The sequence below is a fragment of the Coenobita brevimanus genome, chromosome 14, assembly GCF_032717465.1.
Source record: "Coenobita brevimanus isolate Jiangsu-jjx chromosome 14, ASM3271746v2, whole genome shotgun sequence".
Classification (NCBI taxonomy): Eukaryota; Metazoa; Arthropoda; class Malacostraca; order Decapoda; family Coenobitidae; genus Coenobita; species Coenobita brevimanus.
Window position 1 is genome coordinate 36,091,019 of NC_136967.1, and position 72,089 is coordinate 36,163,107.

The following is a 72,089-nucleotide window of genomic DNA, read 5'->3' on the forward strand; positions in this document are numbered from 1 at the left end:
AAGCGGATATTCTGTTGGGAGCTGTTGAGTAGCCGCAGCCTTGGCCAATGCATCCGCAGTCTCATTGCCCACCACACCAACATGTGCGGGAACCCAGCAAAAATCCACTCTCTTCCCCCGACAACAAATGAGGAACAGCCACTCCCAAATAGCTAAAACTAAGGGATGGGAAGAGTTAAAAGAGTCCAGGGCTAAAAGCGCCCCTTGAGAGTCGCTAAAAATAGTAAAATAATTGTCAGGATGAACAAACACCAACTTCAAGGCTAAAATGATGGCTGACAACTCTGCAATAAAAACTGAGGCAACCAAAGGAAGACTACCTCCACGGCTAAAATTGGGAAATACCACTCCAAAACCAACACCTAATGTGGATTTAGAGCTATCAGTATACACAGGCACAGAACCACCATGACTAGAAGAATGTTCTAAAAATAACCTTAAGAGACACTGAGGAGCGACAAAATCCTTTGAACCTGCAATAGGCCTGCAGAAAGTTACCTTGGGCAATATCCAAGGCGCAACCCTCGGGATCCGAACAGGACTGACAAGTACTGCCGACAAACCATACCTCTCCATTATATCCTGAACCCTATAGCCAAATGGACGAGGCATGCGAGGGTGTCTACTATAACACAAAAGACAAGACTGTTTCGTCACACCCTCACAGACAAGTGAGTCTGGAAGGCGACGAATCCGGAGCCAGCACCGTACTGCGACAGACTGACGCAGTAGATCTAAGGGAGGCACACCAGCTTCCACCAATAAGCTGGGAATTGGAGAGGACCGAAAAGCCCCAGTTGCAAGGCGAAGACCAGTATGATAGAGAGCATCTAGAGTTTTTAGTCTTGATTCTGTGGCAGAGGAATATACCTCACAGCCATATGACAGCTTAGAGGTTAGAAATACCTGAAACAAATGCAAGAGTGTCCTTCGATCAGCACCCCAAGAGGTATGGGACAGAACCCTCAATAGATTGAGAGCCTTCATACATGATGTTTTAAGATTTGCCAAGTGTGAGACCCATGTCAAACGACAATCAAAAGTCAGGCCCAAGAATTTCGTCTCTGTCACACAATGGAGTCTCCTGCCACAAAGCTGGAGATCAGGGTCCGGGTGTACCCCTCTCATCCTACAGAAGTGCATAGCCACAGTCTTTGAAGGGGAAAACCGAAAACCCTTGGAAGTGGCCCAGGCAGAAATCTTGTCCAAGGCAAGTTGCATACGCCGTTCAATAGCAGACATGCAGGAGCCAGAAAACCATATAGCTAAGTCATCCACATAAAGGGATGAGGATACCCCAGCAGGCACAGTGTCAATGATACCATTAATGGTCACTGCAAACAGGGAAACACTTAAGACACTCCCCTGCGGGACACCTTCCTCCTGGCACAGTGGCGCTGAGAAGGTAGGACCCACACAGACCCTAAATACATGATCAGTCAAGAAGTCTCCAATCAACACAGGCAGGCGACCACGTAAACCAAAGGCATGAAGTTGTTGGAGGATGCCATGGCACCAGGCAGTGTCATAAGCCTTCTCAAGGTCAAAAAACACAGCCACAAGATGTTGCTTGGAGGCAAAAGCTTCACAGATTGACGCCTCGAGCCTGATAAGGTTGTCTGAAGATCACCGTAATTTACGGGAACCACTCTGCGATGGAGAGAGAAAGCAACCCTTCTCCAGAAACCACATAAGCCTGACATTGACCATCTTTTCGAACAGCTTGCACACACATGATGTTAAAGTGATAGGGCGATAGTTGGAGACTTGGGAATGGTCTTTACCAGGCTTGGGAAAGGGGAGGACAATATCCAACTTCCAACTCCTCGGAATAGAGCCCTCACTCCAAACCCTATTAAAAAGGTCCAATAAAAACTGAAGTGAATCAGTCGGAAGATGATGCAGCATAGTGTATGGAATATCGTCAAGCCCAGGAGCAGTGTCATGACACTCTGAAAGGGCAGCACGTAGCTCACGGAGGCTGAAATCTAAATTATACAGCTCTCCGCCACGAGAGTGAAAGTCAAGACCCAGCCTCTCCTGATTCCTACAAAAGGTGGCAAATGGCTGAGAAGGATCCTTTGTGGAGACAGCGTAAAACTGATCTGCAAAAGCAGAGGCTACTGCATCTGGTGCAGACACAAGTTCTCTGTGAAGGCGCAACACCGGAGGGGAGGGGGACGAGAACCTACCAGAAATCTTGCGCACCTTTTTCCACACCACAGACATTGAAGTTGAAGATGCAATTGTAGAAACATACGACCTCCACGAGTTACGGCGAGCATTCTTCATGACCCATCTATAGTGAGCACGTGCTTTGCAAAACTGTATTTTTAGAAAAACAACATTACGATTGGCAAAGTACCGACGAGCAGCTGCTTTGTAAGTTCCCCTTGCTATGGAGCAGTCATCATTCCACCATGGCACAGGTCTTCGGGAAAAACCACCAGAAGTCCGTGGGATAGAATGAACCCCTGCTGAGAAAATGGTCTTAGTAAAATAACATTCGGCATCATCGATAGTTGAAAAATCAGTAACCCTGTTGGCAAATACACATAGTTCCTCAAAGAGAGACCAATCAGCCCTGTCCAGACACCAGCGTGGCAGACGGGCTACAGGAACAGAGCGAGTAGGCTGGACCACTACAGGATAATGGTCACTACCATGTAGATCATCCAAAACCTCCCAAGAAAAGTCAAGGGCACAGTTAGAGGAGGAGATGGTAAGGTCAATGACAGAATACGTGCCAGTCTGAACATAAAAATGGGTTGGCCTTCCATCATTTAGGACAACCAAATCTAAATCCCCAACCAAAGAGGCAAGAAGATCACCCTGGGGATTTGAAAGTGAGTCACCCCTCAAAGGATGGCGGCCATTAAGGTCACCAAGGAGTAGGAAAGGGGGTGGAATTTGGCTGATAAGGGTTTCTAGATCAGCACGTATAACAGGAACGGAAGGTGGAAGGTACAGACATCAGATAGTATAGCACCTCCCAATGTGCATCTGTACGGCTAGAACTTGAAAGGAGGACTGAATCTCAAAGGAAATAAAGGGGACATCAGAACGGCACAAAATTGCACATCCACCGCTGTGACCACCAGGAGATGCATGGAAGGCCTTATACCCCCTAATGGAAGGGAACTGTCTGTTCCCCACCATTGTTTTCTGAAGACACACACATAGTGGGTTCAGAGCAGAGAGTAATAACTGCAATTCCTCCCAATTTGCCATGGCACCTCTACAGTTCCACTGAAGACAGATTGGTACCGATTGAACCATAGTGATTAGTATTAAATATTATGGACTTAGAAAGCTATGTAACAACCTCGTTGCGAAGGGAGTGAAAGCCCTTCTTCCTAGGCGTGGGCCTCACCAACCGAGAAGGCAATGAAGATTTAGAGTTTCCATGAGTGGAAGTACCCTTACCCTGAGACATGTCCCGACCATCGCCAGAATGAGTCCGAAGCACAGAGACCTTCTTGGAAGACCCACGTGCCCCGTCCTCACACCCATGTGAGGGTTCAGCTGGCACCTCGGGGCCAACCGAACCCCCCCCCAACCAAATCATCCAAAGGTTGGCCGCTGGGTGACGGATCAGAGGGAGCAAGTGACTGAGCTCTATGAGTATCTAAAGACCCAGGCCCCACCACACCTGAGGAAGAGGCAGGGACGGGAATCCTAAAGGGCCATCATGAACACCCACAGACTTAGACGCCACCACTGGCTGGGTTGTCGAGCGAAGAGCCCCCTCAGAATCTTCATGTGGTACAGAAGTTTGAACCTTAGAAGGAGGGGAGTCACCCCAAAACTCCTCACTCGTTTGAGGTTGTCAGATGCAACCTCCATCTCTGCACCAGAACTTAAAGCATTAGAAACTATAGTGCCACACTGTAAAGAAGAGTGAGCAACAGTAGCAGAGCGGGCAGATGATACAGGAGCAGCAGTCGGTATGGAAGTAGCAGCTGATACAGAAGTATGAGAGACCCTTTTTTTTTTTGGATGTGTCAGGACAAGGATGCACAGGAAGGGCATCGGGAGTTTTGGATGTGTCAAAGCAAAGTGTAGCATCGACACGGGTGTTTGTCACAGGAGGAACCGGAGGAACTGGGATGGGGGAGGCACTCCCAGACGCTCGAAGAACTATCGCAGAGGGGACACCCCCAGAGACAGGAGGCACCTTCCTGGAGGAAACACAGCTGCTTCCAGGCTGCACCCCCTCAGTGGAACCCTCCGGGCGAGAAGGCCGGGAAGTAGAACCCCGAGAATTTGATGGGGCATTGTGTGATGGCAGGGGCACCTGCCGGGTAGCTTTATGGCGAGACAACGCAGCAGCAAAGGTAACCCCAGGGCGAATGAACCGCTCCCTTACCCTGGCCTTTGCCTCAGAATAGGAAATTTTCTCCTTCGTTCGGACAGAAATGATCTCGTATTCATATTTCTATACTTCAGAATCCCTTGAGGAGGCTGCATGTGCTCCTCCACAGTTCAAACATTTAGAGGGTTGAGAACAATCATCTATACCATGAGAAATTACACCACAATTTCCACAGACCTCAGGAAGGCCAGACGCTTCCCGCCTGCAAGAACGGCGGACGTGACCAAATCTTTGACAATAATAGCATCTTCTAGGTCGGGGAACGTAAAGTTTAACCTTTAGTTTCCACCATGCAGCAGTGATAACGTCCGGCAAGGTAAGACGGTCAAATGTCAAGATAAGAGTGGGCGTGGGGGGTTAAAACCCCATCAACCTTCTTCATAATTCTCTGTACTCCTACAACACTCTGAGGAGCCAGCCCCTCTAAGAGGGAAGAATCAGAATATGAGATCAAGTCACGGAAATACAAACCCCTCGGGACTGGTTCAGGACCAAATGACGAGAGGCAGATACAAGATAACCGGCGACCACAGTTAGAGACTGGATGCGTGAACTCTCCTCTTCATTCCTGGCTTCTAACAATAGAGCCATCGCCCTGCAAAGAGACCTTGGGGGTAAATCCACATGCTGTTACTAGACCACTGTGAATCTGAAAACAATTCAGGTTCCGGAAGGAAGTACCATTATCCATTTTGATGACTATGTATTTTGTGTAAGAGTGATTTATAAAAACACCAGGTAACAGCTCCATAGTAAGGGCATCGTGATTCACGGTTTTAGGAGATGACCCGGAGGGTACAGGGTCATTGGCCAGAGAGTCACCAGTTGATGCCGACTTGTGCAGCTGGTCACCGACCACACGAGTGGGTAAAGAAATTTTCTGTGTATCCATACATCAGTGAAAAAAAAAAATTGGCACTAGGAGCCAAGGGAAACCGCCAACTAGGGAGTGAGGGGACCGAGCGTGGTCTGATGGGAGCGGGGTACCTCGTCCCCAGAGGGTGTCCCAAAAGGACACCCCATGCTATGAAAGTTTGCTCCCACCAGTGCAAAGACCCCCTTCCCCAACATCCCCCAGCCCAGACACCCAACCAACCAACTAAGGACAGCACCGAGGCGATCCCTCTGGAGGGCGGTACCGATGACCCATACGGGTAACCTACGTTTCAGGCAGTGCTTAGTCAGACCCCTCACCCACAACCCTACCCGCATGGGAGACCCTGCCAGATGTCGTTACATGCACGGGCAGGCTTGTGGGATCACAGGGGCACGCAAGCCCCCCCACCACGACAAGGTGGCTGCCCATTGGGGGTGTGTGCATTTATGTTTCATAGGTTTACATTACCAGTGTGTAGTGTTCAAAGTTTCCCCTCTGCCTGTCCTTTTTAAGGTTTCATGAGTACGCATTTCACAGGAATGTCTTCTGTTGCAATTCTTTATGTAAATGCTTGTAAAAAATAAAAGTTTGGGTATTACATGTATTGTAAGGTCAGTTCACATAGGTGATTAGTACTGAAACAACGAGATTGCTTCTGGTTTTTATTTTCTTAAAATTATCTCCATCTCATCTTTGGCCTCCCCCTCCCTCTCTGCCTCTCCACCACATTCACATACACTTTTGTTAGTCTCTCTCCATCCTCTTAATATGGCCAAACCACCTCAATGTTTTTCTCCTAATATTTTCCCTTACATCCACACCATAAGTCTCCTTCACTTTCTCATTTGTTGGTCTCTCTTTCCATGTAACCACATGCTCCTCTCAAATACCTCATTTCCACTGCTCTCACTCTTAACTTTGGTCCTTCCAACAAGGTCAAGCTTCACTTCCATGCATAAGAGTTGGTATCACAAGACTCATGCAACAACTTTTTTACTTTTATACTCACTTCCCTTTTTCTTATCAGTGCTTACAAAGAACTAGCAACTTTTCTTCGTTGTTGTACACTTACAAGCACTCAACCCTCCAAACTTCTATCCATACTCTTCACACTACCCAAGTACTTAAATGCACTCTTATTTTCCATTTCACTGTACACCCAGGGACTTCATTTCTCTCAAAGACCATACCTTTATTCTTTCCTACATTCACCCTTACATTCCATTTCTTACACATTCTTCAAAACTCATTCACCAAGCATTGCAATTCCCCCTCGTCACTTAACAGAACATCTGCAAACAACAATACACGGAGTTTCCAAACGCTACTCTCTGAATCTAGAAAGCTCTTACAGCCCGATCTTGAATATCGCTTTCAGCTTTCAAGGCCATGGAACCAGCAAGTTCTGTGGGTTTTATTTCTTTATGAGAAATAGTTGCGAGTCACTTGCAGCCTTCGCTCTACACCTGGATGATGTAGTTCTGCTACCTCTGGCTGGATGGCCACAGATACTTCCTCTTCTACCTCTGGTTCTTCTTCAGGTAGAGCAATGTTTCTCCTGATGCTGCGGTTGTGCAGCAACATGCATGCCAAGGTAATTTTAGCACACTTTGATTGGGTGTACTGAAGTGCACCACCTGACTTATACATCTCAAGCGAGATTTCAGCACCTTGTATGCTCCACCACTGCTCGCGTCCTTGCGTGGCTCCTATTGTAGGTTACCGCTCCTGTGCTGGTGTTGCAGGCATGACCGAAGTGGGTACCCACTATCACCTGAAATAATACATGAAGTTTATTTTGGAACTTGAAAATTATGTACATCAAATTACAAGTAATATATATGAAAAAGATTTTTTTTTTTACATATCAAGGCATCATTTAACAATGTGCCAGTTGCATGAACGAGGAGGGGTCGCCTGTCTTAAGGGCTTAACGTGCCCTTAAAAAAAAAAAAAAATCGCTTCTTTTGGAGGCAATTTACATAAGTGAAAAAAAGAATTACAGGCAATCTAAAGTACAATCAATCTGAAGTGGGGAATTAAATACATTACCTACAGAAAAACTGATATTGTATGGTGTATTGGAAAACGTTGCTAATTACCTGAAACAGTCACTATTGGTCCCTCATGTGGGAGTTGTTAGAGAGTATATGAATGTACAATGGGTTGATCCTGGATAATGTGCAACTGCATTCAAAATAATCCTGTTACTGTCACACACAGCCTGTACATTCAAAGAATGAAAGATTTTTCTGTTAATGTACAAGTGTTCATTTACAACTGGGGCTTTAATTGGGATGTGTGTGCAATCTATATGCACCAATAGTATTTGGAAATCTACTAATCCTAAAGAAATCTTGCTTGACTCTGTATTTCCAGTGGAGTATTAGGGATTTTAATTTCTACTAAAGCCTTTCTATAAACATGTTCAGTTACACTGTTCACTGCCCTGTCCTAGTGTCTGACATTTTTTTTGGTCACATTAAAGCATGTTTCTCGCTACTGTACACTTTATATTATTCATATTTTGAGAAAATGTGTTGTAGCGTTGAGATAAGAGTCCAAATACCACTTTAGTGTAGTGTGGTGTGATGTGGGAACGAAATGAACACTAGATTTTGCAGAGCCCAGCATTCTCTATCATAAACATCGAGGGTAAAGGGAAGGCAATAGAGAAATATTAATTGTATATATGTTTAAAGTCTTGGGGGGAAATATTTACCCTGTTGGTATATTATAATGTAATCAATACTGCTTTATTGAGGTGTATAATGTGCATGGTGAAGTTGTGATGCTTCTATTCATGTATAAATCCCAGTTGTCTGTAGGGTTTGGCATCTCTGAATATGTTGACCTCAAGCGCCACTCCCAGTGGGGAGGACGGCCAGCTAGAGAGAACGCACTCATCATTCAAATGAGTGGGACGTATATACACTGGGCTCTTTCTGTGTCACAGTTGTATCTTTCTGTGGCCAATAATGAGAGAGAAATCTGCTCAGTTTTCAGTTCACCTGCACATGCTACTTCTACAATTCCTTCAACAGGATCTGCACCGATTCCCACCATCTCCAGTGTGTGAAGACATTTGGTGGAGAATGTCAGCCGGAAGAGACTTCAACCAGGTGGAACGTTATATCTTGATAACCTTGCTTGAAACAGCGCAGTCATGTCTAAGCTGATATATAAATTGGTGATCAGCTGTGGGGTTCCAGTAAGCTGATATATCAGTGACCAGTTGAGGAATTCATACAAGCCTACACATAGTATTGGTGTTCAGTGCTGGGATACGAAAAGGTGCTAAAGGGATTTGTGCAGTGAAAACCCTTGCAACCGCTCGTGATCCTGCAGTTGAAACAGAAAATCTTACTCTTCTGTTGCAAAGGGACTAATTGTGGAGCAAGTAAGGGGAGCAGATGTATCAGAGTAATTAATCTCGTTCTCTCTCTATCTCTGCCCAAGCGAGATATCTCTACCTTCAAGCATGAACTGGCAATTATCTCGCTCTAATGTGCGAGATACCGGCTCACCAAGGCCAGTGCGGTGAAGGGTGGTATCGTCTAGACACATCTGGCAACTCTGGGCACGGAGGCTGGAGTGAGGCAAGGCGAGTGTCTGGTGTGTGGGCTATGTGGCTGTGCGTGGTGCAGCGTCCCGCAGTCACCTGAGGTTCAACGTGGGGAGAGGATTGTTGTGTGGTTGGAGAAGAAGCCTGGTGGAGTGTGTGGGCTTACAGTATGAATCTACTGAGAACTTCAGCATCATATGACACCTAGGTAATGTACAGTGAATCTTCAGACACTTTTTAAGCAGCACATGTTAATTAGGTAGTGTGTATAAAAATAAAGGTTTCTCAGTTTCCCCTAAATATACATTTTCTGTACATCTTGTCTGTGTCTCATTCTCTATTGGTATAAGACATAGCTAATATATTTGTGTCAGTTTAATTTTCCTGTGACTGGGAAGAGAATAAATTCTGACAAGGTTAGATGGATACAGTGAAGAAGTGGGGACGAAATAAGGGAAGATTCAGACAAACCAATCACGATGGAAAGTGAATCAGACTCAGAAGTGTGAGTGGATTGAAACTCTGGACAAGGGCATCCAAACTTTACATAGTGAAGGACATATTTGGGCTGAAGATAGTCAGGACACTGCTGAGGAACTGGATAGTGGGGACTTGAACACTTTACATTTGCGTTCTAGTCATTCTTATTCAACAGTTCCAGAAAGTTCAGTTAGGTCCAAAATGATCACTAGCCTTGCTAATGAGGGTACTCCTAGTGAAGAGGCTGTGGACGTTGAACAGGCTGCAATAGCACCCTTGGTCACTCAGGATACTCATGGTCCAATAATCTCTGCTAGCTATGCAACCACTGACACCCACTTACACCTCAGGCATATTCAGTGCACCATTAATCTTTGGACAGCAAGGACAAGACCATTTATTTGCTAATGTTCCTTATGCAAATCCATGGGGCACGAATACTAACAGTATTGGCATGCAAACTCAGATGAACCTTCCTCCCTTATGGCAAGTACCTAACATGGCGACCACTAATCTGGCTACTGCTAGCGTTCCTTCAATTTTACCTCCTGTAGCGCCGGTTAGACAGTCCCAAGGACCGTTTGTTACTCAGGCACCTTCGAACCCAGGTTGTATAAAGGTGCTACCTACAGCCCAACCGAGTTTACAGTTTACTGGGGAAGATGAGTACGACTTTCACATATTCCTGCGAGACTGCGAGGCCCAGGTACAGTTGCCAAGATTTCCGCCTGGACCACCTAGTCCCGAGATATGGCTGATGTGGCAACAGCGCATCTGTGTGTGTTCGTGTGTACATGCCCGAGTATATCTTGACTCGCCAAGATTCATCCTCTGACTCATATTATATGCTTATAATATTATGATATGATATTGGAAATATTATGTGCATGTATGGGATAGTGAGATGTGCACTGCACAAATTATAGAATCTGAGTTATATATAATAATCTTCTTTATCTTGTCTTGTAAGTGAAAGGAAGAGGGTGGTGGGGTCTCGTCGTTTACTCTATATTCTTAGCCATTACAGGTTAATTCATAGGATGTCAGTGATATCTTGCATCTTTGATAATAAGAAACCTTTGCAGTTATTATTCATTTTCTATAGACAATCAATTACCCACGATAAATTATACCAATAAGAATACAGTACTCTTTTCCTTGTTAACGGACATTACGCCTGTCCTATCACCTCGACTCTCTCAACTCCTCGGCTACGTATTAGTAGACACACACACATGATCAACTTGTGCTAATGGCGTTCCATATACTGTATATGTTTAACCCAAATTTAATTCTTGGTCAAAATACAAGTGCAGTAGTACTACGTAACCAGCTCACAGTACGGACTACGTTATCCAACCTACACTACTTATTTACATAAAGTATTAGTAATAGTCATGCGGTTTCGACACCCAGTGATATTTTCGTTAATGAAAAAGATAATCATGTGTTGGATACCAGTTACAGGGGAGGAGGCCGCTTATGCCCTATACTGTATCGCTGATGCGTTCTAGTGTCATTGTAGAGGTTCTTGTTCCTCCAGTTATGGCATTAATCAACATACTGATGAACAATAATATCATATTGAAAATATAACCAGCCCATGTTAAACCATCAAAATATATCATGGAACATATAGTGGGAGCGTTGCAACTCTCACGCACCTGTCAGTCTTGGTTAGTTTGTCTTTATTACCAGTCTGACAGTGTGCACTGTTAATGAATATGCTAGTATTATTAGCAGTTCTATATCCTTATCTTCATTTGGATCAACATATTACAACGCAGGATTCCGTGCAAGCCACAGACTGTCATTATACAGTGTGTGTGTGTGTGTGTGTGTGTGTGTGTGTGTGTGTGTGTGTGTGTGTGTGTCTCAAGTTTTACAGCATATTTGTGGGTGCGGGTGTGTGTGTGTGACAATTTGTGATGGGGGTAGGGCGAAGTGTAGTGAATATGTAATGCGAGTGTGGTATTTGTTAATATACGTGTGTGAATAAGTGGCGACCACGACTTGCTGTATATCCTCTTTCCCTTTAACCTTTGGTTGTATTATATTATAAATATAAGGTCATTGCATGTTGCATATTTATATAGGATTATGGTTTGGGAATAGAACCTTAAACACCATACAAAAACAAACACTAAATGTGTTGAAAATGCATTATGTGTTACATATTATGTGATTATAAGGCTTCTTCTAGTAAGAAAGATTATAACTTCAAGTTAACAAATACGTGTAGGTGCAACGTCTGTGAAGCTTAGCTTGACCGATTTCCTTTGATGATTATGTTACGTTATACTATGGGAAATAATGTATATGTAATATATGTTCTATATTGTGTTGCATGTTGTATATCTATGTAAAATATGTTCTAAATTGTACTACTATAGATAATACTGTAGTCACCCAGTAGACGTTCACTTACATCAATCAGGCAAAAATTTCTGCTGTTTAAATCGTTGTGATTGAAATCACATTAATGAACAAAAAAAATCATTGTAACTGAAGTTGAATAAATTAATGCACATAAACGTTCCTATTTCCTGTATAAGTGACCATTATTTGAAATCATGTCATTGAGCAAAATATACAGGTATATGATAGTGTCACATCAGATATAATATCAGGCCTTAGTATGCTAATAAAGATACCATTAGTGTGTTGTACTGCATGATATAATATCAATCATATTTAAAGAATTATCAAAATATAAGATTTTATGCTACTTTTATTAGTAGTGGGTCCAACCACCCTCCTTCTCGATCACCTCCCGCAGTCTGTTTGGCATAGAGGTGACATGATTTCGAATGAGCTGGTGGTGGTGCCTGAACAGTTCCCACTGGGCATGGACGTGGGCCATTAATTGAGCTGCTGTCCGTTCCCTCTCGGGCTCCCATGATTGGACAATATTCCCCCATACATTTTCAATGGGGTTCATGTCAGCTCCCTTACTAGGCCAATCGAGTAGCTGAATGTCATCTCGACCTCTAAACCATTCAGTTACAACTCTTGCCGTATGGATGGGACAGCGGTCCTGAACAAAAAGTATAGGCCCAGGAGGAAAAGGATAGTTCTGCTCTTGAATTGAAGGGAGGAACACATTCTGCAAAATATCTATGTATTTTTCAGCCGTGAACCTTCCCTCTATCCTTATGACATTTCCAATGCCGTGAATGCACATCCACCCCCAGATGTTGACTGTGACGTGTCCACTTCTGGCCTCCTCGAAAATATTTCTACGGTCATATCTGCACGTGAATAGAATAAAAAGAAATCATTAATATATTATGGTTTATACATATTTCTACCGCTTCGGGAAAATCAGCATTTCCACGTTCTAAGGTTCATTTTCCTCAGTTTGTTGGATATATTTTACAGGGATTGCAAATCTTAATAAACAGTACTGCAATAGTTCGTAATACTGAGAGATAGAGAGAGATAGAGATAAAGATAGAGACATCATATATATATATATATATATATATATATAGAGAGAGAGAGAGAGAGAGAGAGAGAGAGAGAGAGGAGAGAGAGAGAGTAGAGAGAGAGAGAGAGAGAGAGAATGGGGATTTGTTATCAATTATGGTAAACCGATAAGTTGGGGAGAAAGGTTTTTGAAAAGAGTGTGGAAGAGCATTAGGCAACTCAGGCCATATGACGGAGCTCCGTAGATCGTTTACCTGGCTCTACTGCTCATGACAGTTAGAAGGATTTGTTTTACAAAAATTGTAGGCCTAAATTGCAGAAAAATGGTTATCTAAGAATTGTTGATGATATGGAGGCCTAACACCGAGAAGCTCTAATTATGAATAAACAATATTAAGGGTGTTAGACTGGTCTAGAAAATGCAACATCATAATGTAGTGCAACTGGGGACGGGTGTCGATTGTTACTTATAAAACCTCGTGATTATTATTTCATATTATCTTTGGATATAGTATACGACGACTGGAATTTACTTACAAAATTATGTTTGCTAACACAGAGATGACGGTTTTGCTTACCTTGTGTTATTCGGTCTCCAGTTATGTATTCTGCCGTGATCAGTGCTGGAGAAAGTTTTTTCGTCACTGAACACGACCCTGGACCAGAAATCTAGATCCTCGGCGACATACTGGCGAGCGAATGCTAGCCTCCCAAGTCGATGTTGGTCCGTGAGCCGCTCCTTCTTGGCAGGAATCCTATTATATCAGGAATAATATGAATTAAAACCTACTTAATGTGCATGTAATTATGCAGCAAACATATGAATATTCAAAAAAGTTTCGGGCATTTGCACTCATGTATTCCGGAAAGAAGTCTGTGTAAGCAGAATGTTAAATGAAGGATTAAACACATGACAATATAGGGACATTATTAAGAATATGATTTATAGAATACTTGCACTGATCTTTAGTGATATTATCGGGAGCTTACCTATGATGTATCCCTCCCTCGTGCAATCGTGCGCGCACGGTCTGCGGCATCACATTAAGCTGCAAGGCTTCCCGAATGGCAACGGCATTAGTGAAGGGGTTGTCCTCAACCGCTCGTAGGATTTCCCTGTCTTCTTGTGGAGTCGTTAACCGTGGCCGGGGTCTCCTTTCTAAAACGATATATGACCATATTTCAACCTTTCGGGATACTTAACAGTACCGTGATACAATTCTCACCACTGGTAGCCCACATTGAATGACTGACAATCAAAACTACCAGTGGGACAACTATGTGGCCTGTGCGGTTTTGGGGGAATCGTTATATTATCATTACATTGTAAAAACAAGAGGAGTTGGAAACTGGAAATCATTGTCCTTGCGGATCCGAACCCTGTGAATTAAATATGTTTCACCAGTAGGCCTACACAACCTCACCACTATATTATTTCACCAGTACACAACCTCACCACTAGAATATTTCACCATTAACACACACACACCCGCACACACACTCACGCTCACGGACACGCACGCATGCACACGCACACAAACAATATCCGGGGGAGAAGTGATACTGATTAGAATATTATAAGAGGAAAACACCAAATATTACATAACTCGGGTGCACTCCAGGCATTTATTATAATTATCGTCAAGTTTACATTAAACTTTGTTCATGCTTACCAAGGTCAGTCAGATTCCCAGTTTCCTCGTGCCTCCTTTTCCACTTGATGACAGTTGTCCGGGACACTGCCAGCTGCTGTGCTATAGCACGTGACGAGAGTCCACGGTCATGAAGGGCGACGATTTGAGCTCTCCTGGCTAAATCAGCTTGTTGCCTGTTCATGATGAAGTGCATCGGAAGAATGCCAGTTTTTAACATTAGGGGTTCTTACAACAGCTTGGTCTACCTACGACTGGCTGACTGTTATCGTGTTGCTGTTATGTGATTGGCTTCCCTTGCTGCCTCTTTAAAGTGGAATACGTGAACGTCCACTAAGTAAGGCACCATAACATTATTTATACAATTATACGACCCATGTTATTTCAGGTTCTACTCGCAAACCATTTTCATAGGCAGTAATATACTGTATATGTATTTAGAGTATTGATTAAATGACGTTACCTCCCCCCCCCCTCCCCGTCCCACCCTCTTCCCTTCACCCGCTAAACTCCCGCTCGCACCGTTTGTGGGTGAACTTATCCACTGTTTCTGAACCACAGCTCAGTCTGTATTGCTTCACGTTACATTACAAGACAAAACAATAAAGACGTATATTTTATATAACTCAGATTTTATCATCTGTATAGTGCACAGCTGACTATCCCATACAATCACATAATATTTACAATATCATATCATAATATTATGAGCACATAATATGAGTCAGAGGATGAAGCTTGGCGAGTCAAGAAATACTCGGGCGTGTACACACGAACACACACAGATGCGCTGTTGCCACATCAGCCATATCTCGGGACTAGGTGGTCCAGGCGGAAATCTTGGCAACTGTACATAGGTTGCAGCTTGCTAGTGACAGGGAAAAGATTTGGCATAAAGCAAATATCTAGCCAAATTCCCCAGCAGCTGATATGCTAGAGGCTTCATTATTTCAAACCGGGCCTACTGCTCATGAATATGAAAAGTTTAAGGAAGCCCTAATTAACACTTTTGCAAGTGACTGCTATGTGTTGGACGCTTAGGTGTTTAGGTTCATAAATAGAACACAGCGGCATCCTAACTGTACTAAAAGCCAGGCTTTGGCGAAGGCAAGCAGATGCTATGCAGAAGCTAGAAAGCCTTGCAAACTTCGGGCTTGGGAGACACAGCTTGGGGATTGACTTTTGAGAGGGTAGCTAGATTGTTAGAATATTTATAGTTTTTGTCTTGTTTGACCCCTACTAGGCAACTTCAGGTACTTAGGCAGACCAAAAGACCTCTTGAAATAGCCTTGCCGGACATGAACTTTAAGCTAAACGCAAAGGCAGAAGGAGAGGGTGGTAGTGTCTTTAGCTGTGCACACAAAGAAAAGCCCTGCTGGCAGATTCTGTACTGTGTGTAACAAGGCTGGTCACACAACAAGGCTGTGTTGACATGTTAAAAAGGCAGTTCGTCAGGCAGCCAAGGCCAACCTGCTCACCACGTCTGGACCTAGTACTGAAAAGCACGTAGACAACAAACAACCCAGTACTAGTTCTCCACAACAAAAGACCAAAGCTGTAAAGCCAAAAGTGCAAAGATGGTGAGTCATCCATGGGCAGTGTCCTCATTCTTCGGACTATTGCCCAATTGTTCTTGCCATTCGGGAAAAACTAGGTAACCAAGCTACTTTTGGGGAAGTTCAGGGCCGCACGCATAAGTAAATAAAATCTTACAGTCCACCGATGCATGTGAGGCAGCTATTAAAAAGGTGGATTTGCTCTTGATGCCTTGGATCATAGGGAAAGGCCAGGTGTCTTTGACAGTGGACACCAGGGCATGTGCAAATATTATTTCTAGTAAAGCGCTAGAGAAGCTGAAGTATGAAATGCCTCTAGCTAATTGGACATTGTCAGCACCTGGATCTTGACATGTGTGACAGGGAGTATAATGATGATCATAAGGCAGGCACCATTGACACTGAGGGCAGATAAACGATCTGTGTTACGTGCTACATTTTATGTGGAGGATTTCCCTCTGCCAACTGATGGGTTATTGGGCTTTGAATCTATGGAGGAGTATAACGTGATTATACACCCTCAGAGAAATTTTATTGCCTTTAATGGGAAGGAGTTTGTAGGCCTTCATCCCTCAGCAACACAAGCTAGAACTGGCATCCAATCAGGAGTCGTTCAACCAGTTGTGACCCCGACAAGCGAAATGTCAAGGGAGTCCCCGGACGCACATGAAACAGAGGGTATGGATTGGAAGCAAGTCAGGGCTATAGTGAGTGGGAATCACCACTTACCCAGTCGAACTGTCTGCAAAATTCCTGTCTGAGTACCTGACGTGTCGGAGGGAACTGATGTGGCATGTTTACCAGAGACCGTAAAACATAAGGCATTGTCGCTGGAGTCCACCCTGAGCAGTGTCGGACCAGACCAGAAGACGCCCCTCTTCATCACAAATATGAGTGGTGGAGCAGTTAAGCTCAGAGATGGTTGTTATATAGGCGACTTGATGTCCTATGGTGTCCCTGTAAAAGAAGTTAATGGCGTACCAGTGATCTCTCCCGTAGTCACATCACAAACAATGACTCAGTCGGAACCTACATGTCTTGGGAGAGGAAAGCTGCTAGAACAATACGTGAAGGTAACAAATACTGTTGTCCATGAAATGTGGTTGCTAGCATTTCTTAAAGAATTCTCCAACGTAGTGGCACTTCCAGGAGAACAGCTAGGTAGGACGGACAAGGTGAAGCATCATATTGGGTTGTGCCCTGGTACAAATCCGATATATGTGCCTGCATACCGTCTACCACACGGCCAAAGGAAAGCAGTGGAAGAGGATGCTGAAAAGATGCTTCATGATGATGTCATTCAACCTTCTTCCTCACCTTGGAATGCACCACTCTTTCTGGTGACTAAAAAGGACAGTGGCATGAGACCTGTTGTAGATTTTTGGCAAGTGAACAAGGTAACCATACCGGATCGTTACCCGATTCCACATCTCAGAGACTTACTGCAGTCCTTGGGTAAAGGAAATACCGTGTTCACCTGCCTGGATCTAGCGTCAGGGTATTGGCAGGTGGAGCTGACCGAAGAGTCGCGTCCCATCACTGCCTTTAGCACTCACCATGGGCACTTTGAATTTCTCCGGATGCCTTTTGGACTGAGTAATGCTCCTTTGACATTTCAGAGGATGATAAATCAGTTGTTTGGTGACATGATTGGGCAGGACGTCCTTGCGTATCTAGATGACTTAATAATTGTGAGCAATGACATGGACACTCATTTTAGTAAGTTAAAACGAGTAATGGAAACCATAAGATCTGAAGGTCTGAAAATCAAGCTATCGAAGTGCGATTTTCTAAACGCAAATGTAAGATTTCTAGGGCACTTAGTTGATGGTGATGGCATCAAGGCTCTGCTGGATAAGGTTACAGCCATGGTAAAATTCCCTACACCCAAGTCCAAGGATGATGATCGTTCATTCCTAGGGCTCACTGGTTTCTACAGGAGCTTTGTCCACAATTATGCTGCTATTGCATCACCATTGGTGACACTACTTAAGAAGGTTGCTGCATGGCAATGGTTACCATCGGAAGAGAAAAGCTTCAATGGCCTCAAGAAAACCATGACACAGGCACATGTGTTAGCGTTTCCTGATTATACTCAACCTTTTTACCTGTGCATGGACACCTCAGGTTTGGGACTGGGAGCGGCGTTACAGCAAAAGGATGAGGAAGGCAAAATGCACACCACTGCGTATGCCAGTAGGGTACTAAGACCCCCCAGAAAGGAATTATTCGGTGACAAATTTGGAGACATTAGCAGTCGTGTGGGCGTTAGGACATTTCCAGGATATCATCTTTGGGTACCGGATAATTGTCTTAGCTGATCATGCACCTATACGTGACTTGTTTAAGGGGAAGAACCTTACACGGTAAGGTCGCGCGTTGGTTCTGGTAATGGAGTTTGACCCAGAGGTCAGATATTTACCAGGCCGACAAAATGTCGTTGCCAACGCGCCGAGTAGAAACATTGCTGCTGCCATCTCTGAGGATATCCCTCTTTCTGGGTGTTCCACGGACACGGTAAAAGCGGAACAATGTAAGGATACGATGTGGCCTCAGGTCATCTATGCCTTGAAGTCTGGCAATGAGTCATGTCTACCTGAACTTCCGGTGCCAATGACTCGCTTCCATCTTCAACGGGGCCTTTTGTATAAACCCCCCAGGGAAGGACAATGTATAACAGTTGGTTGTTCCTGCTACACTGCAGCAAGCCATGTTACAGATGGTTCATGACGTACCTCAAGCGGGTCATCGTGGATGCAACAGATGCATACGTAAGGCAAGAAAGAAAAACTATTTGCCGACCATGAGGAAGGACATAGAAGCCCACGTTAGTCAATGTGTCAAGTGCGCGGAAATGCGAGGAATGACGGGACCTCCGACTCTCATTTTGGAATGTCCCCTAATGGAAAAACCGTTGGATACAGTCTCCATTGATCTCTTAGCGTTGCCAAGGAATCATCAAGGCTCATGCTATGTATTGGTGGCAGTGGACCATTTTTCGTGATTCACTGTTTTAGCAAATTTTCAGATGAAAACTGCAGAGGAGGTGGCGCATGCTTTTGTAACCTCAGTGATTTGTCCATACTCTACACCCAAGGTATTGCTCAATGATAATGGCAGTGAATTTCGGAACTAAGTGTTAGAGGAAATCTGTTGTACATATGGGGTAAGGCAAGTCTTTATCACGCCTTACAGTCCCAAGGGCAATGGCCTGGTGGAGAGGACAAACAGGAAGATACTGGAAGTCTTGAGACCAGCAATAAACTCACAAGAGGACTGGCAAGACTGGTTACCACATGTAGCGGCAGCCATCAACTCCTGAGAAAATTCATCAACGGGGAAATCTCCTCATTATATCCTTTATGGAGAGGAGAAGGTGTTACCCTACGATTTGCTGGCTGGACCTCCTACCCTAGTGTATAATCAAGAGAATTATACCAAAGTCCAGCTTGCAAAGTTCCAATGCATATATAGTGAAGTATGAAAAAGATTAAAAGCCTCAAGAATGGAGATGATGGTGAAACAACACAAAGGTAGTCAAGAAAATATGTTGGAGATAGGCCAGAAGGTTATGATCAACAACCCTGAGAGAACTTCCAAGCTCAAACCTAAGTTCCACGGACCATATACCATTGTGGAACACGTGCGTGGACATCTTATCGAATAAGGGATGATGCTGATGGAACTCAGGAGGCAGTACATGCTGACAGGATCAAACCAGTAAGTCAAGAGCTAAGCCTAACTAACCAATCGTCTGATGTGTTGTCCCCTCTGTCTTCGTTGCAGTCTATGTCGTCGTCCATACCTGTCCCTAACCAAGAGTATCGCAGCAAGGTACGATCCCACAGCAAGAGCGATTAAGGGAGTATCTTCTCTTGCAGAATATGTGTTGGCTGTGGCTTGTACTCCTCCCTCGTTCCTTGGAGTGGACTTACGGAACAACGTCGGACACGGACATGACTGCGTTGATGCCAGGAGCACTGAAGAGCCCACTTGGAGAGGTAGTGGTAGTAGAGGATGCAGTATGCGTCTACTATCCAATGGAAGGATATCTCCAAGCTCCAGATACTGTTAAAGAGGTCTCTAAGGGATTATTTCACCTCAGACAGCAACTTTCGGAAGTCGGCATGTTATTCAACCAGAACCCACAGTTGACGACCTCAGATAATGAAGCTTTGGTATAAACCTTGCATGGTATAACCGAGCTTCACACTGAACATATAGATAGGCTCACAGACAGGCTCACTAAATTACATGTCGCTTTACCTAATGCAAACTCTGATCTTTCCAAGCATGTCCATGCACATACTAAGAGAGGACTTGTGGATCTCCTAGGTATCCTGTCTCAAAAGTTTTTTTTGGTACAGCACTAGACAAGGACATAGTGCAGTTGGGTAGACAGATGCATGATTTAGCATTGGCGGCTAAGGCGAATAACAGGCTAATCGTACACACGTATGAACAGTTAGGCGAGTACACTACCAAAGCTAACGAGATAATTAAGACTACCAACCATCTTGTAGGAGTTGTGAACAACATCCAAACCAACCTACCAACCCTGACTAACTTAGTATTAATCGCCAAGTACTTATATGCTCTCGATGAGTCAACCACTGCTTTGGAGTTGCATGCAGCCAATATGGTGGACGGCTTAATCGATGCAAGTTTGAATAGGGTTAATGCTTTATTGCTTCCTACTCACATTTTAATCAATGCTCTTAACGTAGCTATGGTGAAGCATGGATTTATGCCACTTTTTGATATGAGTCAACTGGAATATTACCCATTGTTAGAGGCTCAGTTAACCCACGATGGCATCCTGATATTGGTATCTATAAGGAATGCTGTAACATACCATGCATGGTGGTTCATTCCTTTCCCTTTTGCTACTACTAACAATACACTTGTCATTCTGAATGAGGGACCAGAGGTGCTAGTTGTGTCGGATGACAAAGGATATATAGCAGAAACGACTGTGGATGAATCTGAGAAGTGTAAGGCCTCATTTCTTGATCTCCATGTATGTCCTGTTTTCCATTTTGTCTTCATTCCGTCAGGGGTAGAGAAATGTAAGATGGCCTTGTTGGAAACAAACAATTCCTCTGCACTGCAACATTGCACTTTCCAACCCATTCACTTGAAGTAAGTTTTCCATGCTCATGTACATGCAAAACAGTACTTCTTCTTTCCTGAGACAGAGGACGTAACACTCACGTGTGCCTCACAAAACCAGTTCCTTACGGTAAAGGGTTACTGTGCTGCACCCAATTATTGCGAGTTGCTCAGTCAAGAGATAGCAGTTCTACCTAACAAGCACCATCTAGCCTTGTTGGTGAACTTCTCATCCCAGTTACGACCCTTTTTACTTTCATTCAGTGTTTCTGCATTGAATGTGAACAGGCTGTCTCATGTGCTCAAAGAGATACAGTTCCTTAGCCACCTGAACAAGACTGATTTAGAACCATATGTACTGACCTATCTCCCTTCATACCTTTCTCCTTCCTAGTTTGGTCCTGGCGTTGGGCTTCTGCTTATTGTGGTCTTGTCCCGTGTTTGTGTTTGGGGCTACTATCTACGAGGCTGAATGAGAAACCCACTAAAACCACGGGTCCGTACTCGTGGATCTCAAGTGGACTTGCCTGCATAGTTAGCTACCCTAAACATTGGTTAGGCTATACGGTAGTTAGGACAACAATGTCGATGGGGACGTCGAAAAGGTGTGGCTGAGCATTGTTCTAGTGTCTGACATTTTTTTTCCATATTGGAGCATGTCCCTCGTTGCTGTACATATTATATTATTCATACTTAGAGAAAATGCGTTGTAGCATTGAGATAAGAGTCCAAATACCACTTTAGTGTAGTGTGTTGTGGGAACGAAATGAGCACCAGATTTTGCAGAGCCCAGCATTCTCTAACATAAACAACGAGGGTAAAGGGAAGGCAATAGAGAAATATGAATTGTATATATGTTTAAAGTCTTGAGGGAAATATATACCCTGTTGGTATACTTTAATATAATCAATACTACTTTATTGAGGTGTATAATGTGCATGGTAAAGTTGTGATGCTTCTATTCATATATAAATCCCAGTTGTCTGTGGGGTTTGGGACCTCTGAATATGTTGACCTCAGCGCCACTCCCAGTCGGGAGGCCAGCCAGCTAGAGAGAACGCACATACTGTATCATTCAAACGAGAGGGACGTATATACTCTGGGCTCTCTGTGTGTTGCAGTTGTATCTTTCTGTGGCCAGTAAAGAGAGAGAAATCGGCTCAGTTTTCAGTTCACCTGCACATGCTACCTCTACAATTCCTTCAAAAGGGTCTACACCGATTCCCACCATCTCCAGTGTGTGAAGACATTTGGTGGAGTGTCAGCCGGAAGTGACTTTGACCAGGCGGAATGTTATATCTTGATAACCTTGCTTGGAACAGTGCAGTCACGTCTAAGCTGATATATAAATTTGTGATCAGCTGTGGGGTTCCAATAAGCTCATATATTAGTGACCAGCTGAGGAATTCATACAGGCCAACAAAGCCCTGCTGATGCTTGATTGGCTTATCCCAGTAACATCACCAACCACAGATTGGAAACAACCACTTGCATAAAACCGGAGACCAGCTAACACTTGGGTATGCACAGGAAGGGCATGGGCTCTGTGGGTTTGCCTCCCAAGTGCTTGCCCCAAGTCCTTTCACAACGCGAGAGTTTCCTGACGTGGGAGTCGATAATATCATAGCAGATGTTGATCATTCACAGTTAAAGGTTCCAATTGGTCTCGAAACACACGCTTCCGTCGGAGCTGTCGTCGCCTTTGCAGTGCTACGATCAGGGCTGCCATGGTGTTGTACAGTAGAATGGCTGCAAATTGAAAAAAAAAAAAAATCATGGCCATATACAAAAAGGGCAATAGGAGTGATACTGGTAACTCGAAGTTAGTGCCTACCATACCAAGAATGACTAAATAAGTCAGAGCTCCCTAAATGAGCTGATAGATCAAAATTTTGAATTATATATATATATATATATATATATATATATATATATGCTGAATCTGTTTGTGTGGGCCTCTTCAAAAGAGCGGCAGAGGGCATAAGAAAATTTACAATGAGCAAAAATTAAATATAAAGAAGTTTGCCTTCTGAAATCGGGTAGTTAATACATGGATTACTCTTCCTAAAGCAGTGGTGAACGTTACAACGGTGGCTGAGTTTGAGAGGAAACGGGATGTTTGGAAAAATCAATCAAAAATTTAAGCACTGGGAATCTACTGAGATACACCACAATGACCACACAACCACAAGAGATAGTATGAGAGACCTTAAGCTCGCGTCACAGCCTCAGGAGTCTCTTCCAAGATTCCTCTGTGAGTTTCTGTGAATTAAAAAACCCATGATCCTTGATGCAACAGGATAGATTGCTACCTCTACAGTCGTTTTGATCACGCTTTTGTACGTTCGGTTCATAATGTTTTCGACATTGTATCATGTATCACAATATTTTAGATAAGTTTAGTGTTTACAATGGCTTGTTTAATCGAATGTATGTGAACATTCTATCATGAGGCTGAAATTTGGTGGCAGTAAAGGCTATATTGGTCAAGTGCTAGTTTTCCCACTTATATCGAAAGAGCACTTGCTCCGATATTGTATATTTGCATTGCCTACGACAGTAGGCAGATTCACAATATTTGTATGACATTAAGGATTAATTAATGTCTGATTTTATTCTAAGGAGCTTGGGACTGTTTGAGTTACAGCATTTCTAAAAACAAGAGTTAAAAGGCTTACAATGTACTTACGACCGCCTCTCACATGGCGCAACTCGACGAGAACTGACAGTGCCACATATGGTTTGCGCTAGTATTCAGGGGCTCCAGACGCACTTCAGTGAAAAGCTGCTCTTACGCCCAAAGATGGTGGACTTGCGAGGATTTTTGAGCTTTCAGAATCCGGCCCCTGGTTACTCTTTTCATTTACATTTTTCTCCAAAGCTCGTCACACTTCTGTTTTCCTCATTATTTATAAGAGTTAGCGGATTAACTCTAATGCAGGTTTTTAGGCTTCGGGATTTAAGGTATCTAGGTAAGTAATTGCTACCCTATACTCAGGTGGGTTAAGTTAGGTGAGGAAACTTCTCATCACAATTGGGAAAAAATGTTTAAATATTTGGCTTACGACGCAAGTACACCTCGATCATGAGATCAGTACAGGCTACATTCTACGTCAAGCAAGTTTACCAAATCCCAGTAGGATAAATATTTACAATACATACTCCAAATTCTTTGTTTAATTGCTCTAAGATTATCTAGTACCTTCATATTAATGTTTTTGTAAAAATTAATTGTCTGAATTACCTGTAATGTGTTTTTATACCATTTTAACCCCTCCACCCCTATAATGTTGAAATAACCTAATCAAACCTAACCTAAACTAACCTAGCTATCCTATCCTAACCTAACAACCTGACCTCACCTAACGTAACCTAACTAGAGTAAAAAAAAAAAAAAATCCGACACCAATGTATAATTTTTACAAAAACAATGAAATATGGGTATTTAAAAATGATCTAAGAAAAAAAAAATATTTGGAGTACCGAACATATAAATGTTATCCCCCTGTAGTACCAGTAGGTACTGTACTGTTTAACTAGATGATAATATAGAATGATAAATGAGTGACATTTCTAGATGTGCTTCTAGCAATTTTCAAACGAGGCATTTCACTGTATTGCAGTCTCATTATACTTATGCTCATACAACAGATCCAAACTTTAGAGCATCATTTATGGTTAGAAATAATAAACGATCATATAAAACAGTTAAACTTTTGTGCAGACATATTAGATCACATCATCCCCTGTTTCACAGTACACATTTCCGTACTCGCGCAAACAATTTAACTACCAAGGCTATCACTGATGTTGAATGCATAGAAGTAGCTGCACTGCATGAAGATTTTGAAAACCTAGTGGCATCACCAGCACAGTCAGCCATTTCAGATGAATATCCAGATAAGGGAGATTGCAACTGGAATTAGAGGCTTCACCAAATCTGTTTCAGCGGTCTGCCACCAGGTGGTCTAGCGTCGCCCAGCCTCGATTAAATATTTTTGCGGGGTTTTAAAGACCTGTGAAATTGTACCTAATACTAAGTTTATAATAATAATACTATTTATAGCAATATTTTTTCCTATTCAATCAAGCGCATATATATATACCTGTAAAGAAAGATTAACCAGGCTTTCAGAGAATCTTAGCTTGGGGACCAAAATAGTATGCTGTCTGTTTACATAAATTTGAATAAATCGTGTGCAGTTAGTAATAGGAGATTACCTTCAGGACTTCTGATGTGTGTGTTTTAGCCTGCTTTAAAGCAGTAAGCAGTTCCACTGAAAATAATGTACTGAACGATTGCTTAGTTGGTGAGTCAGCCATATTAATCCAAACAAACGGCAGTGCGGTATGACACTTTAATCATAACATAGTACAAGGAGTTGAAGTTTAAACTTACTAAACTGTGCAGTGGAGCCAGGGAAACATTTAAAAGAATTATTTGTGTTAGACTTTGGTTACTAAGATGGCCGAGATGTCCAACAGGTCCGTATTGTCAGGAAAAGTCATACGTCAGGCAGGGCAGCATATCGAAAGGTGTTGCTAAATATGCGGCTACACATCTATTTTCTTTTGTGGACACTAGCGAATGACAAGTAGTTTAATCACTGTTATCTTGCTTTATGAATGGTTCTAGTAAAATTGCCTAGGTTTTGTCTCTATGTTATTCTTACAGAGATGAGTAAACTGACGAAAGCGGAGTTTACAAAATGACACTTATAATACGTTATATACAATCAAAGGGCTCCCATATTGTAATTTCTTTGTAGCGTATCATGCCATCTGGGTAATTTGATGAGTAAAATGTTTTGAGGTGTTTTACTTTGTGTCAAAATAAAAAAGAAATTAAGCACTGGCTACTTTTTCAGAGCCTACCCCGCATCAGAGCTGGGCAACGGAAGCGAACCTATACTCGGTTCCACGGAGTCTGACGCACTGATTTTGCCAACTGAGGACAGGCGGAATTGGTAACACTGCACCGTGTCCTCGGGCGGTGATTGGTCAATCTCCATCGTGTTTGAACGTGCGCCAAATTGAATTTGCATTCCTACCAACCTTCTCATTTATTTGTAAGATACAGAATTATACGGCTGCAGATTAATGCAATGATATCTTTAGTGATAAATATGTCCTTTTTAATTTATTAGAGATAAACCTGAACGACACTGATAACAAAACTAAGGCGCTACTGGACGCATACGGACAACAGTTAAGGACAGAAGCAGGCCTAATGATAATTATGTTTTATTTGTTTATATTGTCATTTCACTATGATTAATTTCGTTCACACTTTACGCGGTTTAATTGTAGCGGCATGGTACAAGTTATTATTTTCTCATGGGGTTTCCTTTTATCTTTCCTTTATTCCGTCGTTAACAAATACTCGGTTCATTCTGAAATAATGTAATCCATTACTTTCCGGGTCTCTCTCTCTCTCTCTCTCTCTCTCTTATGAAATGGCTCAGGAAAATAAACACCAAACGTATTACTGTAAGAAATTTTTTTTACTGAATCTGACTATGAATACAAACAAAATAATGTAGCTCTGTAAAGCTACTGTTACCTATGAAGGTATTGAAAATGTGTGTTTATTAAAAACAGCATGTATTGATCCCAGTGAGATTGTGTGTGTGTGTGTGTGTGTGTGTGTGTGTGTGTGTGTGTGTGTGCTCACACAAATCATAATCAAGAAAAGCTAAGCATATCTAAGGTAAGGTTGTATATTTAGGTCTCCATATCACACTCCTCTTCACTTGGATCGTCCACACTACTTTCGTCAGATGCCACATTAATTACAAAGTTTTCAATATAATGATATTGTGCAATGTCCTTGGCCCTGAATTCAGCCTCAATTTTTAGTGTGTGGTCGATGCATTTCCGCCAATGTTCAGATGTTATGTTGTTGATTGCCTCGTAGGTTATTTGCTCAATTCTATTCAGGCACTGGTTACCATTAGAGTTTTTCTGCTTCACTTCAGTTTTCACCTGTGCCCAATTTAGTTCAATGGGGTTCAGCATGCAGTGGTAGGGGGGTAGCCTGAGTACACTATGTCCCTGACTAACTGCTATCTGATCAATTTCGTATTCTTGCTTTGACTTGTGTTTTTTACAGATTTTGAAGTAACTGTACTTTAGTAGCAGAGGGATCATGGGAGATGTTGTTTGAAGTTAACCACTGTAGTAGTTCATCATTTTTGCTGCTGGTTGTTGGCACTTTACAGGTGAATTTTGAATGGTATGGTGCATTATCTAAAACTATTAGTGATCCTTCACTGATGTTGGGAAGTAATTGTTCTTGGAACCAGATCTTGAACCGTTCATGGTCCATAGCATCATGGTAGTCCCCCTTTGATCCATTCTTGGACCGGAACATCAAAAGAGCTCCAGGTATGAAGCCTTGGTGACCACCAGCATGAACTATGGTGAATCTGGCACCTCTCCCCGTCTTAAGTTTAGGGCCAGCTGTTCCGTCTGGATCAGTCCAACAACGCTCAACACAGATGTTTTGGTTGATCCATGTTTCATCCAAAAAGACCACCGGACGGGGATGGGAACTTGCTCTGTTGTTGTTCATTTCTCGAAGGTATTCTTTTCTGGCTGCCACAATGTCCTTCCTTTCCATCAAAATTTTCCTTCCACTTTGCACCTTCTTATACCGAAATCCCAGTTGTCTTATTATTCTAAATAATGAAGTTCGACACCCTTTGAAACTGATAGGAGGCTCCTGGACACTCTTTAATAAAGCCGAAATCGTTGGCAGTTCACCTCGTTCATAAAACGCCAGCAGCTCTCGTCTGATGCATCCTTGGTCAAAACTGTCCAGATTTCGTCCGATGGGCGATGGTTGTACACGTTTAGGAAGTGAACACATTATACCATTCGGTGACTTAGAAGCCTCTGCTATTATCCTCTGGATAGTTCTGTAGCTGACTCCAGATGCTTTTGCTGTTTTCAGTGTCACTTGTAGTTGTGGTTCATACTGACCCTCCCTCGTAAAAAATCGGTGAACGTTCATTACAATATTTCGTCCCTGACTTCCATATTTGTGAGGGGACCGTTGGAACTTTTTGTTAAGGCCTGTGTGTTGCTCTGTACTTGCAGTGCAGGTGGCGGTAGTATTAGTGGTAGTGGTAGTAGTAGTAACAGTGGTGGTAGTAGTAGTATTACTACTTGTTGTTGCTGTAGTAGTTGTCGTTGTTGTTGGTGTTGTTGTTGTGGTGGTGGTAATGTCATGCTGGTTCCATGCATGTTGTCCAATACATACCTGCCGACAAATCTTTATTTCAGGCAACACATCCTAAGCAGGAATATATTAAAAATAAACGAAAAACCTACAGATGAACCCGTCAATCGTAAAGATTATACTATATATAAATAATTTCATACTTCTAACAAGTATGGGAAACCTATGCAATATTTGGTTCTTGAGCTGCTTTCTGTTATAATATAGGTCATCAATTATGCAGTGTTTATGGCACTATTTAAAAAGGATTTTGGGCAGTCAAGTCTTTTGACATGGTTATTACAACAGCTTCATAAATTTTAAAGGATGCTTACGTAATGTCCGTATAACACAACTAAGAAAATCTACAGATATTTTTTGCCCCTTTCTGTTATCCTACCAGCCAGGGCTACGTAAGTTGAGCTGGCGTTTCCAGCTAGCCTACAGGCCATATTCGGGCGCTATCACGTTCGCAAACATGGCCTACTGTCTCGCTCGCTGTTACCTCTACACCAGCACTGTTATAACTGTTTGTACTAATTCGTATAATCGCTCTTCCTTATTACTATTTATTACCAACAAGTAATGGAACTACAACCCACGATGAATATTAACACGACGGAAGAGTACAGAAAGTATTTGCTTGAGAACAATTTTTGAATTATGAACTGTACATAGCATCATCACACACTACGACTAAGTTAGGACTAAAGTTAGGACTAAAGATACCAAAAATTCTTACAGTAGATGAGGTAATGAAGGGCATGGTGTAGACTGTGACAGTGTAGTAGTAGTGGGAAAAACATTCGAGCCTTCAAAGGACCTACGAAACCACCCTGCTCCGAACGTCTGAATTCCCGCGACAATCGCCAACACTTGTCCGTATACGTCCAGTTGCGACTTTACTTAGTTTTGTTATCAGTGTCGTTCAGGTTTATCTCTAATAAATTAAAAGGGACATATTTATCATTAAAGATATCATTGCATTAATTTATATCTTTATAATCCTGTATCTTACAAATAAATGTGGGGGGTGGCAGGAATACGAAGTCAACAGGGTGCACGTTCAAACACAACGGAAATCCACCAATCACCGCCCGAGTGCATCGCGCAGTGTTACCAGATCCACCAGTCCTCGGCTGGCGAAATCAGTGCGTCAGACTCAGTGGAACCGAGTATAGTGGCAGATTTCTGAAGCAGGATCTGGTGAAGTCTCTAATTACTATATTGCTAAAACTCTTGTCTTCCTGCATGAAGGGAAAATGCTTCCCTCTGTTGCCATTACAGAATTTACAAAAAAAAAAAAAAAAGCAGGAACTCTTAGCATTACAAAATGCTAAAATAATGTCAAAGTTACGACAAAGGTTTGACCAAACCGGATTAGATCCGATACCTATGGTTTCTCATGCATTTTAAATTCTCAATCTGCAGCAGCAACTTCATGAAACAACTTTAGCTCCGCTAAGAAATTGGACGCTTTCATTGAATCAAATTTCAAATTTGTAAGTCCCCAAGAATACATTATAGGTGAAGATGAATATGCAGTTGCATTTACTTGTCTGTATATTCCAATATTAGAAACTTTAAAGACTTTGCTTTCTCATGATGATGTATTTCAGGAGGTCATAGTGCTGATGGGGTAGCCTACTTCGTGACATGTGTGATGGGTCAGTTTTGAAAGAAAATCCTCTGTTCAAGTTGCAGACAAAAGCACTTCAAATAGTGCTTTATTATGATGAAATTACAGTGGCTAATCCATTTGGAAGCAAAGTAAAAAAAAAAATCAAATTGGTGCATTTTATATGACTATTTATATCCTGAATACAGATCAAAGTTAAAATCAATATATCCATCTTTTCAAGTCTCGCATACTAAAAAAGTTAACACATTCTTCAGCCTTTCCTGTTTGATTTAAAAGTTTTAGAGATTGTTGGAATTTTTGTCACTAAGATAGATGATGTCCATTGGTTCAAAGGCACCATTTCAGTGGTATTAGGCGAGTCTTGGAAGTCATGCTATGGGAGGCTTCATGGAAAACTTCACAAGCTACAGAATTTGTCACTTTTGCATGGTAACAAAGAATGAAATCCATGACAACATACTTATCAAAGGTCTACCACGAACAATTTGGACTTGAACAAGTCCAAATTGTAAATCAAGATCCAAGACAGGCAAGCATATATGGAGTTAAATCTCATTCTCCACTACATGAGCTGAAATTTTACCATATTATAGGGGGCCTGCCATCAGATATTGCCCATGATTTGTTTGAAGGAGTATTTTGTGATGTTGTTCAGTGCATTATTAATTTTTGTTTGGACAATAACTTTTTCACAGTAGAATATCTTAAATGAAAGGATAATTCACTTCCCATATGTTAGATCTGACAAAGTAAATAAGCCAGTCCCTTTACAAGTTGTCTCAAGTGTTAAGGTTATGACAAAACAAGAAGCAGGATAAATGTGGGGTCTCATAAATTTTCTTCCTTTACTGATAGGACACAAGGTATCTGCACATAATGATAAGTGGGAGGTTCTTCTAAAACTTCTTGATGCAGTACAGTACATTTGTGCTCCCTCCATTCATCATGCGCAAGTGGAAATAATGAGGGAATCCACTGATGACTTTGACAGTTTAGCAACAGAGTTCCCAACACAAACCATGAACATGACTCACTATGCTGATCAAGTGTTACAGTTTGGACCACTAATTGACTGTTGGGCCCTAATATTTGAAGGAAAACATTCTTCAAAAATATTAGCAGAGTGACAAGGAACAAGATTAATATATGTAAAACAGTAGCCTACAGACACCAAATGAATCAGGTGATGCATTCTGAGTGAGCTAATATCCTTGTTAAAAAGATTGAATATGATGGATCAACCCCTGTTAGAGCAATCGATGTTCCTGAAGTACCAGGCAATTTGACTATAGCCGTTTTTTTTTTCCAGCTGACGTAAATGTCGGCAATCGACATCGACCGCCAGATTACAGGTTGCCATTCGTACGATAATTATCGTACATTTACGATTAAACTGCCTTGGTACGATGTACGTATCATTTCTTATCATACGTTCTGTACGATAATTCTGTTTTGATGGCATAAGTTTTATTTTTTTAAAATGATAATTAAAAAGCCTTTTCATGAAGAGTAAATCTTTTCCATAGATAGTAGGTGATCCGCAAAATAAGAAATCGTAATTTTCCTTAGTGCACGCACGGTAACTATGTCTATGAGATAGCTAGGCTTATTGTACTTGTACCGTACGAAATGTACAGGCACATCTCGAGTCACATTGACGGTTGACCGTTTCTTTAGTTTTTCCGTGCAGTGTCAAAGAGAGACTTAATTAATGTCAATAAAAATACTCCCGTTAAAGTTTCGGGTAATTTGTTTGTATATCATGCAATTCAGGAGGCATTTATTTTGATACAGAGAAAGGAATAGTTAAAGATTTTTTTTATTGTATACAGTATAAAAGCAATATTTTGATACCAAGAAAGAATTACCTAAAAGTATCTTGTGTAATCTGTGATTTGTAAATAGTGTAGAGGAATTGTTTTTTTAAATAAATTTTGATGAACTCATCCTTTCCTAACTGAATATTTTTGTATAAAACTCCCTTAAAATGATACCTGCTGTACATAGTATTTACATTAGCCATTATATATATTGGAACTTTTATGAACTTCCATTTTTTTCTTCTTTATTACATGAGACTAATGCTGTTTATATAAATATCTAACACCATTGAAGGCATGATGTGTTGGTAAGAACTCCATCACTTATCATCATCTTCATATTACTGCAGAGCGTAGTGTAGTAGTAGCAGTAAAAATATACAATAATTTTCACAGGTATCCGATATATTAGTACGATAATTTGAGTGGAAAAAGATAACTTTGAAACATCAGTACGTAACTCGATCAAAAGAATCTGGCAACCCTGCGCCATAGTTACCAATCATAAACATTACCACTCGCCTTCGGACAGTGCTGCGGTCAACACCTGTCTACATCGTACTCAATTCTGCATGATCCTTGCCGATTTCAGTATTATTTTGCGTATACACATAATTTTCATATATGTGTTTTCACTGTCACTTACATAGTCAGAATAGTACAGTAAATATGCGCGGATTCTTGATCTCATTTAATAAGGATAACATGTCCTGTCATTCCACTCCAGCCCATATATGCATTGTTTCCTTGGTGAGAGCAGCTACTGCTACAAACAATCGTGCCTGGAGAATCACTGAACAACAAGGAGTAAAAAAAAAAGTTGAAGTATGACTAATACATCGACCCCCTCGCATCGGGGTGGATATTGAGTGAACCAACGCCGGGTAATGGTTAAAATTTTCACGACCTACTGGGCACAGAGTTGCCACATATTATAATATTGGCATATTAAAAATTTAGCTGGGGCCTTTAAAGCAATAATAAAACAACAGTTACTAATGAAACATATAATTATATTGTACACTCTTGCCGTTGTGAAGGGAGGGAGGGGTTTTGGGAGAGAATGGTAGGAATGGAGGTTGGAAGTGGAGAGACGGGTGGGGGGAGGCAAGCGGGTGTCGCTCGTTTCCCGTCAATAATGGGATACGGTATATTTCAAAATGTTGCACAGGCGTTAAATTTGGCGGCCAGTTTTCCTTTTGTTTGTATTTTTTCCCAGACTAACATATTTGAAGTATTTTTTAAATTCTTTTTTTCATTGTATAATGCAGATAGGTATTTACAATACGTTTCTTCACGTTAGCTCAATGTATTTACCATTGATTCAAAATCCATCGTCATCTTAGTCATAAAATCGGACACTAGAAATGCTGATATTTATTCACGTTAGCTCATTGTATTTACCACTATTAATATGAAGCGAAATCCATAATCTCAGTCATGAAAGATGATACAGTAAGCACCTCTGGATGACCGAAAAAGCGAGTCTCGTCGCGATGTTTATGCACCAGTTTTATTAAATCGTTTGTTTTCTTTGCATTTAAGCTTGATCAACATTTTTTTTTTTTTTTTTTGCCTAGATTGCCGCGACACTTATTCATAACCATCATCAGAGAATGAAAATGCTTTGAATGTGCCTGTGCTTCGAAGGATTTGTAGGGAAATAAAGAGATTATTTCCTTCCCAGCTCAGGTGTTGGATGACGATTGCCGACATTTACGTGAGCTGGAAAACAAAACGACTATGATAATGAAATTCTGAAGGTCCATAGGTTAAAGTACAAGGAAGCTGTATTTGCAAAAGGGTTGTACCACTTGAAAGGAATGGTGATCTTTTAACCTTCTGATATATTAAGGAACTAAATGTAGTTGATGGTAAGCCACTTTTGATATGTTGCACAATGAAAACTTGAATATTCTGGTCATTTTCATTCTTACAAAGTGCAGCCTCCTACGGATTCAACATTGATTGCTGTCAGTGATGAATGTTCATTACCACTACACTATATATCTGGTGACAAATTTTTTCTTTGAGGTACATCATTCAAGGATTAGAGTAGCTCACACTTCCAGGCAGACAGAATGGTACAGTAGCTAGAGGGTACCATTTCACTCTTACCAGTTGGGTGGGTTTTCTGCCAACTTCTTACTATCTACAGATCTTTTCCACGTGACGTCACGAGTAATGTGACTTTTGTTTACGGCGCCATATTGGACGGCAAATTGTCGGACGTCTATAGAGAGAATTGCAGAATCCGCAATGGTATTCCACCGTTGTGCCTTCGGCTTTAAGACAAGACAGAAAACTGGAAGTGGGATAAACTTCTACCGGTTTCTAGCCAATGAGGAAAGGCGAGAGAAGTGGATAGCTGCCATGAAGAGGGAGAATTGGCAGCCGACGGCCTACTCCCGGCTCTGTTGCAAGCATATGAGCCGATGATTTGAGAGTAGATACAGGCATATTTACCATTCTTAGAGTTGCAGGTGTCGTGGGATATCCTAACTGTGTTAATGTCAGAGCACAAGACCCACACGGCCGTGAGTGTGTATGGGAAAAGAGGGGGAGGGTCCATGTCACAGGCCTTGTTTTGATATTATTCCAGAGTTTCACCCACACTAAATCTGACATAGCAGTGATGATCAAGAATGTTAGATGCGTAAGTAAAACCGATTAAATTACAGGTTAGGTCATAGTTGAAGTTAGGTTAGGTTAGGTAAGGAGGTTAGGTTACTTTTGGTTAGGTTAAAGCTTAAATTTTCATTTTTTCAATGTTTTTCCACTGTGATTCACTTGAAACTGATATTTGTGTCATGGTAGATGATTTTAATAATAGTGCAGTGCAGAATATTGTTCAAGACTTCAGTATAAAACTTATATACCACTGTAAGCCTGTGCGTTAAACAATGTTGCAATAAAAACTGAAGGAAAATTAGTAGTACTACAATGTATAATTTTCTCTTTAGAAAAGAATGTTGCTCCACAGAAAGCAAAACTGTCAACATGCTCCAATTAAATGTACATTTTCCACTTAGTACAAAAAATACTTTAATTACAAATAAGATGATAAATAATGTACTTATATCAACAGCCCCCTATATTTTTCTTTTACCAGGTATGTAGCTAGGATTTTTTATTTTTTAATATAAAATGTAAAATCATAAAAACTATGTTGTTGAAGTCTCTTAGTTTTATATTGTGGTACTCATCAGCATGAAATAAATATCCTTAATTTAAATTTGTGCCAGTGTTATGTTTCAGTTGTAATGTAAAAGTTAACTTCAAGAGTAGTTTTGAGAATTTTGGCCTATACTGTCAATTATGCATTTTATGTAAAACTACTTAAAACATCAGTATATAGGCTGTGTATGTATCTAGGCCTATAATTACTGAAATTTCCAAAATAAGTAAATTTTTTTGGCAACATTCCAGAATTACACACACCTCACCTTGAAGCTTAAAATTGTCATTTTTTAAAGTTTTATAGTGTGATTAATTTGAATCTGATATTCCTTTCTGTCGGAAATTTTTTTTTCTTTTTTTTATTCCAAACCATGTTAACCCAACCAACTTAACCTAACCTGACCTAACTTAGGACCTAACTTAAAGATTAAGAAGAGAGGATAACTGCAGTAGGCCAGTAGCTCCATGCTAGACAGCTCCCACAAGAGTGTGACTAATTTACCCTGCCTACAGTAGCCCATGCAGGCCCATGCAGGCCCATGCTAGGCAGCTTTCACAGGAGTGTGACTACAAGAATGACAAATTTTGTACGCAACCCATACCTGTCATATGCTTATCTAGCCTATGCTTGCAACTTTCTAAATAGGGGGCAGCAACTAGCGCACATCACTGGGAAACCAATTTATCAACTACTCGATTCCCAGTCAGTGTAATACAATCCCTCCCCCCTTGGCCCCACGTCAATAATTTGCTGATTACAAAGTCGATTTAAAAGTACCATATGTCAATTCCAGCTATCTACATTGCATATACACAATATGACATGTCTTTTTACCTTGAAGGATGCCCCGATGAACTTTGATGGAGTGTTTACCAAATATTGATAGCGATCGCCATATCTGAGATCTGGTTTCGGTCCCCAATCCTTGAAATTGATGAATTCCTCCCTAGATACGGTGTAAGGATGTAGTCCCAAACAATTTATCATGTTCCTGTACAGATCTTGGTGGCGTTGATTCAGATTTCCGCATATATCATACAGTTTCATCTCTGACAGCCCTGTCTGGACAGCCTTTACTGCGAGGAGTTTGCCGTCCAATATGGAGTCGTAAACAAAATCACGTGATTTCTGTGACGTCACCGGAAAAGGTCTATAGCTCTGAAGAAATTTGGAAGTCAAATGCAGTTCTGGGGCAGGGGGAAGGTTATTTTATTGATACAGTACAGTCCTGTATATGATTTTTTAGTGCATCATCATCGTCACTATATTTTATTCTTATTTTTTTATTATCTATCGTTCATCTTTTTCAGATTTCTCATACTTTTCACCAGGTATGTTTCGCCTCCACATAGCATACAAATAATCCAAAGAGATCGTTAGCGTTCCTTCGGAAGTGGATGCATGTGATGAATTAGTAAAGTTCATTAAAGAAAAATATTCTCTTGACTCAAGCAGAGTTATACTGCAACACTGGTTTGAAGAATGGGTCGATTTAGATGAAAAGTCTATTATAGCATTTAAAGAAAATATTTGTACCATTCATAAAATCAAAATTGTTGAAGAAAATTTGCCAGTAATGTCACCAGTTGACCGCTCAATTGTCCAGAAGACTGATGAAGTTGCTGAAGTACACCACAAGCAGAAACACCAATAAGGTAAGTGTATAGAAAGGTGAAAACCTGCTTTTCACCTTTTATGTACAGTATATTGGACCTTTGGAAATAATGAAAGACAAGATGTGATGGCTGAATAGGTCTGGACTCATTTTAGTTTAAACTTTGACTATCTTTCTATCTATGTATCTATATATGCCTCACTCCCTCCTGGATCTCCTCCCAAGGTAGTGGCCAGGGCAGAAGTCTCTAGTTCTCCCTGTTCCAACATTGCCTCCTTGCTCGGTCCAGCCCTCCCCTTACATTCACATTTATCTCCCTCATGTACTCTTCCACCCTGTTCACCCATCTAACTGGTGGTCTTTCTCACACACCAGGCTCCTCGGCTTCGCTCCCATACACCCTTTTTGTAAACCCCCCCTCTTGCATTCTCTCCATGTGTCCAAACCACCTCAGTGTATTACGCTTCATCCTCTCAGTCACCCCACACTCAGCACCAATTGCCTTCACACCCAGACCACATTTCACATACACACTCATTGCTTTCCCCATCCCACCTAGTCAGGCCACACGCTCCTTCCATGTAGCTCATTTCCTCTGCACCTATTCTAGACTTTGCGCCCTATTCCATGTCCTTGTCTCCGATGCATATGTCGGTGTCGGCAGGACTATAGTATTCCTCAGTCCCTTTTTCACCACCTTGCTCACACTTCTACCCTTCATGATTCTTCCCAATGATCCTATGACTTGTCTGCCCCTCATAAAATTGATGGGAAGAATCATCGACTAGGAATGGATAAATTTCATAGTGCAGTACCAGCATTCATCAGCAGAATTAATAAAATGTAAGAGTTACAGTACTATACAGTATTCAGTAATCATATTTACTGGCTGATTGGCAAAGCATAACTTTGCTTTTACAGAAATAATATAAACACTGTGGTAAGTCAGCGCAACAAGCCGTCCTTCCCTGAAAACAACAGCATCCCCACAAGGGTAATGTCGTCAATTCTTCGAGCAAAAGCCGAAAAGAAGACACCCCTAAATCAGCATGACATCAAGGAAGTTGTCTCAGGGATCTATAGTCATGTTACCTCGGAGTATAGCAGTACACTAAGTACCACACTTAAATTTATCAAGTTGCCAGTATTTTAAGCCTTGTAGTACAGTATGAGCTTTTTTTTTTATTTCACTCGTAAGACCCGGGTTGAATCAGTAAGAAATTACCAGAAATTTTCTTAATATCTTGGCAATGAAATGAGGCGATGTACTCTTGGCGGGTACGGGAATTTAGGATGTTTCGGGACTGGCCTGCATAACCGATGATTTTACTGATGTCATCTGCATAACTAATATTGCACGTGAAGGTTGATAGAGGAGTATCCCTGGTGTAATAGAGGAGTATCCCTGGTGTAATGGTGAAAAACGTTGGTGAGATTACGCTTCCCTGAGGGACACCGCAGCCTAAGGCACAGCTTGGCCCTAGGTAATTTTGTACTTTGATTCTTGCAGTCCTATCATCCAGAAAGTCACATAGTTTACACTGGTAAGGTTTATATGAATGTAAGACATCAGTGCATGCTGCCTGCATATGCTTATGTGACTTACAATATTTAGCAATACTTTTGTGTCATGAACCATTTTAAACAGCAGTTAGGAATTCAGTGTAGTCACCCCCTGCTGCAAGAACAGTATTCAGCCTCCGAGGCATGGACGCAACTATGTTCTGAGTCAGATCTTGTCCCTCTGGATGTCTCAGCTCTTCCCATGCCATCATAGCATTATCTAATAGCTGTTGCTGAGTCTGATGGCGTATGGTGTATGGATGACCAATTCTGATCATTGCCGCCCGTATGTTTTTCATGGGGTTCAGATCTGGGGACCTTGGAGGATGTGTCAGGGGTATTACCTGTGGATGTTCCTGAAGGCCTTCACAACTCTCGATGTGCGTGTGGGGCTGTTATCTTGGATGAGATAAAATGGGGTTCCGTCGGGAAAGAGCAAAGCCCTCACTGTAGGAAGGAAAATTTCATCCAGAATCTCTACGCATTTCTCCCCCGTGGGACGGCCAGGTCCTACATCGGCCAATTCTCTGACACCACTAGCTTAAAGCCATCCGAATACACCAACACACACTTTCCCACTTCTCCGCGTGGCACGCATATATTCCTACTGATATCTGGTTAATGTAAATGACAGGGATATTCCACACTTCATTTGATTCTCTAAGATGCAAATATCAGTCTAATGTATGGGTAATGTTATAAGGGCAGACGTGATTTGTAATAATTCCTTATGACCATATGTTTGTTGATTTATGTATCCTACAAACTTATAATGCCAATAGTGTTGCTAATAGGTTAAGGTTTATTTCAATATTCTGTTGTCCATCACATAGGTTTACCCTAAATGTGGATAATTGTTATCAAGTCCTGCTAATATTGCCATACATACACACATAAAAAGTTATTATAATGACATTGCTTACAAATTATTACCTTGTATTTATTGGCCGCCAAACTGCCGAAGAGGCCATGTCATCACTGCAGTACGTTATCTCATCGCAAAAGACAACCTGTTCCCAGAAACTATCTGGCATGTCGGTGTACTCCAAAGCATACTCCATGTGTTGTTCCATGTTCATCTCGCTCAGCTCTGCCTTTTTCGTTGGTGTGTGCCCATGGAGCATGCCACACCAAGGACGCTACGTATGGTGGCGGCTGGGTTAAAAGCATAATTGCTGATGGAATTTACGATCACTAAATCCTGTTCAGGTGTAATGCAGCATGGCCAGCCGCTTCGTGGCCTGTCTAACGTGTTGCCAGCCTCTTCATAATGCCGAATCCACTGGACCACAGTATGCTTCGACATACCAAGCTGCCTGGCAATCTCCCCATTACTTCTTCCTTCTTCATGAAAAGTGATGATTGAGCTACTCTTTCCCCGTGATGTCTCCATTTAAAATACCTCGATACTATAACATCTACAAGCGACTTTGGCTGTGTGTGCTGAAACCCAGAATGTTTCTTATAATGAATTCGGACCACAGAGCTCGTTGTATACCATTATGACATCAAATTAAGTTAGACCATTTCTCTTATTTCTTCATTGATAAAGTTGTGAAACCCACAGTTATGTCGCTTTGCTACCCTTCGTTTGTTGATTGATTACACGATAATATTAGATGTACAGCTGGACACATCATATTGTCATTGTCCTGCATGACAACCCAACCAGCTAGGCTAAGTGAATTAGACAGGCTTGTCAACGCAACCAACCGAACAGAGACGAAGCGTTTCACATTGTATCCAACCCCAGGGTGCCGATACTTCTTTTAGTGATGGTACAGTCGAGCAAGTAGGATGTGCAATAAAATATTGGGATATATGGAGACATTTGGCAGTCCCCTGTACTAAATCCATGTATCTTTATGAATGAATTGCTCAGAACCTAGAACCTGTGTAAGATAGAAGGTGATTGGCTGAACTATTGAGTCTTGGTGAAGCAAATATTCTCATCATATTATACTTAAATCAAAGTTAATAACTACTAAGTGGTAGGAAGCAATTTATAGAGAATACTGCAGTATTTAATGACCGACCGTAGAGTATAATAAAGTAATAAACGTCAGCAATCTGTAAAACGTAACTGGCAACATAGAACAGAAGTGTAGCATGCCAAGGGGCTTTCACACATTCAGGAGTCCGACGAAGAGCTGCCAAGAGTTCAAACTCCTCGCGGATTCTTGTCAATTTGGCCTAGAATCCTGCGGTCTAGGAGTGCACCAGGTGGGCGCTACAAGTAGCTAAGCATAGCTTATGCATTGCTACGAATTCCCTAAGGCAGAGCTATGAGTAGCTATGAGTCACTACATATTTCCGAGCTAAACGGTCCGTAAGGGTCTATGAGTAGCCATGAGTAGCTAAGAGTAGCTGGGAGTAGCTAGGAGAAGTTATGAGTGCGCTACGAGCATCAAGAATTTGGTGCGAGTCTGTCAGGAGTGTCAGGCGAAAAAAAATATGTATATAAAGGATGTGATGCAGGTGGACTACTCATTCAATAGTGAGCTTGCATTCAGCATAGACCTACACGTATGTATCCTCAACGACCATGGCCGGAGGTGCCCGCGAATTGAAACTACTGAAGCTGCAAGGGGACTGTGCATGTGAAGCAGGCGACATCAATGTGGCTGTTACTTGAGAAGAAGAAAAGGAAGCAAAAGAGGAGAACCCTTTGGAGTAGGTTATGGCTGCTACGATGTCCTATCTGCGGCCAGTGCGAGAAACCTATTGAAGAGATGAAATTAGAGGACTCCCGTAACTTCAGGAATTTTCTTCGAATGGATGACACGTTCATGGAACTGCTGGAAAGGGCTGGTTCCCGTATCGAGAAGCAGGACACCTTCTGCAGGAAGTCACTGTCACCTGGGTTGTCCATCACTGTCGGAAATGTACACTATTGGGATCCAGCCTACTGAGAATCCCTAACCTTCGGTACAACCAGTTAATATAGGGCTTGAAGTGTTTTCCAAATAATATCAAACATTAATATCCTTGTGAGAATGTAGTTACTAAAACTGAACAGACACTTACTTGTTACTAGATTTAAATTTTGATAACTTCACTGATATCGTGAATTAAAGGATTGGACTATACCTGGTTGCTGGTTTTGGCGAATCACGGAGTAATCCCATTTTTGTAATTTAAATAAAGGCTTGTATAATATATGTAAATTCACAATATAATGTTATGCGAATATATCACTATATATTATAGATTACCGATACTAAAAGTGTGAGGTATTTACCTTTATCTATTGGATATTATGCAGCTTAACGATACGTTATTAATAGTGTTTACATTGTACCGACCACCTAAATTACTCTCTCTCAGTCCAAACTTAACCCTCAATTGGCCAACTGAGATTTTTTTTTTTTTTTTTTTTTCCCGGCCTATCAACCATTGGGGCCGAAGCCCCTGGTTATTAAGGCCAGTTATATATATATATGTATATACATTTAAACATATATACATATATATACAAACTATATATATATATATATATATATTGTTACATAGCCTATGATTTCATCATCCTTTGTGTAATTTTAACGCACAGTATGCTGCATGTTTGATCACGAGCGTGTTCTGCCTCAGTTCCCCCCTTCTACCGTTATAGTAGAGTAAGTCGTTCTCTCTGTTGTCCAGAGCGGGATTGTGAACTCTATGTCCCCATGGCTTTCATTTGCGCGTCCTCTTACAAGTTGTATCAGGCTCTGCCAGCCCCTATATAATGAGCTCAGTCTCTGCATCATTGCCACTTAGATCTGCTCCTCATTTTGTTCACATCTCTGTCCTCCCCTGTACAGATATTATTATTGTGAGTGCTCAAGAAATCTCCAAACATCTAGCAGCTGTGTGTAATTTGAGTATAACTGTTGTTGTATTTTTTTTCTTGTACTGTATAGCATAAGTTTAATTTGTAGGCCTAGTGAAGTTTTTGTAATTGATGTAGGGATCTTTATGTCCATCAGTTTTAATATTATTTTGTATCTGTAATAATTTATCTGACATTCACTGAGTATTATCTGGTATCTCATTTTATCAGGGCTGACTTAGATAAATTTACTCTTGCTAATTTCGTGTTAATAGAGGCTATTGCAGTTAACCATATATTTAACCTGTTTATTTGCCATTACATTATTCTTATGAGTCCTGAATGTTTTGTTGTTAGTTTAAGCATTAAACTTTAACTTGTAATTTTACCTAACTCTTTTGTTTTGAACCTGGAACTTTACGGGACAGTAGTGACTCTTAGTATTCTCACTTAATGTGTGCATTATCTTTCTCTGTTCCGTAACATAAATTTGGCGACCTCGCCAGGATATTCAGGATATTATCATAAGGATATTGCTTGATATTTTGTGACTGTTTCTTATTAATTATGTCTACTATTACTACACTTGATGAAGCCAAGGACTTTTTGTCAAATGTGCAAACAGTGTGTGATATAGAAAACAGAACAAAGAATGAACTTAAGATTGTTGCTCAACAATTGGGATTTGTTGTTCGCTCTCATCAGTCTAAAGATAAGATTGTTGCCATGATTAATGAAAGCTTGTTTAATGTAACTCCTCCAAATGAGCAAACGCAGATTGAATTAGCTAAGTTACAGCTAGCCCTGCAGGAGGCTCGTGTTAATGAGGCAAATGCTCGTATTCAAGAGGCAGAGGTACAGGCTCAGGCACAAATTGAACTTGCCAGGATTCAGGCAGACCATGAGTATCGCATGAAACAAGGTGGAACTGGATCATCTTGCTCTGATGATTTTGATGTGGCTAAAAATGTTAAACTTGTCCCTCCTTTTAATGAATCTGATTTAACAAAGTATTTTCAGTTGTTTGAGAGGGTAGCTACAGGTTTTAATTGGCCTAAGGAGTATTGGCCAGTACTCCTTCAAACTGTTCTCACCGGTAAAGCTCAAGTAACTTATGCATCTTTGCCTCAGGATCAATCTGATAATTATGATGTAGTTAAGAGCTTGATTCTTAAGGCCTATGAGCTTGTTCCTGAAGCCTATAGAGTAAAATTTAGGACAACTTACAAGCAAGATAAGCAATCCCATGTTGAGTATGCAAAAATCAAAGAAGATCTGTTAGAGCAGTGGTTAAATTCTAAGAATGTGGATTCTGATTTTGATAAATTTAAGCAGATGATTTTGCTGGAGGATTTCAAAAGGTGTATTAGTAAAGATGTAAGCCTATATCTTGATGAGAAAAGAATAGATAATTTGTCTGATGCTGCAGTTTTAGCTGATGAGTATGTTCTCACTCACAAGAGATATTCTAGAGAAAAAGGGAAAGCTGAGAATAAGTACGTTGCCTCTACTCAGAGTACAGGTAACAGGAAAGAGAATAAAGATGATGTTTCTCAGGAAGTAAATACCAGCTTCACCTCTAGATTTCAGAAAAGTAAATGTACTTATTGTAGTAAGCTTGGTCATACTACGGAGAGATGTTTCAGGAGACAGCGTGATGTGAACAAAAAGGAGTCTTTAAATATTCAGTCAATTGGTCTAGTGTCCACTCTTGAGAGTTCCCAGAATTCTTTAACTGAGTTAACTGAACCTGCTTTGAGGGGTAACTTAAATTCTCATGATGGAGCTCCTCTTTTGAGCAGTAACGTGGGTGACACTCTCAAGAGTTCATGTGCTAATTTCCTGTCTGATGGTTTTGTCAGTCCTCTGGACAGGAATGACAGGAAATCAGTTCAAATATATCGTGATACAGGTGCTTGCCAATCCCTTATGCTGACCAGTGTTCTAGGCTCTAATGTTAATTCCTCTGATGAAACTGTAATCTTACAAGGTGTAGGGAATAATTACTTCTCTGTCCCTCTGTGCAGAGTGAATTTAGAGTCTGGTTTTGTTAATGGTTCCGTTATGGTTGGGTTGGTTGAGACACTCCCAATGTCAGGTGTAACTTTCTTACTTGGAAATGATATTGGTGGAAGTCAAGTGTGTCCAGCTCCTCAGTTGTCTAGTGAGCCAGTGGCTGCGTCCCAGGATTGTGATGTCCCTGATGTGTTCCCTGCATGTGCTGTCACTAGGGCTAAGTCTAAAGTTACTGGTGATTTAGAGGATAATGATGATGATGATGTTACCCTAGCTGACACTTTTCTTGCTAATTTGGACCACTCACCGGATGAGGCAGTACCCCGTAGTGTTGATAATTTGTCTCGTCAAGAGTTGGTTGAGTTGCAGGTTGCTGACCCTGAGTTGAAAGGTCTAGCTAACTCTGCTTACAGTGAAGAAGAGTCAGCCGGTGCTTCTACTTGTTATTATGTAAAGTCAGGAGTACTTATGAGGAAGTGGAGACCCCCAACAGCATTAGCCGACTGTGAATGGGAGGTTGTACATCAAGTTGTCATCCCTCGTGTTTGTGGGCAGGATATCATTGGAGTGGCTCATGATTTCAGTTTGGCAGGACACCTTGGAGTGAGGAAGACTGTGGCACGCATTTTGAAACACTTCTACTGGCCAGGTATCTTCAGGGATGTTTCCTGGTATTGTAAGTCTTGTCACACCTGTCAAGTTGTGGGGAAGTGTAATCAGACCGAAAAGGTTGCACCTCTAGTTCCCATTCCTCCTTTTGAGGCGCCTTTCACCCGTGTGTTGGTGGATATTGTGGGCCCTCTTCCTAAGACTTCTTCAGGATTTTCTTATGTGTTGACCATGATTGACATGGCTACTCGTTATCCTAAAGCCATTCCACTTAGAAACATCTCAGCAAAGAACGTGGTTAAGGAAATGCTAGGGTTCTTCACAAAGTTTGGTCTGCCCAAGGAGGTACAGTCAGACCGGGGAAGTAATTTCATGTCAAACGTTTTCAAACAGTCTCTGAAAGAGTTGGGCATCACCCAGATCACGTCTTCAGCTTACCATCCCCAGACCCAAGGAGCGTTGGAGAGATATCATCAAACACTCAAATCGATGCTCAAGAAATACTGTTTGGAACATCAGAAAGACTGGGATAAAGGTCTTCCATTCGTTGTATTTGCTGCAAGAGAATCTCCAAATGAATCACTGGGCTTCTCACCTTTTGAACTACTGTTTGGCCATGAAGTAAGAGGACCCCTTAAGTTACTCAAGGAATGCTGGCTGTCGGAGGAAGATGACGTCAACCTGCTGGAGTATGTGATGAAGTTCAAAGAACGGCTGTCCACTGCTTTACAGCTGGCGAGAGAGAATTTAGGAGCTGCTCAGGAGAAGATGAAGACTTGGTATGATAAGAAGTCCAGGTTACGCCACTTTCAGCCAGGAGATCAGGTTTTGATTCTGCTACCAGTTCATGGGCAACCTCTTCAAGCCAAGTTTAGTGGCCCTTATTTCGTGGAGAAGAAACTCAGTGATGTCAACTATGTCATCGCCACGCCAGATCGTAGAAAGAGCAAGCAACTATGTCACATCAACATGCTAAAGTTATATCACAGGCGGGACGAAAATAATCCAGTCTGCACTGTAGCTGTTCCACCCGAGTCTGCAAGTGAAGCTCTCCGATGCAGTATGAGCCTGAGTGATAGTTTGGGAAGAATCCTGATATCATGAATGATCTCCAGACTAAGCTTTCTCATCTACCACCCAAGGAAAGGCAGGAGTTTTCGGCATTACTGCAGGAGTACCCGCAAGTGTTCCGTGCCACTCCAGGAAGAACCACTGTGTTGATGCATGATGTCGATGTTGGAGACGCAAAGCCAATTAAATTGCCTCCTTACCGTGTGAACCCAGTGAAAGTTCCTCTCATCCAGAAGGAGCTTGGCTACCTGTTGGACCACAAGATGATTGAGCCCTGTCAGAGCGAGTGGAGTTCTCCTGTCACTCTAGTCCCTAAGCCAGGTGGGTCACAGAGGCTTTGCATCGACTACAGACGTGTTAATCAGATAACTAAAACAGACACTTACTCTCTCCCTCGTGTGGAAGATTGCATAGACAAGATCGGAAAGGCTAGGTACATAAGTAAGTTTGATTTGTTAAAGGGATACTGGCAAGTACCTATGACTGAACGTGCTAGGGAGATCTCATGTTTTGTAACACTAGGAAAGAAAATGTTATTGCACATTGCTTATCTAGACTTTAGACAGATTGTTTTAGTCATAAGAAATTTCCTTTGTAAATTTCTTTTTTCTTTGTGGGGAGGTGTTACATAGCCTATGATTTCATCATCCTTTGTGTAATTTTAACGCACAGTATGCTGCATGTTTGATCACGAGCGTGTTCTGCCTCAGTTCCCCCCTTCTACCGTTATAGTAGAGTAAGTCGTTCTCTCTGTTGTCCAGAGCGGGATTGTGAACTCTATGTCCCCATGGCTTTCATTTGCGCGTCCTCTTACAAGTTGTATCAGGCTCTGCCGGCCCCTATATAATGAGCTCAGTGTCTGCATCATTGCCACTTAGATCTGCTCCTCATTTTGTTCACATCTCTGTCCTCCCCTGTACAGATATTATTATTGTGAGTGCTCAAGAAATCTCCAAACATCTAGCAGCTGTGTGTAATTTGAGTATAACTGTTGTTGTATTTTTTTTCTTGTACTGTATAGCATAAGTTTAATTTGTAGGCCTAGTGAAGTTTTTGTAATTGATGTAGGGATCTTTATGTCCATCAGTTTTAATATTATTTTGTATCTGTAATAATTTATCTGACATTCACTGAGTATTATCTGGTATCTCATTTTATCAGGGCTGACTTAGATAAATTTACTCTTGCTAATTTCGTGTTAATAGAGGCTATTGCAGTTAACCATATATTTAACCTGTTTATTTGCCATTACATTATCCTTATGAGTCCTGAATGTTTTGTTGTTAGTTTAAGCATTAAACTTTAACTTGTAATTTTACCTAACTCTTTTGTTTTGAACCTGGAACTTTACGGGACAGTAGTGACTCTTAGTATTCTCACTTAATGTGTGCATTATCTTTCTCTGTTCCGTAACAATATATATATATATATATATATATATATATATATATATATATATATATATATATACAGTATATATATATACAAACATATATATATATATATATATATATATATATATATACATACATACACACACACACACACACACACACACACACACTTCTATGCATACATACAGACACACTTTCATGCAAACGTACATATATATATAATAATTTTAATCTTATTTATTTATTTATTTTTATTTTTTTTGTATTTTTATTTTTTTAATTTTTTCTTGGTTTTTTATTTTTTATACCTTATATTATAAAGGAAAACTAATCTAAAGACCCTAAAACTAATCACCTAACAGACAAATCGCTAACCTATACTAAATCCTACAGAGACAAATAGCTAGACCTACACTAATGGTAAAAATACCTCGACTAACAGAACACCATCGACTACAGATATGTAATGCCTTTCTACATTACATACCTGCACTCATCACCTGGTGACTGTCAGTCGGGGCACAACCTAATATAGGGGACATCAATATATGAAAGGGAACCAGACGAGTCAGGAACATTTCCATATACGTCAGCTGTCGTCCCTAATTAGAACAACTTAAGCAAGATAATATAATGTATTTACATAATTTGTACAAAAAGTGAAGAACCTCGCCCAGCAGACCACCATCGACTGCAAGTGCCCAATACCTTCCTATATTGCACACTTGCACTCATCATCTGGTGACTGTCAGGCGAGGAACTTGGCTTAATGTAGGGGACATCTATATTAGAAATAGATCGGTGGGAGGAGGAACTATTTAAAATATGTCAACTGTCAACCCTAATTAATATTACAATATATACATATTTACTCTTCATAAAAACCATAACCACTCAGTAAAAAAAGTCACATCACTCTGATCAGTCCGGTCTCTCTCAAGAAAGCCATCAATTTATCAGTCATAACAATGTCCCCATCACCCAGGATGGTGGAAAGGGTGAAGGGGACGTCTACTGCGCCGCAGTAATTTATAAGTGAAGCGCGTTCACGAATAAATCGCCGACAGCGCAGGATGATATGACTAATAGATAACACCGCATTACAGATGTCACAGTGCGGTGGGAAGCGTCTTTCCATATATGGTTTTATGTGGGTTACAATGGTGGCATTCAGCCGTAGCCGTGCCAACACTTTTTCTTCTAGGCGACTGGGACGGTTGGCAGTGTCCCAGTCGCCCAGGTACGGCTTACAAGTTGGAATATTTAGTCTGGTCCACTGACCTTGCCACAGAAGATTTATTGATTACTTTCCGAGAGATAGACTCGACCGTAGATCACGAGGAACGTCCCAAGTCTCCTCGAGCTCTACAGCCGACTTTGCAAGTAAGTCAGCCTGCTCATTGCCGTAGATACGACAATGACCAGGCACCCAGATCAGCGTGAATGACTTGTTGCATGAATGCAACTTATTAACGATGCGGCCCTGGATCTCGTGAGAGTCCGTAGTGCAAGATGCAATTGCCTGAAGGGCTGATTTTGAATCTGAAAATATGACAAATGAGTCGTGTCTAGAACTGAGAGCATAGTCTATGGCTTTGTCAATAGCAAAAAGTTCGGAGGTAAACACAGATGTATGAGTCGGCAACTGATACCTGAGGGCACATTCAGTCGACCACACACTTGCACCCACACATTCACTCGACTTGGAGCCGTCGGTGTACAATTGATGGGACCCCAAGTGACGAACAATGATGTTACGAAACAAGTGGTGGACCTCCGCCTCCGGCGCCTTGGCCTTTGGTGCTGGGAGCCATGTAACATCGACTGTAAAGCCGGGTGGCTCCCAAGGCGCTATATTTTTAAGCACCAACTTGCCACAGTCACTGGGGTCCACATCAAGCTCCTGAGTCAGTAAGTGGAGGCGAGTGGCAAGTGGCCGACGCACCCCCCGCAGAAGGTGGTGGTATTGACGCAGGGGGGTACAGGCCACATTGCCGATATTTCTTTTTCTTAATGTCCTTATGCCGTAGGACAACGCCAGGTGGTCACGGCGAATACGGAGGGGAGGCACATTCGCCTCCACTTCCATACGAGCTACACGGGTACACCGGACAGCTCCAAGACACATTCGCAAACATTTATTCTGTAACACATCCAATCCTTTCAGAGTGGCATCGGATGCCGAGCCATACACCTGTGCGCCATAGTCTAGCTTCGATCGAATAAGGGACTTATACACCATTAATAAAGATTTTCTGTCGGCACCCCAGGTAGTACCCGCTAGGTACTTGAGGACATTTAACGGTTTATCACAACGAGCAAGCAAAGTATTAACGTGAAGTTTAAAATTCATTCTACGATCAAAATGTATTCCTAAAAATTTTACAGAATTTTGAAAAGGTACCGCCTGATTATCCAAAGTTAAGCACAAATTAGGTATGTTACGATTAGTGAAAACTATAGCGGCACACTTACGGACGGAAAACTTAAATCCCCACTGCAAGGCCCATTGTTGGACGGAGTCAAGGGCTGCTTGAATCCGCCCAGCCGAAAATTGTGCATTACCGGAAGAGTGCCATATTGCACAATCGTCAGCGTAGAGTGAGTATTTAAGATTCCTCGGGATGGGAGCTGATGACAGAATATCATTGATCATAATACTAAATAAGGTAGGACTAAGCACACTTCCCTGCGGCACCCTGTTTTCCTGGATAAATATATCCGATGTTACGTTACGGGGCAATTTGACAGAGAAAGTTCTGTCCCTTAAGAAATTTGAAATAAAAACAGGCAAATTTCCTCTTAAACCATAAGCATAGAGCTTCATTAGTATACCGTGTCGCCATGTCATGTCATAGGCTTTATGTATGTCCAAGAACACCCCTATCATGAATTCTTTATTGGCAAATGCCTCTGCAATACAATGCTCCAAATTCATTAAATGATCTAGTGAACTTCTGTATTTACGGAAGCCACATTGTTGATCATTTAACAAATTCTTCGACTCTAAAACAAAAAGAAGCCTATTGTTAACCATACGTTCCATGACCTTACATAGACAAGAAGTCAACACAATAGGACGAAATGAAGTGGGATTCATAAGACGACCAGCCTCTTTGGGTATCGGTATGATGTGCGCAAAGTGCCAAGAGTTTGGGAACGTTCGAGACGCCCAAATCTCATTGTACAATGCTAACATCTTAATCAGGTTGTCCTGATTAAGATGCTGGATCATACCGTACGTGATGGTGTCTGGTCCAGGGCTGGTGTCTTTACAGGATTTAAGGGCAAGGAGCAGTTCATCTAGCGTAAACTCTTGGTTGTACGGGGAGTCTACGTCTTCTGTGGCAAAGTCTAATATCTGTAGCTCAGCCGTGCGTTTATGATGTTGGAAATGCGGGTCATAATTGGCTGAGCTACTTACATGAGAAAAACTCCTGGCGAGGATGTTAGCAACGTCCACGGGCTCGTCATAGATGTTATTATTAACCTGCAAGGTGGTGACAGGGAAGTATGGGCGTTTATTATTTAATAATCTGATAGTGGACCAGACTTTATGTAATGGTGTTGTACGAGTCACCGTGGACACAAAGGACCGCCAGGAGTCTCGTTTAGCCCTTCTTATTATTCTCCTTGCCTCAGCCCGTGCCTGTTTGTATGCAATAAAATTTTCCTCAGTGGGCTGACTATAAAAAATCCTGTATCTCCTATTGCGTTTTCTTAAAGCTTGTCGGCAATCCGGCGTCCACCAATGTGCTCTATGCTTCACATGAACTGTAGAAGTCTTGGGAATAGCAGCCTCAGCTGCGTGTAATATGGATTGGGTTATATTTTCGACCTTAACATCTATGGTCTCCCCAGATATATCTAAATTGGCGATCCTTGAGAAGGATCCCCAATCTGCTTTCTTATAGTTAAATTTTGGAGGTGGAGGGTCCGAAATGATGTCGCGTGTATAAGAAAGACAGATGGGTAAATGATCACTTCCCAAGGAGTCGTCGTAAGGATCCCATGAGAGATCTTGATGTATACCAGGGGAGGCCAAAGACAAGTCAATGGCCGAAAAGTTACCAGTACGATCATCTACACGAGTCGCTCTACCATCGTTCAGAAGACAGAGGTTGGACTGTAGTATTAGGTCGGCTACTTGCTCCCCACGACCATCAATCCTCAAGCTACCCCATTGATAGTGATGGGCGTTAAAATCGCCCAACACTAACTTATTTCCAGGCAGATGTTCCACTAGTGAATTTAAAGCATCACTATCAATGGGGCCATGTGGAGGACAGTACAGAGAGCAAATAGACAGATACGTGTTATTAAATTTTACTCTGCACGCGACCGCTTCCAGAGTAGAATTTAGAATCACTTCCGTTTGTGGGTGTGATTTGTGGGTGTAAATGGCAACTCCGTGACCTTCATATCTTCTATACGAGTGGTAGTGTTTGAACTGTGGAGGATCAGGGTGATCCTCCAGGCACGTCTCCTGGAAACAAACTACGTCTGGCCTGTGTATAGAAAGCAAGATTGCTATATTGTGTAACTTATTCCCAATACCTCTACAATTCCACTGTAATACAGTGAAAGCGACGGTTTAAGATTTTCGTTGGGGGCCAGTGTGCTTTGTCTTTTTTTGTCTCCCGCCGGCAGGCGAGCGACTACCGGGGGACCTATCCCGGTGCTTGTTCACGGAAACCTCCATATTATCGTCAATTACGAGGTTCCCTGACCCCCCCGAGGAAGAGCTAACCTTCCTCTCCCTCGCTGGAGTGGGAACTGGAAGAACGTGAGGACGAGACTTTGTGAGGGTGGTCATGTTAATTTTACTAGACTTGTCGGGTTTCGCTTTAGGCAGTACTGATGGAGAGGCAGCAGCAGCCTGAGAGTACGTTGAAGCCTTAGGGATGTCAGTGAGAGAGTTGGAGCGGACAGGAGGTCGAGATGGAGAGGTACTGTGAGTGGCAGGAGGGAGAAAGACAGGGTCAGTCTGGGTCTCTACAGAGCACATCACAGGACGGGACATTACCGCCGAAGCATAGGACCTATTCGGCGTGGGAGTTGCATGCATCTCCTTCACCTTTTTCCTAGCTTCGTAGTAGGAAATGCCCTCCGTTGCCTTCACTGTGCAGACCTCCTTCTCCTCCTTCCACTTGGGACAATCCCTAGAGGAAGTGGAGTGAGCGCCCTTGCAGTGGAAGCAACAGACCGTCTCAGATGTGCAGTGTTCCGCATCATGACCCTGGCTTGCACACTTGCCACACACTGGCTGGGAAGCCTGACAAGTCTTTGAACCATGCCCGTACATCTGGCATTTCATGCAACGGAAAGGGTTGGGAATATATGGCCGCACATGAACAATTTCATAACCAATTTTTACTTGGCTAGGCAGTGACACTTTACCGAAAGTCAAAACAATGGTTGCTGTCTTTGTCTTGACACCTTCCGAATATCTTGTTATGAAGTGGGCATCGATTACATCTTGCTGAGCAAGTTCCTCTATGATCTCTTCCTCACTCATCACCATGAGATCCCTGCAAGTGATGACACCCTTGCAGGAATTCATGGAAGTTGGGATCTTCGCTTCGACATCATAAATATGAAACTTGCGCAGCTTCAGCAAGTCCTTAACCTGGGAAGAATTGCAAATCTTTACAAGGAGGTCTCCGTTCGCAAGTTTTTTGACTTGTTCCACCTCCCCAGCACAGCCATCAATAACCTTCTTAATCATGAAGGGATTGAGACTGCTCAAGGGAGTGGAACCTAGAGCATGGATGAGAACAAATTCAGCATTATTTACACTTATGTCCAGAGGCAATCGAGTCTGGGGCCGTTCTGTCTGGGGCCGTTCTGTCTGGGGCAGTTCTGTCTGGGGCCTGTCAGTCCGTTGATCAGTCAGGGGTCGGTCAGGACTACCTCCCCCCCTGAGGGGGGGGGAGGCAGTAGGGGCGTCCTCCATAGTACCACTCCCCCCTAGCGGGGGAAGTGGGAAGAAGGGGAGAAAACAAGCAAGGGACAAACAACCGGGGACCACACACCTAAGTCTGAGGTTGCCCTCTCAAACCACTCCAGGGAGGCCCGACCGTGTTTCTTCACGCCCCAGAGCGATCAGTGGGGGGGACCCTCCGTGGGCGATAAGCAAAGGTAAACTCAGTTTATTTGAACAGACACCTACTGTTCAAGACTAACAGGGAGGGGAGGTAACTGAGTACTAGCTAAACCTAAACGTCACCAGAAGGGTGAAAAAAAAGAAGCTAATGCCGGTAAGGCAGCCCTGAAAACTAGAGAAGAGCGCAGAGAAAAACACGTCTACCCTCTTCACGACCATGCATCAAAGTCCCACCGAGAAGAAAAGAATGGAGTTATATTTAGCTGAGAGAATCCGTTAATTTATATACGGTGGTTAAGTCACTAGGGTGTGGCGATATGTACCTTTTTACCCCGTCTAGTTCAGTACTGACTCTGCCGTACATTTCTTCTCGTCGAGTTTGACTCTTCAGTATGAAACGGTTGTTGTGTCAAACTCTTATTCGAAACAGTTATATTTCTTAGTTCCGAGTTATACATGGCTTTATTAAAGTGCTGAATTGAGTATTCAAAGCTTCAGCAGCTCAGTCATAGGAGTCATATTTTGATTGAAAATATTTAAAATCTGGCGGCGCAACTGCAAGGGGGTATGTTCATATGCATGGATGTGTGTATGTATATATGTATGTATATATATATATGTTTGTATATATATGTATATATGTGTCAATATATATACATATATATATATTTGCCTTAATGACTGGAGGCTCCGGCCTCAATGGTCGATAGGCAAAAAAATAAAAAAAAATAAAAAGCAAGGGGGGAACTTTGATGGATGGTCGTGGACAGCGCAGACGTGTATTCGTTGTTCGGGACTTTGATGCTTGGTCGTGAGGAGTGCAGACGTGTTTTCCATCTGCTCTCTTCTCTAGCTTTCAGGGCTGCCTCACCGGCAATTAGCATTTTTTTTTTTCACCCTTCTGGTGACGTATAGATTAGCTAGTTTCTAACTTTCCACCCCTCCCTATTAGTTTGGAACAGTAGGTGTCTGTTCCTATTTACTGAGATTACCTTTGCTTATCGCCCATGGAGGATCCCCCCCACTGATCGCTCTGGGGCGTGAATTAACACGGTCGGGCCTCCCTGGAGTGGTTTGAGAGGGCAATTTCAGCTTTAGATGTGTGGTCCCCTGTTGTTTGTCCCTTGTTCATTTTTCCTCCTCCTTCCCACTTCCCCCGTTAGGGGGAAGTGGTCCCTATGGCGGACAACCCTACTGCCTCCCCCCCCTTCAGGGGGGGAGGTGGTCCTGACGATACCCCGACAGATTCACGGACTGACCACCCGCAGACTGAACGGCCCCAGACACATCTCTTGGACATCCCTGTAAATAATGCCCAATATGTGACCCTACATGCTCTAGGTTCTACTCCCTTGAGCAGTCTCAATCCTTTCCTCATCAAGAAAGTGATTGATTACTGTGCTGGGGAGGTGGAACAAGTAAAAAAACTTAGTAACGGAGACCTCCTCATCAAAACAGTAAACTCATCCCAGGTAAAAGACTTGATGAAACTGAGTAAATTCCATTCATATGATGTTGAGCCGAAGATCCCGCACGCCATGAATTCCTGCAAGGGTGTCATCACCTGCAGGGATCTCATGGTTATGGAAGAGGACGAGATCATACGGGAACTTGCCCAGCAGGACGTAATCGGTGCCCGGTTTATCACTAGATTTTCCGAAGGCGTGAAGACGAAGACTGCCACCATTGTCTTGACTTTTGGAAAAGTGTCACTCCCAGACCATGTTAAAGTTGGATATGAAATTGTTAACGTCAGGCCTTATATCCCTAATCCACTTCGTTGCTTAAGGTGCCAATTGTATGGGCACGGTGATAAGACTTGTCGGGCTTTCCAGTCAGTATGTGGCAAATGTGGAACACAGGGACATGATGCTGAACGCTGCACATCAGAGACGGTACGTTGTTTTCACTGCAAGGGCGCACACTTCCTCTAGGGATTGTCCCAAGTGGAAGGAGGAGAAGGAGGTCTGTGCAGTGAAAGCAACTGAGGGCATTTCCTACTACGAAGCTAGGAAAAAGGTGAAGGAGTTGCATGCAACTCCCACGCCGAGTAGGTCCTATGCTTCGGCGGTAATGTCCCGTCCCGTCATGTGCACCGTGGAAACACAGACTGACCCTGAACCTGTTCCTCTTGTCTCACACTCTACCTCTCCATCTGAGCCTCCTGTCCAATCCACCTCTCAAACTGACACCCCTGTTGCACCTTCCTACTCTCAGGCTGCTGCTGCTGCCTCTCAGTCAGTCAAGCCTAAGCCGAAGCCTGACAACTCTAGTAAGAAAAATATGACCACCCTCACCAAGTCACGACCTCATGTCCTTCCTGCTCCTGGTCCAGCGAGGGAGAGAAGAGTTAGCTCTTCCTCGGGGGGCTCTGGGAGCCTAGTTATTGATGAGCAACATATGGAGGTTTCCGTTAGTAAGCACCGGGATAGGTCCCCCGGTAGCCACTCGTCCGGCGGCGGGTGGCATAAAAAAGCTAAGCACACTGGCCCCTCTCGTAAATCTTAAACCACCACATTCACTGTGTAACAATGGAATTGTAGGACTCTTGGAAATAAATTCCACAATATAGCACTTTTGTTATCTATACACAGGCCAGACGTTGTTTGTTTACAGGAGACGCGCTTGGTGGATCACCCAGATCCTCCACAGTTCAAACACTACCATTCGTATAGAAGATATGATGGTCACGGAGTCGCCATATACACCCACAAATCACACCCACAAACGGAAGTGATTCTAAGTTCTACTCTGGAAGCTGTTCCGTGCAGAGTAAAATTTAATAACACGTATCTGTCTATTTGTTCTATCTACTGTCCTCCCCGTGGTCCCATTGATGGTGATGCTTTCACTTCACTAATCCATCAACTTCCGGGTCATAAGTTAATTTTAGGCGATTTTAACGTCCATCACTGTCAATGGGGAAGCTTGAGGAGTGATGGCAGGGGGGAGCAAGTAGCTGACCTCATACTGCAGTCAAACCTCTGTCTTCTAAACAATGGTAGAGCGACTCGTGTAGATGACCTCACTGGTAACATGTCATGTATAGATCTATCCTTGTCATCTCCCGATATACACACTAACATCTCTTGGGACCCATATGACGACTCGATGGGTAGCGATCATTTTCCAATCTGTCTTTCTTATGCACGCGACGATTCTCGGCCTCCTCCACCACCTAAATTTAACTTTAAGAAAGCAGATTGGGGGTACTACTCACGGGTCGCCAATCTAGATATATCGGGAGATAACATTGATGAGAAAGTTTCACACCTACAGACTTCCATTATACACGCAGCTGAGGCTGCTATTCCCAAGACATCTACAATTCCAAACAAGCGTAGAGTTTCGTGGTGGACACTAGATTGCCGACAAGCACTCACAAAGCACAATAGGAGATACAGGATTTTTGAGAAACAGCCAACAGAATCAAACTTTATTGCCTACAAAGCAGCTAAGGCTGAGGCAAGGAGGACAATTAAAGTGGCAAAACGGAATAACTGGCGTAGTTTTGTGTCCACGGTGAATCGCTCCACCCCACTAAGTCAGGTCTGGTCCACCATAAATGTACTAAACAACAAGTACACCCGGTCACCAATCACCACACTTGAGGTGGCCGGGAATGTCATTGACGATCCCGTGGATATTGCCAATACTATTGCCGACCATTTTGCCCAGGTAAGCAGCTCAGCCAACTATGATCCTCGCTTTCTCCACTATAAGCGTACAGCTGAGCTGCAAAACTTAGACTTTGCCACAGAAGACGGAGAGACCAGCTACAACTCCGAATTTACGTTAGATGAACTCCTTGCCCTTAAATCCTGTAAAGGCTCCAGTCCCGGTCCATCCACCATTACGTACGGTATGATCCAGCATCTTACTCAGGCCAACCTGAGTAAGCTGTTAGCGGTGTACAATGAGATTTGGGCGTCTCGCACGTTCCCAAACTCATGGCACTACGCGCACGTCATACCGATACCTCGCCGAGACGGTCGCCTTACGAGTCCCAGCTCGTTTCGACCTATTGCGCTAACTGATTGTCTATGTAAGGTCTTTGAACGTATGGTTAATAAAAGGTTACTTTTTGTTTTAGAGTCGAAGGGTGTGTTAAATGATCAACAGAGTGGATTCCGTAAATACAGGTCCACTCTGGATCATTTAGTGCACCTGGAGCATTGCATAGCCGAGGCTTTTGCCAATCGCGAATTCATGATAGGAATTTTTCTGGATATTCATAAGGCTTATGATATGACCTGGCGAAACGGAATACTACGTAAACTCTACGCTTATGGTTTAAGAGGTAATTTGCCCATTTTCCTTCAGAACTTCCTTACTGAACAGATTCAAGTGCCAGTTGAATCTGTTCAGCGTTGGGCCCTGGAGTGGGGATTTAAATTTTCCATCCTTAAGTGTGTCGGTGTTGTTTTTACTCGTAAACTTAACATACCTCCTTTGCATTTAACTTTAGATAATCAGCCGATACCTTTTCAAAATTCAGTCAGATTCCTGGGTCTACATTTTGACAGTAGGCTCAGTTGGAGAACACACATTAATCATTTGCTTGCTTCTTGTAGTAAAAAAGTAAACGTCCTTAAGTTTCTTTCCAGTAAATCGTGGGGAACAGACAGAACGTCTTTATTGATGGTGTATAAGTCCTTTATCCGTTCTAAGCTTGACTATGGCTCACAGGTGTATGGATCGGCATCGGATGCTGTCCTCCGTAGACTGGATGTGCTTCAGAATGTATGCTTGCGTATATGTCTCGGAGCCCTTCGGTGTACTCGTGTGGAGCGTTTGGAAGTGGAGGCTAATGTGCCTCCCCTCCGTCTACGACGTGACCACCTGTTATTTTCTTATGGTATCACCACCCACCGTAAACGCTCACTTGGTCTTCTGACTTGTCGGATCCTCCTACAGTGGGAATACCTGCTGTATGCGGCCCTCAAGCCGGTGGCTGTGAGGCTTCACTTCCTCTGTGAGGCGTTAGGGTACGACCTTTCTAATGGGGATCAGGTTTTAACGTCAAAAATAGCGCCCTGGGAGTCACTTGCCACCACATTCAACACTGACTGGCTCCCCGTCGCAAAGTACAAGGCGCCGGAGGTGGAGATACGACAGTTGTTCCGGATGATCCTCATTAGACACCTAGCGTCATTCCACTTGTACACCGATGGCTCTAAGATGGATGAATGTGTGGGTGCTAGTGTGTGGTCTATGGAGTGCCGCATCCGTTTTCGCTTGCCCCCCCGTACGTCTGTATTCACTGCCGAATTATTTGCCATAGATCAAGCTATAGACTTTGCTTTGCGTTCAAATCACAACAGTGTTGTCATTTTTTCGGACTCTAAGTCAGCCCTTCAGGCAATTCATTCATGTAGGACTGATTCACATGAGGTCCTGGGCCGCATTATCAATAAGCTGCATACATGTGCTAAATCCTTCACTCTGATCTGGGTGCCTGGTCATTGCGGTATTTACGGCAATGAGCAGGCTGACATACTAGCTAAATCAGCTGTAGAACTCGAGGAGACTTGGGACGTTCCTCGTGAGCTACAGTCTAGTCTCTCTTTCGGAAAGAAATCAATTAATCTTCTGTGGCAAAGTCAGTGGACCGACCTGGCAATTCCATCAGTCAAAAGGACCATATGTGATTGGTCCAGTTCCTCTCGAGGAAACAGACGGGAGGAGGTCGCTTTAGCCCGCCTCCGCATGAATTCCACCCTAATAACAAATATGTTACCATATATTTACAGACAATTTCCACCGCGTTGTACCACCTGTGACGTGGTGTTATCTATTAGTCACATCCTTTTGTACTGCAGTAGGTATGCTGGGGAACGTACCTCTCTGGCTGCCTACTGTAGGACAAATGCGCTCCCTTTCACACTTGATTCTGTCTTGGGTGATGGGGACGTTGGTGTGACTAATAAATTGATGACTTTCCTGAAAGAGACCAGATTACTCAGAGAGTTGTGATTTATTTTATGAACTTGGTTGTGGTTTCCTTATTTATTATATATATCTTTTTTTTTTTTTTTTTTTTTTTATATAGGGATATGGTTTTTGTACATATGTAAATACCTCAATACACTTTTATATATTTGTGAACTGCAGGAGGAGGTTACATTTATATAAATGTGTATTTTTTTTTCTTTTGTTCAGGACCAGTAAATTTGATTTTTTTTTTTTTTTTTTTTTTAATTTATTTATTTATTTATTTATTTTTTGTATATATATATATATATAAAAATTTGATAAGTATTTGATTATTTTGTAGTAGAATAGTAATGAGTCTACATATGATGTATAGATGGAAGTATTTGTCCTGGTACTATCCATGTATACTGATGTATTCTTTATTACTTATTATGTTTCATAATCATGAATAATAACTTAATATTGGTATGAAATAGATGCAAATATTTTATATCATTATTTTGGCTTTCATGATTATCGATTCTTGCTGGCCTAATGCCCCTTCAGGGTGATGGCCAAAAAAAAAAAAAAAAAAAAAAAAAAAAAAAATTCGTTGTTCTCTCCTCTAGTGCAATAGTCCTGCCTCACCGCCAGTGGTTTTGTACATAGCCCAATAAAGTTAGGTTAGCTAGATCTAATTTTCCTCCCAGGCCTTAGTAGATATAGTAGGTGTATATATCTAATTACTGAGATCGCCTTTCTTTACTCACCTCTGGAGTGTACCCCCCACTGATCGCTCTGGGGTGTGAGTTACACACAGGCGCGTCCTCGCGAGAGTGGTTTGAGAGAGTATCTCAGACTAGGTGTGTTTTCCCCCGGCAATTTCTCCCTTGGTCGTTTTTCCCTTTCTTCCCACTTCCCCTGTGAGGGGGAAGTGGTAACTATGGCGGACTCCATTACTGCCTCCCCCCCCCTTCAGGGGGGGAGGTAGTCCTGACCAACACCCGACTGCTGCACGGACGGACTGCCCCCAGACTGAACGGCCCCAGACATGTACCCGCCTTGACATTCATGTAAAAAGCGCAGTTTGTACAGATTCATGCGGTTGGTTCCATTCCCCTGTCCAGCCTCAATCCCTTCATCATCAAGAAGGTGAATTATGGGTGAGCAGGAGAGGTGGAACAAACAAAAAAAACTTGCGAGTGGAGACCTTCTCGTAAAAACCATGAACTCAGCCCAGGTCAAGGATTTGCTTAAACTGAGGAAGTTCCACAATTATGATGTCCAAACAACGATCCCCCACTCCATGAATTCCTGCAAGGGTGTTATCACCTGCAGGGATCTTGTGCTTATGGAGGAAGAAGAAATTGTACAGGAACTTGCTCAGCAAGACGTAATAGAGGCAAGGTTCATTACCAGATTCTCAGAAGGCATGAGGACGAAGACTGCAACAGTTATCTTGACTTTTGGCAAAGTATCTCTCCCTACTGATGTGAACCTAGGATATGAAATTATCAACTTCAGACCCTACATCCCAAACCCCCTTCGTTGTGCAAAGTGTCAGCTCTATGGACACCACGAAAAGGCTTGCTGGGCTTCCAACTTCGTGTGTGGCAGGTGTGCGGCTGTAGGTCACTCTGCTGACAACTGTACATCCGAGACTGAGTGCTGCTTTCACTGTAAGGATGCTCACTCCACTTCCTCGAGGGTTTGTCCCAAGTGGAAGGAGGAGAAAGAGATCTGCACAGTGAAGGCAACTGAGGGCATTTCCTTTTACGATGCAAGGAAGAAGGTGAAGGAGTTGCATGCAACTCCCAAGCTTAATATCTCCTATGCATCGGCGGTTGTGTCCCGTTCCTTGATGTGCATCGTTGAGACACAGATTGACCTTACCTTCGCCCCTCATGCCCCACGCCCTACCTCTCAGTCTAAGCCTCCTGTACGTTCCAACTCTCTGACGGACATCCCTGTTGCTACTTCCTACTCCCAGGCTGCCTCTGCTCCTTCGCAGTCAGTGTGGCCAAAATCGAAGCCAGACAAGTCTGACAAGATTAATTTGACCACCCTAACTAAACAGTCACGTCCTCATGTCCTTCCCACTCCTGGTCCAGCGAGGGAGAGAAAGAATAGCTCTTCCTTGGTGGAATCTGGGAGCCTCGTTATTGATGAGACTATGGAGATCTCCTCAAACAAGCACCGGGATAGGTCTCCCGGTAGTCGCTCGCCTGCTGGCGGGCGACAAAAAAAGACCAAGCACACTGGCCCCCAACGAAAATCTTAAATTGCCGCATTCACTCTATTACAGTTGAATTGTAGAGGTGTCGGGAATAAGTTACCAAATATAACAATCTTGCTGTCAATACACAGGCCAGACGTAGTTTGTTTACAGGAGACGTGCCTGGAGGATCATCTTGATCCTCCACAGTTTAAACACTACCACTCGTATAGAAGATATGAAGGTCACGGAGTGGCCATATACACACATAAATCACATCCACAAACGGAAGTGATTCTAAATTCTACTCTGGAAGCTGTCGCGTGCAGAGTCTGTACTGTCCTCCACATGGCCTCATTGATAGTGATGCTTTAAATTCACTATTTGAACATCTTCCTAACAATAAGTTAGTGTTGGGCAATTTTAACACCCATCACTGTCAATGGGGTAGCTTGAGGATTGATGGTCGTGGGGAGCAAGTAGCCGACCTAATACTACAGTCCAACCTCTGTCTTCTGAACGATGGTAGAGCGACTTGTGTAGATGATCATACTGGTAACTTTTCGGCCATTGACTTATCTTTGGCCTCCCCTGGTATACATCAAGATTTCTCATGGGACCCTTACGACGACTCCTTGGGAAGTGATCATTTACCCATCTGTCTTTTTTATACACGCGACATCATTTCGGACCCTCCACCTCCAAAATTTAACTATAAGAAAGCAGATTCGAGATCCTTCTCAAGGATCGCCAATTTAGATATATCTGGGGAGACCATGGATGTTAAGGTCGAAAATATAACTACTTCCATATTACACGCAGCTGAGGCTGCTGTTCCCAAGACTTCTACAGTTCATGCGAAGCATAGAGCACATTGGTGGACGCCGGATTGCTGACGAGCATTAAGAAAACGCAATATGAGATACAGGATTTTTGATAGTCAGCCCATTGAGAAAAATTTTATTGCATACAAACAGGCATGGGCTGAGGCAAGGAGAATAATAAGAAGGGCCAAACGTGACTCCTGGCGGTCCTTTGTGTCCATGGTGACTCGTACAACATCATTACGTAAAGTCTGGTCCACTATAAGAATATTAAATAATAAAGGCCCATATTTCCCTGTGAACACCCTGCAGGTAAATAATAACATCTATGACGAGCCCATGGACGTTGCTAACATCCTCCCCAGGAGTTTTTCTCATGTAAGTAGCTTAGCCAATTACGACCTGAGTTATCAACACCGTAAACGCATGGCTGAGCTACAGATATTGGACCTTGTCACAGAAGAAGTAGACTCCCCGTACAACCAAAGGTTTACGCTAGATGAACTGCTTCTTGCCCTTAAATCCTGTAAAGACACCAGCCCTGGACCAGACACCATCACGTACGGTATGATCCAGCATCTTAATCAGGACAACCTGATTAAGATATTAGCATTATACAATGAGATTAGGGCGTCTCGAACGTTCCCAAACTCATGGCATTTTGAGCACGTCATACCAATACCCAAAGAGGCTGGTCGTCTTATGAATCCCACTTCATTTCGTCCTATTGTGTTGACTTCTTGTCTATGTAAGGTCATGGAACGTATGGTAAACAATAGGCTTCTTTTTGTTTTAGAGTCGAAGAATTTGTTAAATGATCAACAATGTGGCTTCTGTAAATACAGAAGTTCACTAGATCATTTAATGAATTGCAGAGGCATTTGCCAATAAAGAATTCATGATAGGGGTGTTCTTGGACATCCATAAAGCCTGTGACATGACATGGCGACACGGAATACTAATGAAGCTCTATGCTTATGGTTTTAAGAGGAAATTTGCCTATTTTTATTTCAAATTTCTTAAGGGACAGGACTTTCTCTGTCAAATTGCCTCGTAACGTAACATCGGATATATTTATCCAGGAAAACGGGGTGCCACAGGGAAGTGTGCTTAGTCCTACTTTATTTAGTGTTATGATCAATGATATTCTGTCATCAGCTCCCATCCCAAGGAATCTTAAATACTCGCTCTACGCTGACGATTGTGCAATATGGCACTCTTCCCGTAATGCACAATTTTCGGCTGGGCAGATTCAAGCAGCCCTTGACTCCGTCCACCAATGGGCCTTGCAGTGGGGATTTAAGTTTTCCGTCCGTAAGTGTGCCACTGTAGTCTTCACTAATCGTACCGTACCTAATTTGTGCTTTACTTTGGATAATCAGGCGGTACTTTTTCAAAATTCTATAAAGTTTTTAGGAATACACTTTGATCGTAGAATGAATTTTAAACTTTACGTTAATACTTTGTTTGCTCGTTGTGAAAAACCGTTAAATGTCCTCAAATACCTAGCGGGTACTACCTGGGGTGCCGACAGAAAATCTTTGTTAATGGTGTATAAGTCCCTTATTTGATCGAAGCTAGACTATGGTGCACAGGTGTGTGGCTCGGCATCCGATGCCACGCTGAAAGGATTGGATGTGCCACAGAATAAATGTTTGCGAATTGTGTCTTGGAGCTGTCCGGTGTACTCGTGTAGCTCATATGGAAGTGGAGGTGAATGTGCCTCCCCTCCGTATTCGCTGTGACCACCTGGCTTGGTCCTGTGGACTTCGAACATTTATGAAAAGTAATATCGGCAATGTAGCCTGTACCCCCCTGCGTCAATACCACCACCTTCTGCGGGGGGTGCGTCGGCCAGTTGCCGTTCGCCTCCACTTACTGACTCAGGAACATGGTGTGGACCCCAGTGACTGTGACAAGTTGGTGCTTAAAAATATAGCAACTTGGGAGCCACCCGGCTTTACTCTTGATGTTACATGGCTCCCAGCACCAAAGGCCGAGGCGCCGGAAGCGGAGGTCCACCACTTGTTTCGTAACATCATCATTCGTCACTTGGGGTCCCACCACTTGTACACAGATGGCTCCAAGTCGAGTGAATGTGTGGGTGCAAGTGTGTGGTCGACTGAATGTGCCCTCAGGCTGCCGACTCATACATCTGTGTTTACCTACGAACTTTTTGCTATTGACAAAGCCATAGACTATGCTCTCAATTCTAGGCTTGACTCATTTGTCATATTTTCAGACTCGAAATCAGCCCTTTAGGCAATTGCATCTTGTACTACGGACTCTCACGAGATCCAGGGCCGCATCGTTAATAAGTTGCATTCATGCAACAAGTCATTCACGCTGATCTGGGTGCCTGGTTATTGTTGTATCTACGGCAATGAGCAGGCTGACTTACTTGCAAAGTCGGCTGTAGAGCTCGAGGAGACTTGGGACGTTCCTCGTGATCTACAGTACAGTCGAGTCTCTCTCTCGGAAAGAAATCAATAAATCTTCTGTGGCAAGGTCAGTGGACCAGACTAAATATTCCAACTTGTAAGCCGAACCTGGGTGACTGGGACACCGCCAACCGCCCCAGTCGCCTTGAAGAAAATGTATTGGCACGGCTATGGCTCAATGCCACCATTTTAACCCACATGAAACCAAATATGGAAAGATGCTTCCCACCGCACTGTAACATCTGTAATGCGGTGTTATCTATCAGTCATATCATCCTGCGCTGTCGGCGATTTATTCATGAACGTGCTTCACTTATAAATTACTGCGGCGCAGCAGACGTCCCCTTCACCCTTTCCACCATCCTGGGTGATGGGGACGTTGTTATGACTGATAAATTGATGGCTTTCCTGAAAGAGACCGGACTGATCAGAGTGATGTGACTTTTTTACTGTATGGTTATAGTTTTATCAACTGTAAATATGTATATATAGTACTGTTAATTAGGGTTGACAGTTGACGTATTTGAAATAGTTCCTTCACCCACTGATTTATTTCTAATATTGATGTCCCCTACATTAAACCCCGTTCCTCGACTGACAGTCACCAGCTGATGAGTGCAAGTGTGGAATATAGGAAGGTATTGGGCACTTGCAGTCGATGGTGGTCTGCTGGGTGACGTTCTTCACTTTTTGTACAAATTATGTAAATACACTATACCATCTTGCTTAAGTTATTCTAATTAGGGCCGACAGCTTACGTATATGGAAATTTTCCTGACTCGTCTGGTTCCCTTTCATATATTGATGTCCCCTATATTAGGTTGTGCCTCGACTGACAGTCACCAGGTGATGAGTGCAGGTATGTAATGTAGAAAGGCATTTCATATCTGCAGTCGATGGTGTTCTCTTGGTCGAGGCTTTTTTACCATTAGTGTAGGTCCAGTTATTTGCCTCTTAGGATTTAGTATAGGTTAGCGATTTGTCTGTTAGGTGATTAGTTTTAAGGTCTTTAGATTAGGCATTTTAGTTTATTGGTAATATAAGGTTAAAAATATAAAAAGTAAAAAAAAATAAAAATACAAAAAATAATTAAAAAAAAAATTATGTATAAATGTATGTGTGCCTGAAAGTGTGTATGTTCATATGCATGGATGTGTGTATGTATGTATGTATGTATATACATATGTTCGTATATATATGTATATATGTATCATTGCATATACATACATATATTTTTGCCTTAATGACCAGGGGCTCCTGCCCCAGTGGTCGATAGGCAAAAAAAAAAAAAAAAAAAAAAAAAAAAGCCAGGGGACTTTGATGGATGGTCGTGGAGAGGGCGGACGTGTGCTGAACTCTTCTCTAGTTGCAGGGTTGCCTCACTGGCATTAGTTTTGTTTTTGTCGCCACTAGGGCATTTTTAATAATAAAGTTAGGTTAGCTCTCATTTTCCTCCCCTTCCCTGTTAGAGATACAATAGGTGTTTGTATCTTTTCCTGAGTTTACCTTTGCTTATCGCCCACGGAGGGTCCCCCCCACTGATCGCTCTGGGGCGTGAATCGACACGGTTGGGCCTCCCTGGAGTGGTTTGAGAGGGCAACCTCAGACATAGGTGTTTTGCCCCGGGTTATTTGTCCTTTGTTTGTCTTCTCGTCTTCTTCCCATTTCCCCCTCTAGGGGGGAGTGGTACTATGGCAGATGCCCCTACTGCCTCCCCCCCCCATCAGGGGGGGAGGTAGTCCTGACTGAGCCCCGACTGTCCAACGGACGGACTGTCCTCCGACTGAACGGCCGCGGACCAGAGCACTTGATATCAATGTAAATAATGCATCGTTTTTCATGATCCATGCGGTTGGTTCCACTCCCCTGTCCAGCCTCAATCCGTTCATCATCAAGAAGGTGATTGATGGGTGTGTAGGTGAGGTGGAACAAGTTAAAAAAACTTGCAAGTGGACGCAATAAATTCTGCCCAGGTCAAGGATTTGCTGAAACTGAGCAAGTTCCACTGTCATGATGTCCAGACGACAATCCCCCACTCCATGAATTCCTGCAAGGGTGTTATCACCTGCAGGGATCTTGTGCTTATGGAAGAGGAGGAAATTGTACAGGAACTTGCTCAGCAAGATGTAATAGAGGCAAGGTTTATTACAAGATTCACGGAAAGCAGGAGGACGAAGACTGCAACCGTTATCTTGACTTTTGGTAAAGTGTGTCTTCCAGCTAATGTGAAAGTTGGATACGAAATTGTCAATGTCAGACCTTACATCCCAAATCCCCTTCGTTGTGCAAAATGTCAGATCTATGGACATCATGAAAAGACTTGTCGATCTTCTAACGTGTATGTGGCAAGTGCGTGGCTGTAAGACATTCTGCTGAACACTGTACATCAGAGACTGAATGTTGCTTTCACTGCCAGAGTGCTCACCCCACTTCCTCTCGGTTTGTCCCAAGTGGAAGGAGGAGAAAGAGGTCTGCACAGTGAAAGCGACGGAGGGCATATCCTTTTACGATGCTAGGAAGAAGGTGAAGGAGTTGCATGCAACTCCCAAACCTAATATCTCCTATGCATCGGCGGTTGTGTCCCGTCCTGTGATGGAATGGAATGGAATGGAATATGAAGTTTAGGCCAAAGGCCAAGCACTGGGACCTGATAGGTCATTCAGCACTTTGATGAGTGAGATATGAAAGACGATAGTTTAAAAGAATGAGTATAAAAATAGAGAAAACTACTACACAATAATCATGTAACTAAAAATCGTAGGTAAAATGAAAACAGATGTAGACAGCAAGCCCTAAAACATAACTATGACAACACTAATCACAGCTTGCAGTATAGCCCTGTCTCCTTTAAAACCGCCATATGGCTAGAAACATTTGCCCTATTACCTCAAACAACTGAAAGGGATCCCCTATTTGTTAAAAATTTTGCCCGAGAGCGGGCATAGGTCGGACAGTCCAATAAGAAATGCCTGCAAGTTATTGTGACATGACAGATGTCACACTGGGGTGGGACCCCTTGGTCCAAAAGGAACCCATGAGTCAAACGCGTATGGCCAATTCGCAGCCTAGTCAACCTTGTCTCAAAACCCCGACAAGCCTGAGAAGAGGATGACCAGGCATAGACCGATACCCGGATCTCTTTATACTTCGAGTTATTGGCCAGGGAGGGGGAAGCCCATCTCGCCTGCCACTCAGACCAAACAAAGTTACGATTAACTGTCTTCAAATCAAAGTAGGGAACCTCATTATACCCAACAGAAGGAAGAGAACATGCCGATTTTGCCTCTTTATCAGCAAATTCATTCCAATAGGGATTAACATGTGATTGTATCCAGCAGAAAGAAACAAATTTATACTTTGTAGCCAGGCGCCAAAGCCAAGACTGAATCTTCCTTATTACAGGGTGGAATGTGTTAAACTGCTTAATGGCGGTCAAGCTTCCATAGGAGTGTCAATATATTGTAAACGTCTTTCCTGGCATTGAGAAAGCCTCTTCAAGAGCCTTCTCAATAGCAGTTAGTTCAGCAGTGAGAACAGACGCATTATTTGAAAGCCGTCCAAGACGTACACCCCTTTATGGACGACAGCACAGCCTACACCAAGGGGTGACTTTGAGCCATCAGTATACAACTTTACTGAGTCTCTGTGGAGAAGGTCATGGCGCAAAAACTTCGATTTAGTTTCTTCATCTGAAAAGATTTTTCTGCATGTGGTTTTGGGACACACATTAGGTTCTGGAATGAGCCAAGGAGGGAGGCTGTTGAAGCTTACTGGTTCAATTTTTTGCTCCCTCAGTGATGTGTCACCCACAGGAAGCATGCGAATCTGGAATGGTATAGAAGCTCTTGGACCACAGAACTTAGACGAGTCACACTGCAACAGAACATCAACACAAGGATTGCTGTAACAATTGCTCTTTGCGCAAAGTAGCGAAGCCCTAACTCATGCCTGCATAAGTCCAGAGGAAGCTGGTCTGTATCTACATATAAACTCTCCACAAGGGAAGTACAGTAGGCACCCGAGCACAGTCGTAGTCCTGTATTGTGGAGCACATCAAGCTCATGAAGTTTGGTCTTACATGCAGAGAAATAAATTTGGCATGCATGGTCAATCTGTGACCGGCACAAAGAGTTATAGAGCCTGAGAAGGGAATTCCTATCAGCACCCCAGTCAGAACCAGAGACCATCCTAAGGATATTTAATGATTTCCTGACTTTAAGCTTCAGATAATCAATGTGCTGTGACCAAGAGAGACGTGAGTCAAAGATCACGCCCAGAAACTTAACCTCCTTCTCAAAAGGGATGATGTCATTGTTTAACTTTAAGTGTGGGACGACCTCCTGGCGTGTGCTTCTAGTGAAGCGGACTGCAACAGTCTTGGAAGGTGAAAAGCAAAAACCATTATCATCAGCCCAATGACAAATAGTATACTGTATATGGACTTCTGCAGGTGATGACTAATCTCGACTGCATCATAGCCAGACACACAAATTGCCAAATCATCGGCATACAGGGAGCCCAACACAGGGTGGGAAATCTGATTGAGAACACCATTGATAGCCATAGCGAAACAGGTGACACCAAGAATGCTGCCTTGGGGAACACCCTCCTCTTGCCTATAAGAGCTGGATACAACATTTCCGACACAAACCTTAATGTAACATTCCGACAAGAAGGAGCGGATAAAGTGAAACATATTTCCCTCTATGCCATATCGAGACAGCTGAAGAAGCATACTAGTGTGCGTGGTTGTGTCATACGCCTTCTCGAGGTCAAAGAACACCCCAATAGTCTGACAATGGTTGGCAAAGCAGCTTTTCAGATTCTAAGTACCACACTAACCTTGCATTAACTAGCTTTTCCATTATCTTACAAACACAGCTGGTCAATGCGATATGCCTATAGGTGGTGGCCAAAAGGGAATTTTTGTTTGGCTTGCTGATGGGAATGATGAGGGAAACTCTCCAACTGGCAGGAAAAATGCCCGTTACCCAAATTTTGTTAATGATCTTTAAGAGGAACTTCGTAGCCGTAACAGGCAAATTTGTGAGCATTGAATAGAGGATGGAGGGTGAAAGACTGACGAAGAGAGTGTATGTGAGTGAGGTGGAGGGGGAAGAGGGAGGGGGAGGCCGAGGATGAGATGGAGGGATGGGGTGGAGAGGTATATGAGAGAGGGGGGTGTGAGTTGGGAGCAGGGCAGTGAAATGGCGGGGGACAGGGCGACTTGGAGGCGATTTGTTTGTGGCCACCCCAAACGGGATTGAGGCGTCTGGCAATAGATAGAATAGAGGATGTTGTCCTCACCTGGAGATGTAGAGGTAATCGATGACAAAACGTCTTCCAGTTCCCGGAGTGTGAACGGAGCATTATAGGCAGCATTGCAAGAAGATGGAGAAGGTAGAGGCATGTCAGGAATACCATTCCCTGATGTTCGAGAGGACTTGGAGACATCAGCAAAATGCCTTCCTAAGGTCTCTGCAACCTCAGCAGGATCAGTGATGAGGTTGCCACATATTTTCAATGTCGGGTTGGGAGATGGGATAAATTTGCCTTAAAGCTTTCTAATTTTCCTCCATATAACCTTACAGGGAGTCTTGGAATTAATGCCGTTGATGTAAGATATCCAGGAGTCCCGCTTGGCCTTTCGAGAGTAGCGACGCTGCTTTGCCATGGCACGTTGATAAATTTGGCGTGTGGCAGCTGAGCCACTGGTCTTGTAACGCCGATAACATCTTATCGTAATTTTCCTTAGTATGGCACAGGTTTTATTCCACCAGGGGACCGCAGGTCGACACGATTTACCTTTCGACATAGTGGTGGCCACACGGGCACTGCCCATAATCACAGCAACAAAATAATCATAGGCTTCCAAGTGACTAGAGAAGGACTCGAAAGGCCTAGCCAGAAGCATACCGTTTTTGTAATTCAACCAAACAGCCTCCCGCTCCCTCCACCTACGAGAGGAATGAGCAGGAACATTTTTCACACACTTTAAATGGATTGGGTAATGATCGCTTCCATTCAGAAAGGGATTTACTGACCAATGAAAATCCATAAGGATGGAGGGAGAACACAAGCTCAGGTCAATAGCGGAGGAGACTCCACTACAGACATTGTGGTAAGTCATAGAGCCATCATTGTAAAATGAGATATTATATGATTGGAGTATGTCATCTATAATCTTCCCACCAGCATCCAAAATTGTACCACCCCATAGTGGATTATGGGCGTTAAAGTCCCCAAGAAGGAGAAAGGGGTCAGGAAGCTGACAGATTAAGTCTTCAATGTCATGCTCACTGAAACCACCACCAGGTGGAAGATACAATGTGCATACCGTGAGTGAATATTCCAATACAACCATAACAGCAACAGCTTGAAGAGTCGTCTGCAACTGAACAGAAGAGTGCTGCAAGGACCTGTGAACAATTATTGCTGTACCCCCTTGCGCACGATTTCCTGGTGGAGGGGGAGACCCGTGAAAGGCATAATTCAATCCAGGATTGTATACTTCAGAGCCCAACATGGTCTCCTGGAGACAAACGATACCTGGATCAAAGTCATGCATCAGAACTTTTAGTTGCTCAGACCTAGAGCGAAGACCCTTACAATTCCACTGCAAGATTTTTTTTTTTTTTTCATAATAATCATGGCGGCGCAACTGCCAGGGTCATATGCCGCCGTATAACAAAGAAGTAAAAAGTAAAAACAAAAAACAGAGGATAAACCACACAATCAAATAGGAGAAATTCTAAATATCCTTAAAAAGTCCTGCCTCCTTCACAAACGAGAGCGTTGCCCCTCCCAAGACATAGGCATCCTCCCCAAGCACGGAGGAAAGATGATACACACCACCATCCGTTTGGTGGTCAGAGAGGAACCGACGACGCAAATCCTCAAGCCTAGGGCACTCCACCAACAGGTGCCGAACAGTCAAGGGAACCAGACAGTCATCACAGAATGGAGGAGGAGCCCTCTCCATTAAAAAACCATGAGAGAAATGGGTGTGGCCAATGCGGAGGCGTCACAAAGCAGTCTCCCATTGACGAGGGAAGCCCTGGTATCTGAATGAGCCCACCTCCTGGCAAATTGAGCGCAACTTATTGGCACCTACAGCATCCCAATGCTCCTGCCAACAGCACCAAACTCTGAAGGCAATAAAGGAGAGCATATCTGCAGCAGGCAGAGGATACAGAGGGGACTGTGCAAGAGGGGGACGAGCCGCTGCCGCCTTGGCCAGCTGATCAGCTCGTTCATTCCCTACCACTCCTACATGAGCTGGAACCCAACAGAAATCTACACGACGTCCACGACGCCCTAAAAGGAAAAACCACTCTAAAATGGATAAAACCAAAGGATGAGAGGGATTAAAAGACTCCATTGCAGAAAGCGCACTTCGTGAGCCACTAAAAACAATAAAAGCAGTGTGGGGGAGAGTGAAGAGAATCTGAAGGGCAAATAAAATAGCAGTCAGCTCAGCCGTAAAAACAGAAGCAGTTACAGGAAGGCTCCCACCTCGACAGAAAGTGGGAAACACCACACCAAAGCGCACACCCGCATCAGACTTAGATCCATCAGTATAAACTGGTATGTAGTC

At 42.8% G+C, this 72,089-nt stretch overlaps 1 protein-coding gene across 1 annotated transcript; it reads right to left on the minus strand.

The window, feature by feature from the left end:
* Positions 1–26,770: 26,770 nt before the first annotated feature.
* Positions 26,771–27,620, minus strand: LOC145390356 (uncharacterized). The gene is made up of 2 exons (XM_080265307.1): positions 27,177–27,620; positions 26,771–27,031 (listed from the first exon to the last, which is right to left on the minus strand). The coding sequence occupies exons 1-2, from the start codon at positions 27,618–27,620 to the stop codon at positions 26,771–26,773; spliced, it is 705 nt and encodes a 234-aa protein (XP_080121433.1).
* Positions 27,621–72,089: the final 44,469 nt, after the last annotated feature.

Bases quoted from the DNA above. Each gene is read 5' to 3' on its own strand.
- LOC145390356 (XM_080265307.1), bottom strand. From the start codon at position 27,620: ATGAACAACAACAGAGCAAGTTCCCATCCCCGTCCGGTGGTCTTTTTG. The intron at 27,032-27,176 runs GTACAGTTACTT...AATTGGGCACAG, and splicing joins ATGATCCCTCTGCTACTAAA to GTGAAAACTGAAGTGAAGCA.